A 72,089-nucleotide genomic window follows, 5' to 3' on the forward strand; every position below is an offset into this window, starting at 1 on the left:
GATTTCAAACCTGGCTGCCATTTATTTATATGCAAAAAAAGGCATCCAAGTGTGACCACATATAGGGAAAATTGCTTGTATTCCTCAAACTTAAAAGCAGTTAAAACAAACAATTATTTTTAAATGGTTGTAGGTCACCTTTTTTAAAAAAAAGGGGGGGGGGCAAATCAAGACCCCTTGATTTATCTGTAATATACACAAAATATAGGCCAATTCAGGGGAAAATATTACTTGAAAACAGTGAGATGCATCCTCCCCTGTGAAAAGGGCTATACTTTATATATCACCCTCTATGTAAGTAATATGGGTTTCATACTAATACTTGGCACTTGTATAGCCTGCTTCTGGGAAGTAGGTCTATATTGTGTAAGGCAAGTGTCTTTAGCGTTATGCCCATTTAACAAAGTGGGAAACAGTAGCACACAGGTTAAAGGGCCCGGTCCAACTCCCCTTGCTTACAGTGGGAGCTGGACTGAGCCTTAATTAACTTCTTCAAAATCACACACTGAGTTGTGGACAGATCCACTTATAGAATCAAGAACACCTTAATGGCCTGCTCCTAACTACTAGAAAATACTGCCTATTTATGCTCAGCTGCTAACTAACTAAGCAGCTCAGCTACAATGACTTTTTCTCAGATTGTTTTATCATAATTTCACTACCTGTCATATCTATATTTCAGATGATACCATTCACAGATATGGCGATAAAGCTTGACACCTCCATTCAAAAAAAGTTAATGTGCTTCATTTCCACTGCGACACCCTTGTAATGGAGATGTGATGTTCCAAGTGCTACAGGTGGTAAAGCAGCATTTAAAAAAAAAAAATCTCATCCCCCTTCATTCTTGGCCCTGAAGCCATCATTCTTCACTTTGGATGGGAATGCTTATGGTACCTAGCCATGGTGTCTATTAACCAGCCAAAGGAGTCAAGTGACCCAAACCCCTCCCTTTCTTTTCTTGCCATCAAGGCCTGAGACTTCACAGCACACCCAAAACCTGTCAACCTAGAGACTAAATTCTGATTTCCGTGACCCCTGTTGAAATCCACTGAATTCGCTGGAGGTACAATTCACATGCATATACATGAGAAGAGTATTTGGTCCTGTGAGTGAAAACCCCAAACCTAGCCAGAGCCCTAGCACGTCCACAGCAAAGTCTATTTAAACTTGACTTTCTTCTGAATCTCCGTCTTGTAACCACTTTCTCATTTAGAGGATGAGGTTTCCTCCTTTTCTTGACATTTGTGTATACAATAGTAGATAGTGTAGCCCCTTTCCCTCAGGTTCTGGATACTATAGCTGCCCTTCAAAAGCTATTGGTTTCACGAGTGAACAATCTGAGTGTTTCCTCTTCCTTTTCTTATTTATAGTCCTTGCATCAGTAGACAGTGCTGGTGTTTGAGATTGGCCTCGTCATCCCAAAAGCAATAACTGTCTAATTTCTATAATATGTCTTGTCTTATAGAATGATTAAAAAATCAGCAGGTTGAGCATTCCATTCACCTCCCCAGTTACTGTGATCACCTTCCTAAAAGCTGTTGCTTTATATCGCTGCTTCTGCCCTTTCTCTTATTTTACCATCCTTGCTATTCCATTCTCTCTCCCTCCCCCTTTTCATATTCCTTGCTTTCAGTGTTCTTCAGACAAAAAAAAAATCAAATCTTTCTGGCTCGCTTAGTGTTAAAAAAATGAATACAGAAAGAACATGGCCCTCACATGTATCTGCAGTTAAATTCACAATCAGTATAATGTAATATTACAGAAAGTCATTGTTTAAATAGATATAGGGCCTGGTCCTGAGCAACCACAATGTTTATCTAGGAACTTCACTGTGTAAAGGACAATAATAGTTAAGTGGGCCATCAAGTAAACATTTGCCTGTTCTCTAACATTTGTCCCACTGGTCTGTTTTAACTAGTTTCAGGTTATTTTCTACTCACCTTAGCTCTGTTTCTGGCTCCTTCCCCAGTCAATTTTTGCTCTTTTACCTATGTGTAACAGAGCAGAACTTGGTCTGATATTTTTAATATGCAGTTTGTCCAATAAATACATTATACACAGGCCACTTCAAACGATGTACAGAATTATGATACATAGTGTTAAACCACATTTTAGTATTAAAATGTTTTCTGGTATACACAACACATGCATAGAGTGCATCTTGAGTTGACAACTTAATTAAATCTAGGCAATATTGTTTGAATTTCCCAGTCTGTGGAAAAAGTTATTACACATCCCTTATTCATATACACTGATTTTTGCAGTGTGTGTGTCAAATATTGATAACTAAAATAATTTGCATTTCTATCAAAGGATCTTGGAGCTTTTTACAAACAATGAATGTAGTGTCACACCATCCTTGTGAAGTAGGTATTATCTTCATTTTACAGATGGAAAAACTGAGAGCATCAAAGTAAAGTGACTTGCTGAAGTCTGTGGCAAAGCTACAAATAGAACCCAAAAAAGAAAAGGAGTATTTGAAACACCTTAGAGACTAACAAATTTATTAGAGCATAAGCTTTCGTGAGTTATAACTCACTTCATCTGATGCATAAAGTGGAAAATATAATAGGGAGATTTTATATACACAGAGAACATGAAACAATGGGTGTTACCATACAGACGGTAACAAGAGTGATCAGGAAAGGTGAGCTATTACCAGCAGGAGAGCGGCGGGGGATAGCCCACCTTTCCTGATCACTCTTGTTACAGTCTGTATGGTAACACCCATAGTTTCATGTTCTCTGTGTATATGAAATCTCCCCACTATATTTTCCACTGTATGCATCCAATGAAGTGAGCTGTAGCTCACAAAAGCTTATGTTCTAATAAATTTGTTAGTCTCTAAGGTGCCACAAGTACTTCTTTTCTTTTTACAGATACAGACTGACACGGCTGCTACTCTGAAATAGAACCCAGACATCCTGAATCCCACTCCTGTACGTTTACCACAAGACTATCTTTCCTTCTTGCAGTAGATGTTTGTTACACGCTTTCACTGAAGTGAATGCCATTGAAAACAAATACAATAGCCTTTCCTTTTTACAGTTCAGGCTTCAGCAAGAGTGCTTATGCTTTCAATATGAGCCTCTGTTTTGAAGGATTTATAATTTAGGAGGTAAATAACCCCATGCTCCAGTTTGTCATCAGAAATATTAGGCTAAGAATAAAATTTCACAAAAGTAAAAAATTAAACCACACTGTATTGCTGTTCTTGAGCTAAGAGAACAAGAACCCTAGTCCTGTATAACCCCTCTACCTAATTTAGTTGTAGGGTTGAATCATGCAAATATTCATGCATGTAGTTAGCTTTGTGCATATGAGAAGCCACACTGAAATCCATTGTTCTGTTCACAGGCTTATAGTTAGGAGCTTCTTCAAGCATTCGCAGTACTGGACTTTACTTTGTTTCACAGGAATTGCTGTCACATTAGATGCATTGGCAATTCATGTTTCACCTTTTAAGGCATGTTCCTGCATGTATGATTTGGATTGTCAGTTCCTCTCTCTAAACCAGAGGTGGGCAAACATCTGGCCCGTGGGACCGTTCTGCCCGGCCCCTGGGCTCCCGGACCGGGAGGCTAGTTTCTGGCCCCTTCCCCGCTGTTCCCTCTTCACCTGCAGTTACGCCGCCGCGCGTCAGCGCTCTAGCCTGCTGCTCCTCTCGGGCAGCGCGGGGGAGCACAGCTGGCTCCAGCGAGGGTGCGAGTTCCTATTGCTCTTAACAGCATGGTAAGGGAGTGGCGGGTTCCAGGGGGCAGTCAGGGAGCAGAGGGCAGTTCGATGGGGTGAAGGTTCTGGGGCAGTCAGGGGACGGGGAACAGGGAGGATTGGGAGTGGAGTCCCTGGGGGCCTGTCAGGGGGTGGGGGTGTGGGTAGGGGTCGGGGGGGGCAGTCAGGGGACAGGGAGCAGAGGGGGTTGGATAAGGGGGTGGGGTCCCGGGGGGCAATTACAGGCGGGGGGTCCTGGGAAGAGGCGGTCAGGGGACAAGAAGCAGAGGGCAGTTGGATTGGGGGTGGGAGTCCTGGAGAGGCTGTCAGGGGGCAGGGTAGTCGGGGACAGGAAGTGGGGGGAGTTGCATAGGGGGTGGGGTTCCAGGGGGCAGTCAGAGGCAGGGGTCCCAGGAGAGGGTGATCGGGGGGACAAGGAGCAGGGGGAGTTGGATGGGTTGGGAGTTCTGAGGGGGGCAGTCAAGGGGCAGGAGGTGGGAGGGGGCACATAAGGGGTGGGGACCAGGCTGTTTGGAGAGGCACAGCCTTCCCTAGCCAGCCGAGCCCTCTGTACAGTTTCGAAACCCCAATGTGGCCCTCAGGCCAAAAAGTTTGCCCATCCTTGCTCTAAACACTGAAAAACATACAGTGATTGGAACAAAATATTTGAAACTGCCACATAACTAACCATTGCTGTAATGAAATGTCCCTTATGAAGTTATGCATGATGAATTTTGTGCTACACAATGGTGCAGCCTCAGTTACCAAACAAAAATTCACATTTTACATATCTTTTAAACTCCATCTATTCTCTCTCTCAGAACTAGGCAGCTTTCATTTTGCATGCACAGAGTCCACAGCCAGAACTATATACTTAATGCATATAATTTTTCAGCATGGGTTCCTAATGATTTTTTACATAACTATGCATCAAGTTTACATATTTTATTAAGCAATTATATATACACATATATAGTTATTTACTGAAATCATGACACTGTTGATCATCAGCCCACAAACGTAGGAAAAGGCAGATTCACATAATAAAGTTTGCATGAAAAGAACCTCATCACTGTAAAACAATCTCACAACTACCGGACAATTCCAGAATGTAGGTACAAAGAAGAGCCTGGCTTAAATTTACCCAGTGGAAGCTGGTTTTGTAAAGTAACAGGAATTTCATTTGTAATTGTGAAGTTCCTGTCTTCTGCTGTGTGGGTTTGTTTCACAACATGAACTCCTCTGTTCTTCAGAAGTTTCTACGACTTGTTATGCTATTGCAAATCAGTTTTTCCTTATGATAAATTTTAACAAACAAACAAAAGATCACATCCCAATCCATAACAAACAGTGGTAATAAAACATAATATCAGCTTTTACTTACATGTTAATTTTGTGTGAGATCCAGAGCAAAGCAAGGAGATTGTCAAAATTAAAGCTGAGCGTAAGATCACTCTGTTTGCTTAGGTTTTACAAACACATTTAGTGCCTAATCCATAACCAAGTGAAGTCAACAGGAGTCTTTCCATCAACTCAAAAAGATTTTGGATCAGGCCCAAATATGCTTCATAGACAGCATTCATTTTGCATCTTTTTATCCAGTGATTACCTTGGGCCTTATCCCTTCCCTTTCTGTTGTCAGTTTCTGTGTTTGTCTGATCAAAGATAGCTTATGGCCAGCCACAGCACAGGTGCCAAACCAAGGGGAGGGCATAAGAAGACATTCCCCCTCATCCCAACCTTCTTAATTAGAGACCATTCACAGCTGCCATCTTTGTGCTTCTCCTGAGAGCGAGCACAGAAATGTTCAACACTTAATGTCTATGTGCTGTTTGCTTTAAAAACTGAAACAAAGTTTGCCGCATCTGAGGGCTGAATTTCTCTCCTCAGTCTCAACCACTGATGCACTGGCTGTGCAAGGGCAGAAAGATCCCCACGATACTGGTGCCAAAATTATAGCCAATAAGTGAGTGAGGATCTGCCACCCAACAATAATGCCAGCACATATGGAAAGTATCATGGGAGCCTCACCTGTATATACACAGTCAGGGAGCATCTACACTTGGAAGACATCTGAGCCTTTCTGTAGAGGTGCACTCCTTTAAGAAGGTAGTGTTAGCCATCTATCTTCTTAAAGGACATAGCTCTAAGAAATTCTGCAGTGGTTCTATACGAGAACTTTTACCATTGGCAGAACTATTGGAGCTGAACCACTGAAGAAAGATTTTCCTTATGTAAACAAGGCCTGACTGTAATTCTAACAGAGCATAGTGGAATCTCAGGGACAAATTCACTTCTGGAGAAACTTCATTGACTTGAATGGAATTACCAGTGATATATTTAATCCACAGTACTTACAAGAATATAGATATGTTGACATAAAGCCCTCGACTAAGAGCTTCACATAAAAATAGTAATAGAAAAATTAAGGGAATTAATACGTATTTTTTTTAGAGTTTCTTTTATATAAGCCTATTTCTAACAGAAGGCTGCTAGTACTAGGATCCCTATTACACTGAACCCTTGCGCTTGTTAAAAGACCACCACTGAGATATTTATGGCCAGCCACCAAAATAATAATGTAATAATTTGTTAATTATAGCAGTTGCTGCAGCTCTCATTACAGTAGTGGTTGCAAAACAGTTTCCATAATAATAATAGCTAGGTATTTTTCTTAAGGAAAGTGAGTATGTAGTCTGTGAGAGCAAGGGACTAAAAATCTGGGCTACAGCTGAGTACAGTGCTGGTTGTCTGCCTGTAAGCATCTTCTGAAGCTGTGCAAATGCACTTCAGTCCTGACCTGCATCAGCCTCCTGCTTTTCCAGTCCTCAGGCTCTCCTTAGTGGGAACTGCCAATCATGATGAATTATAACAGATTGCATAGTGATTTTGTGCTGTGCATGAATAGAAGAGACCATCAAACACATTTTCACTTGTGACCTAAGCCAGAATTTGAACTCAACTCTTTGGAGGTGCAAAGTCTGCATGAATTAACTCTAACTCATAGCACAACCCACAGATTCCCTTGACAATAGATTGGCCTCAGAATACCTGTTACAGCACAAAAGTCCAAAGGGAAGTGCTTCTGCTTCATTATACATCCCAATCTCTGAAACACATACATGCACATGTGTAAAACAACAGGTCCACTTTCTAATGGAAATCACACTGGGCAGCCAACTTTCACTGAAACACAAATCATCTCAGCCCTAACTCATTTTAATCCAGTTGGTCGTCCACTTTAAGGAAGTATAAAGAGACAGTAAAGCAAAAAGAGTGGCTGCTAGGTCAGGGATAAGGGACAAAATAAAGCCACTAAAATTAGATGAAATGTGAACTAATTATTTATTTATTACAAATGCTGGTGGGCATTACAGCATTCTTGACAGGGGAAGATTGATGAAGTTAATTTACTAGTCTTTGCCATGAATGATTTGCATAGTTTTGGGAGAGGTCGGGGAGCTGGACTGGATTTCATGGACACAGGACTTTACAGGAGAGATTTGAAATGCTTCACTAATGCTTCACTCTTCACTAATTAATACACACATTTCAATGTCTTTGTAAGCAGACAAGTGCTAAGAGCTGTAGTTTTTTTTTTTTAATAAATGCAGAATAATCTCTGGTACAGCCTGAGAAGAAGGAAATGGAGAACAACATGCTGCAGATTCAGAAGGCTTTCCCAGTCATCGAGGTATTCTTTTAAATATTCTATAAGCAAAGTTTGACCAGAGCAGCAGGCAATGCAGTACAGTTCAGAGTATTATCTCCAAGTATGTTAGAGAGGAATAAAATCATAACAAGTGATGAGGATACTTTTAGTGACACATAGTGTATTCTCATGCCTCTTATTAATACACAATAGAATGTGTATTAATAAGAGGCATGAGCTTTGAACATTTTCTTAATAGACTCTGCATAATTTCACCATTGCTTTGCATCTAATTTACACCTATGTTTGTGCAAAACTCCCACCAATGTGAGTGGAGCATAATCATTTGGTAGCATTTGACACTTATTTTGTACAAAAGCAAATGGCTACACAAGTGGGAAGGAAGGGGTGAATCAGAACCTCTGTATTTAAAATCATTTTTATAGCGTGAACAATGGCTCTTAAAGAACTGTTTATAGTTGATGGGAATTTTCCAACACACCTTTTGTTAAGATACAATATTCTTTTTTCACCTCTTTCCCTGTACTTTATAACTAACAGTATCTGTTCTATCAATTTAATATCTGTTATGTGCTGTATCTGGGGACAATATCCTGCCCACGCAGGTTAATGGTGAAGGAGTTATGATAGATCTTTTCCATCTCTAAATTCCTTTTATTTCATTTACATGAAAACATCTTGGTTTCTGAATAGTTTATTTCCTCCTGCAGTTTGTTCCCTGCCTGAATTCACAGTCCTATCTGTGATGTCACACTTGGCTGCTGCAGAAGTTATGGTCATGTCACAAACACAGGTTATAATTAGAGATGGGCAAATCGCAAAAGGTTTGTTTCAAATCAACATTCCTAGGACCTGATTTACATTACATTTACATCATTTACATTGAGGCCTCTTTATACCACTCTGGAATTACATTTACAGTCACTTTAAGGCCCTTTATGATATTAGATTGGTGTAAAGAGGCATTAAAGTAGAAAAAACCCACTTTGTTTTTTGCCACCAACGTGCTCAAAGGGGAATCAGCCCTCACAAATCCAGGCTTGGTGGTGCTCAAAATATAAGTACCATCTCTGCAGAATTCTTTCCCCACCTATCTAAGGGCAAGTTTACACTACAAAATGAAGTGGATCTTAGTTAGGTCGATGTATAGCCACTGCAGTAATTACTGAGGTTTTTCATGTCCACACTATTCCCCACTTCCTTCCCGCCATTGGTGGCGTGCATCCTCAGCTGGAGCCCTGCTACTGGAGCTCACTGCTGGAGCCACTACCACCACCACCCGGCCTTGGGACTGACAGCTAACAGGCAATGTAAGTAATGCAGTGTCTACATTGACCCTTTGTTGCCATACCTATATCGACTTAAGTGCTATGCCTTTTGCGGAGGTGGAATTATTAAGTCAGTGTAGTGGGAGACTTACATCAGTGGAGCTACATTTTAGTGTTGATGCTCACAGAGTTAGGTCAACATAAATTGCCTTCTGTCACCGTAACTCTGCAGTGTAGACCAGGCCTAAGTCTTCTTAGAATACTGGCTCTATAGATTTCATCCGGATTCTACCCCTTTACCTGATACCCTAGAAAGATCTACAGGGGAAGGCCAGCATAAATTATTACTACAGACAGCTATTTTCCTCCTGTGTGCTGACAGACAGACAGACACACACACACACACACACACACACACTCACATGTGTTGAGTAGCCGGGATAACTACAGTTGAAGGAGACCCTGACTGTAGCTGTCCAGAAGAGATAAGAAGCATGGTTAAATGCTGAGGTAATGGGGATCCCATGTTTTGTGGGTGCCTGGGGTGGTGGTGTCAAACCCTCCTTTCCCCTCATAATAGAAAAATCAGAACCAGAATGCACTGAGCTCTAAGTTAATTTTGAAAGAGTTTCTTAATAGAGTACCTTTCTGAGCCAGCAGCCGCTCTTTACCAATAAGACATTTAATTACAACTTCCTCAGCCTTGAAACGTGCTTGATGCTCATTAGCTTCCAGAATCTTTCTGGAGCAAGTGAGCTGAGCCAGGATTGGACTGGTCACTTAATAACTGACACAGAAGGAAGACAGGAGGAAAGGGGAGCGTGAGCCACACTTGAAAATGATTTCCCTTCCTTGAGATAAGGACAATGATCTGAGACCTCAAACTGCTTTTTAAGTGCATTGCTTTTTAACAAAACCATACAAGAGCTTGAGAAAAAGCATGGAACTAAGAAGGGAGTGGAGCACTGATATTGCACTTAAACATGGTCTACTTAGAGAGCTTTAACAAAAATAAGAAACCTTCTCCACCAGGTACTGTATGTTTTCCAAAATATTCTCAACTCTATAATTTACCTTCTAAAAGTGTTTCTTTCTGGTATAGTAACTGTGGCTGAGATCTGGCAATGAACAAAGACCATTATCTGAATCTTAACCCCACAGAATGAAGTCTTATCATGAAGCCTGCATATACTGTAACTGAAGATGGTGTTCACGCAATAGTTGCTAATTCCTGAACAGAGTGAAATCTGAGTGAAAAGAGTAATTTCATGATCTAGATGGTGGAGAAATAATATACTTGTTCTAACACACGAGCTAGAACAGGAAACCAACCACTGGAGAGAGCTCAGATGCTGCTTCAGTGTCTTCTTTTTACCCTTGGCTTATCTTGTGTTGGGTCACTGTAGTAATGGTGGCTTTCCATGGATCAGAGCAGTTTTGGAGGTCTTCTGTGCTCAGTTGATCTGTGGTTTCTCCTGAGATACGGCTAAGGCAACACCCTGATACAGTCTGTCTGGTTGGCTACCGTAGTCCTTATCCTGACTGTGGCTACTGTTCTTAGGGAACCTGAAGTCAGAGCTGTATTCAGAAGGCTGTTCTATTCCCTGGACATTGCTGTATGTTATTATAATGCTGGGTATCTGGGCTGCAGATGGTCTAGAGTGAGAGTCTCCTTTTCGTAGTCCAGTGCCATTCAGGCCCTCACCTGTCTTAAGCATGTAAGGATTTAAGAGAAATGTAAAACACAGTTGTCTGCAAGATGATCAGATTGCAATAGTCCACTAAAGGGGAAAGTGACAAACATTTGGACAAGCACTCTGACAATCGCCACTGCTAAACCAAAACAAATCTTATAGGAATGGAAAAGAATTTGACCTAGAAACTTTTTTGCTGTATCCCAGGAGTCACTTCTGAGAAATATCTTACTAAACAAACTAATATATCAAAGCACAGCGCTTACATTCCTGAACACTTTAATACTTCAGACACACTCCCCAGTACTCTGATGAAGGTTCGGGTTAATAATAGCACATGCCTCTGTGAACAATAGTGCAAGGAAGCCAGCATAAGGATCTGATAAAGCTAGAAGTACACATGAATTCCAGAAAATAGATTGTTACTTCCCTACAAAAATCTAATCAAATCAGATGGCACTTGATGAGGCATCATCAGGGTTAAAGATGATAAAAAATAGACCAAAGTGAACCACAGCATGGAGGCCTTAAAATGAGACACCAAATAGTGAAGTGAACAGTGAAGTAAGAGAGGAAACAGTGGAAAGGTGAATAGAATTAATTCAGCGATGGAAAATACTGGATGATACTAGTGACAGACCAAGAAAAGGAGTGTGTTGGAATGATATCTTCATAAGGCTGTAGAGAGAATAGTAAAACCTACTACTAACTATGAAAAGACCTACTTCAGGCATGTGTGTTAGCATTCACAGTGCAATCTAAAGATAACACAGATTCACACTCAAATGCTGATTTCTGCCAGTAATTCTTTTCTCTTTTTTTTCCATCTAGCTGGATTTAGGGAAGATGGATTAGAGTTAATCCACTCATGGGATGTGTTAAAAAATTATCACTGTGCCACAGTATCATCATCAGATAAGAATACATTAGTATGGGACTGCTCAAAAGGTTGGTGCTCTCCCAAGTTATAAAAGTATATAAAAAAAGCACACACAACCCCCCCTTCCCCCGCCCCAAAACACTTACTTGGATTTCCTCAAGGCTAAAGATTATAGATGGCAGGGCCTACACAAAGAGTAACAAAAGGTTAACAGCATTCTTTTCTACAGCAATATTCAATGACTGTGGAATATTGACTTTTTGTAGGAAGAAACACCTTATTCCAAAGCAAATCCTCTACAAAACAAGAGCCAGGAAATATTTTTTCTTTCTTAATGGGGATTGGAAAGGAAGTGTCTGTTATTAAAGAAAAAGACACAACAGGACTACTATGCCCTTATCTTAAATGCACGAAAGTAAATAAATCTCTTGCATACCGTTTCCTTTCTCCAGCATGAGCCATCTTGGATAGGAAAAAAAATAAGCACCTGATGTTTCAAAACTGCCCTTGCAAAACCTGTCATAGTATGCTACAATTATGACCCCAAATACAGCATTAACTGTTGTAGGATATGATTTTTTTTTCAGTTTTTGCTTAAATAATCTAAGAGGCAAGTAAGGCTATATTTTCTACAACATTTTCTAGGATTTTTATGAGTTGAGGATCCTCATTCTGTTTTCCTTTGCACTCTTGCTGACACTTTATGGCTTGGACAGCAGTAAGGGCACAGTCAAGTTTTGGAGTCATGATTTCCACTTAAAAGTTCATCAGGAGAACTCTTTTCTTCCTCATTCATCTTACTTGTTTCAAGATATAATAAAGGCTTATACAGTATACTTTATCTTCAATTGGTAGTCCAACAGCAATCTTGTTTAACATTTAATTAACAAACTATTTTACAATTAGCTTAGTTGTTTAGTATTTTAGACTAAGTTATTTGGAGCAGGAACCTCTCATCTTGCTACAATATGTGTTCATACAGAACCTAGCACAAAGGGCTTCTAAGCACTAGTGAGAAGCCCAGTGGGATCCATTACTTCTACTATATACCCCTGACTATATGGGGGGGCACCCTGTGGGTGCTGGGGTGTGGCCCAGAGACACCACAGGTACTGGGGGGGCAGCGGCATTTAGCCTGGCCAGGACCCCCACTGGTGTTGAGGGTGGTGGGCAGCAGCGTTCGGCCCAGGATCCTGCTGGTGCTGGGGTGGGCAGGGCTAGCAGGCTCCCTACCTGGCTCCGCTCCTCCCTGGAAGTGGGGACATTCCCCACGCTCATCTCCTAGGCAGCTCTGCGCGCTGCCTCTGCCCAGAACACCGGCTTCACAGCTCCCATTGGCCAGGAACCACGGCCAATGGGAGCTGCGGAGGCGGTGCTTGCAGGTGGAGGCAGCGTGTGGAGCTGCCTGGCCATGCCTCCGCCTAGGAGCTGAGCAAAGGGGATGTTGCTGCTTCTGGGGAGCCCCCTGAGGTAAGCGCAACACAGATTCTGCCTCACCCTGTCCCAGGCCCTAACCCCCTGCCCCCTCCCACACCCAAACTCCTGCTGTTGCTGAGGGAAGGGAGAGCAGTGGCCTGAGACTGCTCCAGCATTGGTCGGTGCGACTGGTGCAGAGGCTACCAGAGCTGCCCCCAGGCCAGGCGCACCAGCCACTGCAGAAGTCACAGAAAGTCATGGAATCTGTGACTGCCGTGACAAACTCACATCCTTAGTTATGATCATATCTTGCAAAGTCAATAGTGAGGAGCAGAGCTTAGTCTGTGTTCAGAGATTAGAAAATAATCATTGCTTTGTTTTCTCAATTCAATTCCTGACAAATACTAAAATAATACTTACAACAGGAGAGGAACTGCACTCTCTGACATTCAGCTCCACCATGGAAATGTCATTGGTGTCTTCAGAAGTCTAAAAGATAAATGAGAAAAAAAGCCCATACATGACACACAGGCATGTCACAATATTCTACACCAAGTGCCATGTGAAATACAAGAAGGGGGGATGGCGGGGGAGGAAACCAGAGGATTGAAATATAGTGAACTAAAAAGGACAGTGTTATTTTGTATTTCTAGCCACCATCTTAGTTAATTAGTTACGTATACGACTTTAGAGCATAAAAAGTGTGTTCATGATAAGTAATTTAGACACTGCAGAACACATGATGAATAAGCAACAAATTACAGTTTAAAAACAAAAATACAAGACAATCAGAAGCAAAGAACAAAACATCCTGCCTTTTCTGCCCCTTGCAAATGTAACAAAGACAACTGGGAAATGAACCAGTGCTGAAAATAGAAAGCTGAGGACCTTTTACAACCTCAAGGTCATTACTCATCACATTCATATCACTGCAAGCTGTAAAGTGTTTTAACCACAAAGTTAATCCTTAGGGTTATTTTACCCCACTATGTAGGAACCCTCATTACTGAAATCAAGATGATATTCAATAAAGATAAGTGCAAAGTACTATACTTAGAAAGGAAAAAATCAAATGCACAACTACAAACTGAGGAATAACTTTCTAGGTTGCAGTAGTGCTGAAAAGAACTGGGGGTTAAAGTGTATCACAAATTGAATATGAGTCAACAATGTGATGCAGTTACAAAAAAGGCTATCATCATTTTGGGGTGTATTACAGGAGTGTCATAGGCAAGACACAGGAGGTAATTGTCCTGCTCTATTCTGCAATGGTCAGGCCTCAGCTGGAGTATTGTGTCCATTTCTGGGTGCCACATTGCAGGAACGATCTGGCCGAACTGGAGAATTCAGAGAGCAACAAAAATGATAAAGGATTTAGAAAACTTCCCCTATGAAGAAAGGTTACAAAATCTGGGCATATTTAATCTTGAGAAAAGAATGAGGGGAGACCTAATCTAATAATAATCTTCAAATATGTTAAGGTCTGTTATAAAGAGGATGGGGATCAATTGTTTTTCATGTCCACTAAAGGTAGGACAGGAAGTAAGGGACTTAATCTTACACAAGGGAGGTTTAGGTTAAATACTAGGAAAAACTAATAGAAGAATAATTAAGATCTGGAATAGGCTTCCAAGCAGAGGTGCCAACTTTGTGATTTCCCCGGGGGTGCTGGACCCCCACTCGGCCCCAAGTCCCGCCCCCACTGTACACCTTCCCCCAAGCTCCCACCCACACGCTGCCTCTTAGTGCACCCATTCTGCTCTGCCTCTTCCCACTCCATTCTACCCCTTTCCCCCTCTTCCTGCCTCTGCTCCTTCCCCTCTCCCCCAGCGCCTCCTGTACACCCCTGAACAGATGATCGCAGCTGGTGGAAGGCACTGGGAGGGAGGAGGAGGAGCTGATCCATAGGGCTGCTGGTGGGTGCTGAGCACCCACTATTTTTTTCCCGTGGGTGCTCCATCCCTGGAGCATCCCACAGTGTTAGTACCTATGCTTCCAAGGGAAGTTGTGGCATCTCCATCATTGGATGTTTAAGAACAGATTAGACAAATACTTGTGAGGGTTGGTCCAGGTTTACCAGGTCCTGCCTCAGTGCAGGGGGCTGGACTTGATCATTTCTTGAGGTTCCTTCCAGCCCTACCTTTCTATGACTCTATTCTAATTATGAAAAAATGTGCAGATTTGTTAACTCATCGGTTGTTTGAGGGCTTGGATGGTGCACAGCATTTATTACCTTCTCAAAAATCCCGGAATCATGGCTTTTCGGTTTAGATTTGGCTTTTGTGTCACTGGTTTCATCAGCGTATTTGCCTATTTCATAGGAAAGCTGTTTACTGACTGGTCTGGAGATCACACTAACGACATCAACTTCTGTATCGGTCCAGTCCTGCAATGAATACATCGGAAACAAGCACTTGAGCTTGCCTTTGGGTTCAGTTACTCTGGCGAATAACATGAAGTTACATTTTACATGAACATGATTCATAAAGGGGAAAGACTGTAAGAAAGATATTTCAAAGAAGATAGCTGATTATACACAACATCATACACCCAAAAAGTTTTAGATTAGTGCAAACAACACTGTAAAGGTTGGAAAGCCTAAAACTTGGTCTACATATTTTTCTAGGGCTGGTTGAAAAATTGTGATCAAGTTTTCCTGTCAGGTTTTCTGAAACTTCCATGGTGTGGGTGTGGAGAAATGTAGTCCAGCCAGGAAGCAGCACCCTCTGGGAAGAATGGGGACATCAGGGACCCAGAATTACAACTCCCATGAGGCATCACAGCAGCTCAAGTGGAAGCAGAGATTAAGGTCAATCAAAATGTTTTGACATTTCACTACTAGAAAATGTTTTGGAGTTTTTCATTCAGTGAAAAGATTTGATTTTTTTTTAAATGTCAAAATATCAGAATTTCCTACGAGACAGAAATTCATGTTTTCTATCCGCTCTAATTCTTCCTTATATTAGGAGAGCGATAGAGCACAAGAGAGAGTGTAAAACAAAGAAAGAAAAGTGTGTATAGCATTCATAAGCAGTGAGTAGCCCTACAACAACAAACCAAATATTAATAAAGGGTGACACTAGTTAGGACACAGATTTCACTCCCAAGCTCTAGGAAGTTGTTATAAGGAATTGTCAGAAAATATGTTTTAAAATACCTTGACAATGTCCTTTTAAAGTTGTACATGTTAGAATAAAAAAGAGTAGACACATAAGAGACCTTTTCATGGGACCATTGTTCAAAATTGCATAAAAACTTTGATACAAGTTTTTATCAAAAGGATACAGACTCATCTAGAGGAAGGTCAGCCCTGTAATGATTCTGTTGACTTCAACAGAATTTGCATCTGCTTCCGATGGGGCTGAACTTGCTTCAATGCTTTTTTGGATCTGCCCCCAGTTTTGTTCTGTTTTCACCCTAATGGTGAAACATCACACATTCTATAGTTCACATTTTACATATACAATGGATTTAATTATCATCACCTGCACTGGATCAGTTGGCTATAAAATGAGTTACGGTTCTGTTTTGTAAAGCCAGTCTCTACTTGTACTGCTGTACTTGGCCACTTTCTACTGCAAATATCTGTTTGGAAATTATTTTCCTTGAGATTTTTCAAAGTCATGAAAAAAAATTGCACCCTTTTGAGTGCAACTAAGTTATAGATTGAGAATTTAACTGCTTGTGGGGGTGCTAAATTAGAGCCAATTATAACTTGACTGACCAACCTTGGCACAAAATATGTCTTTGCTCTGCCTTTTTGTATTGTACATGTCTGGGGAAAGGAAACTTCTGGTTTCATGGAATTGCATGTGATGATCAAACATATTGATCAAGGAAAAACTTGTCAAAAACAACATTTAGCCAAATTCTGTCTTAAAGTCATATCCTGCTTTCCCCTTGAACTTAATCATAGAATCATAGAATATCAGGGTTGGAAGGGACCCCAGAAGGTCATCTAGTCCAACCCCCTGCTCAAAGCAGGACCAAGTCCCAGTTAAATCATCCCAGCCAGGGCTTTGTCAAGCCTGACCTTAAAAACCTCTAAGGAAGGAGATTCTACCACCTCCCTAGGTAACGCATTCCAGTGTTTCACCACCCTCTTAGTGAAAAAGTTTTTCCTAATATCCAATCTAAACCTCCCCCATTGCAACTTGAGACCATTACTCCTCGTTCTGTCATCTGCTACCATTGAGAACAGTCTAGAGCCATCCTCTTTGAAACCCCCTTTCAGGTAGTTGAAAGCAGCTATCAAATCCCCTCTCATTCTTCTCTTCTGCAGACTAAACAATCCCAGCTCCCTCAGCCTCTCCTCATAAGTCATGTGTTACTACATAACTTCAGTATTTAGAGAAGGGAATGTGTGACAAGCTTCAACTTCCTACTAAATTAGTGATGAGTCAGAATTCCTAATGAAATCAGGGTATGATGTGTTCAATTTAACAATTAAAAGGACACTGCGGGCGGGGGGGGGGGGGAGAGGGAATAACATTTCTGTTTGACAGGTTTAATTTTGTATCTACTGTAGTTCCAAAGCAGACCTAAGGTTACTGATGCCTGATAGAAGTTAGCTAGGAAAAAAATTCAACTTTTTAACATTTATATACTTTGAGAATTTGACAGCAGTTTGTCAGTTTCACTATTTTCCCTGTGTAGCCAGGCTCCAATCTACATGCAAGTGTCTGATTGGACAAATCCGATTGCAGAATGAGGGTTTTAGATTTCTCCCTTGCTGAAAAACCCTTATATCAGCAGGGTAGTAGAGAAGGAGAGAGGGAGAGTGTACTAATAGTTTTGAAGGATTATTTCTTTTTTAAAAATTCAAGATACATCATTTAAAGGGTGTTTTGTCAGAAACTGTTAGTGAATTTCAAAACATTGAAGTTGAACAATGTCTTTTAGCCTGATGGGTTTAATTTTGATTGGCTTGATAAGTCAAAAGTATAACATTAAAAAAAAGTTGGAAAAAATCACAGTTAAAAATAACTGTCAGAATTCAGAGCTTGACTAGATCAACTGAAAGGATATTAGCTTGAAAGCATGAATACTCACATAGAACATAATGGCATTTTTCCATTTTAGGAACTGTATAAAAATGGTTGAAAATAGAACACTAATGTGCCCATTAATAACCTAGAAAGAGATGTGGACTCCAGAAATCTGACCTGCTTCTGGCTACTGTGCAGAAATAACATTTCGCAATACTTAGTTTGGCAGTAACAAGCTTTTGAGATCTTCTGGAAAAATAGTTCTGTGATGGATTTTGTTGATTTGTCTAAATCTGCCAAATAATCTGTTTCTAAATGCAGCCCATTTCACATTCAGAAAGTGCATTGGCTCTTTCTTTACAACCTTGCCTCCCTCCAAGTACTACTTGGGGACTGCAATTTCACTTTTAAGTATCCAAGTTCCAGATCTGTGGTCATTGAAGCACCACACACTAAGTCCCATTCCCTTTTTGTCTCCAATTAGTGCATCTGTCCATTCTGACACAAACCTGTAAGAATATCAATGTTATTTGCATCCTCTTTTAAACTTTATCTTCCTTTTTTAAATTCTGCTTTATCCCCAGTTACCCCCCCCTTAGAGAGCCTCTGTACCTAGCACCACAGTGCATCTTTCCATGTAATCTACCTACCACTTCGAAGGATGCTGTATGAAAATTATTTACTTGCTTTTTCAAAATAAACATATCTGAAGGGTTTTCCTTACGGATTCACTGTCTGAGAGAGAGGATATCCGTCTCTTTCCTTTCTGCAGTTCACTTATCTCAGACTGGCTGGTAATAGTGGATTGAGAGATACCTGCAGCAAGACCTGGAGTCTTTACGAGAAACTCTTAGCAGGGGTCGAAGGCACGGCACATACTTTGCAATGGCCATTCTAGTGGATAAAAAATAGAACCAACCAGTCAATTCCCTCTGCCTAAATAAAGCTGCCAGCACAAAAAGCCACTCACCATAAACATTAAATTCATTCAGACAGACACTGCTGCAGAGACTGAAAAGTTACTGGGTACAGTAGTTAAAGTTTCCCAGATTTCAGATACTGCTTTGTGTGCAACTTCTCTTCAAGACAATTTTAAGGAATCGAGACATGAGTGATTTACAAGCATTCTGTTTCAGAGTAGCAGCCGTGTTAGTCTGTATTCGCAAAAAGAAAAGGAGTACTTGTGGCACCTTAGAGACTAACAAATTTATTAGAGCATAAGCTTTCGTGAGCTACAGCTCACTTCATCGGATGCATTTGGTGGAAAAAGCAGAGGAGAGATTTATATACACACACACACACAGAGAACATGAAACAATGGGTTTATCATACACACTGAAAGGAGAGTGGTCACTTAAGATAAGCCATCACCAGCAGCAGGGGGGGAAAGGAGGAAAACCTTTCATGGTGACAAGCAAGGTAGGCTAATTCCAGCAGTTAACAAGAATATCAGAGGAACAGTGGGGGGTGGGGTGGGAGGGAGAAATACCATGGGGAAATAAAAAGAAAAGGAGTACCCGTGGCACCTTAGAGACTAACAAATTTATTAGAGCATAAGCTTTCGTGAGCTACAGCTCACTTCATCGGATGCATTTGGTGGAAAAAGCATGGGGAAATAGTTTTACTTTGTGTAATGACTCATCCATTCCCAGTCTCTATTCAAGCCTAAGTTAATTGTATCCAGTTTGCAAATTAATTCCAATTCAGCAGTCTCTCGTTGGAGTCTGTTTTTGAAGCTTTTTTGTTGAAGTATAGCCACTCTTAGGTCTGTAATCGAGTGACCAGAGAGATTGAAGTGTTCTCCAACTGGTTTTTGAATGTTATAATTCTTGACGTCTGATTTGTGTCCATTCATTCTTTTACGTAGAGACTGTCCAGTTTGGCCAATGTACATGGCAGAGGGGCATTGCTGGCACATGATGGCATATATCACATTGGTAGATGCGCAGGTGAAGGAGCCTCTGATAGTGTGGCTGATGTGATTAGGCCCTATGATGGTATCCCCTGAATAGAAATGTGGACACAGTTGGCAACGGGCTTTGTTGCAAGGATAGGCACCTGGGTTAGTGGTTCTGTTGTGTGGTGTGTGGTTGCTGGTGAGTATTTGCTTCAGATTGGGGGGCTGTCTGTAAGCAAGGACTGGTCTGTCTCCCAAGATCTGTGAGAGTGATGGGTTGTCCTTCAGGATAGGTTGTAGATCCTTGATGATGCGTTGGAGAGGTTTTAGTTGGGGGCTGAAGGTGATGGCTAGTGGCGTTCTGTTGTTTTCTTTGTTGGGCCTGTCCTGTAGTAGGTGACTTCTGGGTACTCTTCTGGCTCTGTCAATCTGTTTCTTCACTTCAGCAGGTGGGTATTGTAGTTGTAGGAATGCATGATAGAGATCTTGTAGGTGTTTGTCTCTGTCTGGGGGGTTGGAGCAAATGCGGTTATATCGTAGCGCTTGGCTGTAGACAATGGATCGAGTGGTATGATCTGGATGAAAGCTAGAGGCACGTAGGTAGGAATAGCGGTCAGTAGGTTTCCGATATAGGGTGGTGTTTATGTGACCATTGCTTATTAGCACCGTAGTGTCCAGGAAGTGGATCTCTTGTGTGGACTGGTCCAGGCTGAGGTTGATGGTGGGATGGAAATTGTTGAAATCATGGTGGAATTCCTCAAGAGCTTCTTTTCCATGGGTCCAGATGATGAAGATGTCATCAATGTAGCGCAAATAGAGTAGGGGCATTAGGGGACGAGAGCTGAGGAAGCGTTGTTCTAAGTCAGCCATAAAAATGTTGGCATACTGTGGGGCCATTCGGGTACCCATCGCAGTGCCGCTGATTTGAAGGTATACATTGTCACCAAATGTGAAATAGTTATGGGTCAGGACAATCCCCACCCCAGAATCCCCAGAGTCCTCAGAATGCTTTTGAAAGGGGAGAAGCAATATTGCATGGCTTAGCTGTGCTTGTTCACATCACATGTCCCTCATCTGAACTTGGCCTGGGGTTGACCTGGATGTTACAACAATCTCTCTGGTCACTCGATCACAGACCTAAGAGTGGCTATACTTCAACAAAAAAGCTTCAAAAACAGACTCCAACGAGAGACTGCTGAATTGGAATTAATTTGCAAACTGGATACAATTAACTTAGGCTTCAATAGAGACTGGGAATGGATGAGTCATTACACAAAGTAAAACTATTTCCCCATGGTATTTCTCCCTCCCACCCCACCCCCCACTGTTCCTCTGATATTCTTGTTAACTGCTGGAATTAGCCTACCTTGCTTGTCACCATGAAAGGTTTTCCTCCTTTCCCCCCCCTGCTGCTGGTGATGGCTTATCTTAAGTGATCACTCTCCTTACAGTGTGTATGATAAACCCATTGTTTCATGTTCTCTGTGTGTGTGTGTATATAAATCTCTCCTCTGCTTTTTCCACCAAATGCATCCGATGAAGTGAGCTGTAGCTCACGAAAGCTTATGCTCTAATAAATTTGTTAGTCTCTAAGGTGCCACAAGCATTCTGTTGAGTCAGAATTTACTACTGACATTGCTGGGCGGGGAAAAGAATATTAAAATGTAATTTTTTCACTGAAACCAGCTATTAAAATGTTTTATCTGCTTAAAGACTAACTGAGATAAAAATAAAGCTTCTGGCCCTTTAAACTGAACTGTGCAGAGTTACCACATAGAGAATTATTTTAATCTCTCCTTAAGCAGCTATTCTAACTTCCTCCTGGGCATCTGCTCACTTAGTATCGGTGTGGTGGTATAAACCCTAAAGCAAACTGTTCTTTCTAGATGGGGGGTAAGGGATCATTTTTACTACACTGCTCTTTTCCCCACCCCAGAATCCCCAGAGTCCCCAGAATGCTTTTGAAAGGGGAGAAGCAATATTGCATGGCTTAGCTGTGCTTGTTCACATCACATGTCCCTCATCTGAACTTGGCCTGGGGTTGACCTGGATGTTACAACTAAAAAACAATTATTAGATGCCTGAACAATGGAAACACGAAGGAGGAATGGGAAGCCCACAACACATGAAAGAAATGGAGCCATTTACCAAACTCCAACTCTCATTGGTCTGGGTAACTTGACAAACTGCTATTTGCAACATTGACAATTGGGTACATCTCCCAAGGAAATATTTCAAAGCAAAAGACCATAAAACTAGTTTTTAGCCAGGAAAGGTCTCTACCCTTTATCAGATGATCAATGAGTACAGCTATCACCCTTCCATAAATGTCTCTAGCTCCCATCTGCATGGTAATTTGTTCTGAGTACAAACTCCACTGACATTTATAGGGCATTTAGAACTGCTTTTCCTGTTTTCTTTTTTGGCTTCATGCACACTTGCAGAGGTTAAAAAAACAGCATAAAGGTAAACTAAGCAGATGAAGTAGAGCTCAGGCACTAGCATACAACGGGATTTCAATGAATCAGTTAAAGCTGTATCAGAGATAGATTTGGTTTTCTTTGCTATGTTATTTGTGTTTGAAGAGAGCAACGCTACCTGTATTTGGGATGAGTTATGGCATAAATGATGGGGTTGTGGATGGCAGAAGCTTTGGCAATCACAGCTGGTACGATGTTCATAAAGAGTGTCAGGAGATGGGAATACCTAAAGAAATGCAAAGTGATTATTTTACTGCATAGTCAGCACACAGGAAAAACAAAAATTAGTTACAGAGTGCAGGGACTGCTTTTTACTGCTTCCACTCTCCCTCCCTTCCTCTTCCCCCAGGAGGGTAGGATGAAATAAGAGGGGCAAGGAGCAGGACCAACATACCGTCAAGGAACATTCTTTTTCAACCTAGCGCATGGGACAGATTTCATACCCATTTTATTCAAGAATCATGCCAGACTGTGCTTCAGAGAGGCACAATCTATTTGGTGCTCCTCTTTACAAGTGCTGCTGTGTACCATATTCTACTCATAGTTGTGGCTTAAGCAGGCCACAAGCTAATCCCAAATTGTTTACACTAGGGTAAAGACCATGGGACAAGTTCAGCCTAGAATAAGCAAGTGCGTTCCTTTGGAGTTTATGAGCTAAATTCATTAGTGACCCAAATGGTGGTGTAAGTTGGTCAGAAAAGAGCTGTAAGGGCTAAAGTAGCATAACCTGCACTGATAGGGCATTTAACAGGTGTGCTGAATAAGGGACGAGGGTGTTGCATGAAAAGCAGCTAACACAAGAGTGCCTGATAAATCAGCTTCCCACCTACACTTCGACTTTACCTACCCAAAGCTGGGAACCAAAATCAAAGAATCGTCATGCAGTGGAGGTTGGTTTTATATTTTACTGAGTTTGCAGGGTCTTCATCACCTGACATGTATGTTTAGAGGAGATGGTGGAAGTTCTGACTGTGGTGCTGCTAGCTGGTACCACCCCTTTAACAGACCATGTCAGGCCCTGTTCAGTTTGTCTTGATAAAAATAAAGTCAGTAGTGGAACCTACACTTAAATATCAATAATATTGCAGGGTCAACTTGCATCAACCAGACCCTGAGTGGGTCTTTCCTTCAGCAGTGGGAATAGCAGCACACTTTGTAGAATCATTTCCCTCTCTCCCAGGGAAAGTTGCCTGTGGCTTTATGTTGTGCCCCAATGCTTTGCTGCACCAAGAAGGAACAGGGCCGCAGACTAAGGAGGCAGCTCATCATCCTTGGAATGGAGTTTTCCATCACATTCAGCCAACGGAGAAGTGGGTGTTATGTGACCAAATGGAAATGGGTCCCCAGCAGATAATATTGGAGTGTCTTCATGGGGCAGCTGACTGCAGGCATTCCTACCAGCACTAACTTAAGACTCACTTCTGGTGATAGTTTCCAGAGTACAGTGTTCTTTTTCCTGCAGTTCTTGAGGCAGGGTGGCCCCTATCCCTGCCCCTAGGACATTGATCTGGAGGATGAATTCCTTGGAGAACATAGTACTTGCTGGTGACACAGGATGTCCTGGAATGCTGTCTCCCATTTTAAGGTCGTAGTAACCTCCCCAGGGGACGGATGCTTTAGTAAGATTAGTCAATAGTGCAACCAGTGAGGTAAATGGTGACACAAACTTTCTGTCATTGCTGGCCAGACACAGGAAAAACACCTGTGTCATGGTGGCTGGAGTGCAACAGTCCTACTGAGCCTGTATCATGTCAGTTAAATCTTCCCCTCCCACAGCATGTACTGTAGTTATTAGGTTTCATTCTTTGCTATTGCACATTTTGTTAATCTATCAGACCAGCCACCCTCAGTGACTGCAAGACTGTAGCCACAGGTTCTGTCTGTCTCCTAATCTATGGTGTATGTGCAATGCTGTCAAGGTAAAGTCAACATAAGGCATTGGGACTTGGTCTATTAATCCCTGAGAAGCCACAGTGGCTCCCAAGGGGAACAAAAAGGCATAGCCCCAAACTGAACAAGTTGAAGGAGAGGACAAAGGCTGTTTTCTGCTTCCTAGTGTCTGCAATAACTCCTGCCTCAGTTCTCATAAACTCTATCGCAGTCAATTTTATCCTGTATTGGGTGTTAAGTTTCAGATGCGCATTTCTCATCAGATGACTGGAAAATTATAAGTAAGAGGCAGTGGTGGGTTAGTGCAAGTGTCATAAATATAAAGGGAAGGATAATGACCCTTATGTATGCAGTAACATAAATCCCTCCTGGCCAGAGGTACAGAATCCCTTACTTTTAAGGGGTTAATCAGTTCAATTAACCTGATTGGCACCTGACCAGAAGGACCAATGGGGAAAGAAAAAACTTTCAAATCTGAGGAGGGGAGAAGGTTTTGGTTTGTGCTCTTTTGTTGTGTGCGACCAAGCAGGAAAAAACATCTCCTAAAAAGATGGCTATCCAACAAAAAAGCTTCAAAAACAGACTCCAACAAGAGACTGCTGAATTGGAATTAATTTGCAAACTGGATACAATTAACTTAGGCTTCAATAGAGACTGGGAATGGATGAGTCATTACACAAAGTAAAACTATTTCCCCATGGTATTTCTCCCCCCCAGCCCACCCCCCACTGTTCCTCTGATATTCTTGTTAACTGCTGGAATTAGCCTACCTTGCTTGTCACCATGAAAGGTTTTCCTCCTTCCCCCCCCCCGCTGCTGGTGATGGCTTATCTTAAGTGATCACTCTCCTTACAGTGTGTATGATAAACCCATTGTTTCATGTTCTCTGTGTGTGTATATAAATCTCTCCTCTGTTTTTTCCACCAAATGCATCCGATGAAGTGAGCTGTAGCTCACGAAAGCTTATGCTCTAATAAATTTGTTAGTCTCTAAGGTGCCACAAGTACTCCTTTTCTTTTTGCGAATACAGACTAACGCGGCTGCTACTCTGAAACCAGAAATAATTCTGTAAGTAATAGCAAGGAAATGCATTAGATTATCTTTTGTTTTAGCTTGTGAATTTTCCCTATGCTAAGAGGTAATTTTATTCCTGTTTTGTAACCGGGAAACAAAGTCAGAGGGGATCCTCTGGGTTTTAAATCTTTTTATTTACCCTGTAAAGTTATCTTCCATCCTGATTTTGCAGATGTGATTCTTTTACTTTTTTTTTTTAATAAAATTCTTCTTTTAAGAACCTGATTGATTTCCAGTGTCCTAAACACCAGGGATTTGGTCTGTGCTCACTTTATTAACCTATTGGTTGGTATATTATTCTCAAGCCTCCCCAGGAAAGGGGGTGAAGGGACTTGGGGAGATATTTTGCAGGGGATAGGGCTCCAAGTGGTCCCTCTCTGAATGTTTGTTTAAATCACTTGGTGGTGGCAGCAATATCGTCCAAGGACGAGGAATGGAATTTGTGCCTTGGGGAAGTTTTTAACCTAAACTGGTGGAATATCAGCTTAGGGGGTTTTTCATGCGGGTCCCCACATCTGTACTCCAGAGTTCAGAGTGGGGAGGGAACCCTGACAGCAAGTATTAATCTATTAATTTTTAATTAATAATCATTCATTTTAATTTATTTTATTTTGCACTTGTATAGGGTCTTTGACCTGAGGACATTAAAGTGCTTTAAGATATTAAATCTATTTAGAAGTAGGTAGGTGGAGGACAGGTGGTTAAGTGACTTGTTCAGTGTCACACATTAAATCGGGGCAGAGCCTGAGTAGAACCCAGGAAGGAGTCTGACTGTTAATCCCTTGCTCTTAACCAGTCCATATTAATGGATACTTTTTTTAATGGACATTATGTCTTTATTGAAAATGATAGTATAAAATGCTGACAGTTAAATAGGAGGAAAAAATGCAACATACTCCAGGATTTTTTGAAATATATTTAAGATTAGGTCATCCATTATTACTTTTCAGTGCAGCACCAAAAGAACTAAAGCCAATAATGCCAGATATAGGGCCTGATTTTGAGCTCACTTACACTGTTGTAATTGAGGGGTAATTCCACTGCAGCCAATGGATTTATTGCATCAGACTAGTGTAAGTGAGTGGATAATCAGGCCCAGAGAAAATAAATCAAAACAAGTTATGAAACTGTTTTGCAACCTGGAATAGCCATATGGTCATGTTCAAATATTTTAGCATTGTGAAACTTTATTTTAGAATTAATTAGCATGATTTCATGTATTGCCAATAATTAGCTTTTCTGTGCTGAAAAATCAAACTGAGAAAAATTACAACCAGCATGTGCTCCATTTACCAAATGTGTAACAAAGGATTACTCCTGAATATGTGAAGGTTTCCCATTCCCATTGTTGAGCATTAGAGTTGACAACTACTTGGCCTTTCAAAATTAGCTTCTTTTACAATTTCACACCTTCTGGGCTCACTGATTTTTTTTCTTGCTAATATATTCATAATTACCCAGCAAAAGCCAACAGAGCTACAATAGAATATGGTGACCAGGAAATGATGTAAAGTAAGATGACAATCAAGGCAATTTTGGCCATTTTCCATTTATTCTTCATCTTCTGATACTGTCTCTGGGATACTTTATTAGCATCACAACCAATGTTCTGAACAGCCCTAAGGGAAATAAACCATAATTACAATGCAAAATATATGGGAGAAATTGAGCAAACAACTTAACAAAATAGAACAAAGGACTGGTCTTTAATCAGATCATGCCAACCCTCTCCAGCCCTTCTCCCCCAAGGTAATATACTATATTGTATGTAGATTATGTGTAATTGCTTTTCCACAGTAGAGGTCCTCTCCCACTCACAATAATCAGGGGCAAAACACCCATTGACTTCAGCAGGAGCAGGATGGAGGCCTATGTGAGGAATATGTTTCCGAAATAAGGCTTCAGATTATTCAGGTACCCAGATTAATCAGCATGATACCTCTAATTGTGGAAGGAAAAAATTATTTATTTACTTCTTAGGGCCAGATTTTGGCACCCTTACTCACACTGTTACGTGAGTAGATACATTGATAGTAAGGTACTGCTCACTATGAGTTAATATGGGAGAATTGGGCCCTGGTTTGATACTCCAGTAGTTCTTTTTTCACATATTCCTGATGCAAATTGTTGCACTTCGTTTAACACAAGGGTTCTCAACCTTTTTCTTTGGGAGGCCCTCCCAACATAACTCCACAGCTTGTGGGATGGCCCTCTGGCTTCAGATGTTGGGTGGGGGGTTCAAGGCTGCTGGGGAGGGGGCTTGGGACACCACAGGATGGAGGGCTCAAGGGTTTTGGCTCAAAGGGCAGGGGGCTTGAGGCTTCTGCCCCTTGGGTTAAGTGGTGGCTTGGGGCTTCAGCACCCTGGGGTGGCTTCTGCCAGGGCTTCAGCCTCTCGGGGTGCCAGGTCTCAGGGCTTCAGCCCCACTGCTTCAGACCCGGGGGGCACCAGGGTTTGGCACTCAGTCCTCCAAGTGGCTTCTGCCGGGGTTTGAGGCACCCGGGCTTGGGGCTTCAGCCGAAAGGAGCAACTTCTGCTGGTGCTCAGGGCTTTGTCAGCTTCTGCCGGGGCTAAGGGTGCTGGAGCTCAGGGCTTCAGCCATGTGGGATGTCTGGGCTCAGGGCTTCTGTCCCCCAGAGTGCTGTGGCTCGGGACTCCAAGCATTGGGTACCGGGGCTCAGGGGTCTGAGCAGCCCTGCTTGGCAGATCCCCTGAAATGCCCCACGGACCCCCGGTTGAGAATCGCTGGTTTAACACATTGCATCTTGCATCATTGCACCTTTTTTAACAAAGAGTTAATAGCCAACTTCCACCTGTTCACTTGTAGACTGATGACATTTTGCAGGGGAGTCTTTCACAGTCCTTCTGTTGACCCATATGCAAGGGAAATTCCCTACTGGATATCCCTGTCTGTTTCAAGGCCACTTTGTGCCATGTACACATGGCATAAGTGGCTGAAGCAAACCAAAGAAACTGGCACTGAATTTGCCTGTGTGCTGAACAATCACTTAGCTTTATTAGGCCTCCCTGAAGTTCCTCACACTTTATCTAGACTTGACTAACCTAAATAGTTTTGTATCATCTGCTAGATTTTCCACCTTTCTATTCACACCTTTTCCCAAATAATTAGTAAATGTATTAAACAATGCAGGCTAAGTACCAAACCTTGGAGACCACCCCGCTCCACACACATTTAACATTTTTGCCATGTTGAAAATTCACTGTCTGTTCCTATTCTGTTTTGTCTCTTACCCATTTCCATTAAAGGAAAAAACTTGTTAAAATAGAGTTGCTATATATATATATAAGCCTTTTATATAGAGAGAGCCTTTGTTTTTATGGGATTTATAAAACAATATATATAAACCTCATAAAAACAAAGGCTCTCCCCTAAGCAAGGAATGAAAATCTAGATTATTGACAACTCACTCATTGGCATTCTTGATAGCCTCGAAGATAAAGACATAACTGTATATGATGGCAATCAGAAGAATGAAGAAGACAAAGCAGAAGAGGAGCATTGTATAGGCATGGACTGATGGGGTAAAGATCACATAGTCCCAGGAACAGGAAGTCAACAAACCCTCAGGAACATAAGCACCTAGGAAGAGAGAAAGAAAAAAACACATGAGCCATGAAAAGATTTGTATTGGGCATTCTGTGAAGGAACAAGTGGAGAAAGAATTCAGCATATCCCTGGGATTTGAAAAAGATCAAACCTAGCTCTGTTGGTAGAGAGAAGATGGTTAATAAGGGCACCTGTTTCTTGTTTTAAAGCACTTCTTACCATTACTGATTCCACAGCTCTATAGGTTCTTAGAATTTAATAGATCTAATGAATCAATCTTTAAACTAATAAAATAATGATTATTTTTCATTCCAGCCTTCAGACCTGATGCAAAGCCCACTTTAGTCAATGGGACTCTTTCCATTAACTTCACTGGGCTTTGGATCAGACCCATGTTTCTAAAATCATTAAAATGTCTCAATTTTTCTCTTAAATTATTACCTCTCTTGCTTGGGAGTGAAACGAAACTGACTATGCTAACCACTGCTCTTTTAAATTCTGCAGACAACAGAAGTTTACTGTGCAATTCCAATTAATTTTGCTGTGAAATAAACGTAAAAAACGCACATTCCTACCTGAAATAATAAATATTCTCCTTAGAGAAACTGTGTCAGACAGTTAAAGAATAAAGCAAATTCAACACCAAACTATTTTTAATCATTAATTTAATTTCCAGCATTTTTAATGCTAACTTCTGTGGAATCAGGTCTAGAAAACATTGCACCAAGTGCTATGCTCAGATATGTCTCATTATTGTATGAGACTCAGTATGATGAATACTATTAGAATCTAATTATAAGACAGCAATTATAGTACCCTTCAAGTAATTATTCTGCCTCATCACATTAAGGTTCTCTCATCTAAGAGTATTTGTCATATTACTCTCTTGAAATTCTCTCATTAAGCTAAAAGAAAAGGAGTACTTGTGGCACCTTAGAGACTAACAAATTTATTTGAGCATAAGCTTTCGTGAGCTACAGCTCACTTCATCGGATGCATTCACCCGATGAAGTGAGCTGTAGCTCACGAAAGCTTATGCTCAAATAAATTTGTTAGTCTCTAAGGTGCCAGAAGTACTCCTTTTCTTTTTGTGAATACAGACTAACATGGCTGCTACTCTGAAACCTCTCATTAAGCTAAAAGCCATAATGTTAAACAGCTGGAATTTACCAGCTATGCATGCTACACATTTGGGGGGAGAAAAAAATGAATAACAAAAATAACTCAATAATATCTGACCCTGTTGCAACAGCCTGGTAGGCAAGTGAGAAAGTGCTACTTTCTCACTTCAATTTAACCCTACCTTGCCCCACCAATGGGGACCAGGCCTGCTCCAGGGGTGGGTAATGTTGGAGCTTAGGCAATTAACTGGTAGGTTCAAGTTCGTCCTACTGTAGGTTAATGCTGACTGTAAGTTGGTGGTCTGAGTGAAACAAGTTAATGGTATTAGTCTAGTTTCTAACAGAGAAACAGAAATACTCCTATCTCAGCCAATGGTAAGGGCCAAATTTTCAATTTGTCAAGATGTGAAATACGAACACATACCAATTTACACACACAAAATTAACATGTGCAAAAAAATCAGCTACCTAATTACTACTACCTGTCATCCTTTGTTAAGATGTCAAGGGCTAAATGGGCATAGAGAGTACACAACATTCTTACCTCTAGAATTGGTCCCTCCCAATCGGGTTGAGGCACATTGTAGGGGTGTGGAAAATTACACTCTTGCTGCCCATACTGTACCGCTTTAAGGTATAAATAGAGGAATTCAGGTTCCACAGGCTGTCATTCTGAGCACTGAAAATCATTTTGAAAACTTAAAAACTGTGCTTATCTGTCCCCTTTAGTTTTTATTTTTCAACTCTGCTTGATTGTAGAAGCTTATGCACTAATAGGGAAGCCTGTTTTGCATTATTTTTTGCCCTTTATTTTATGTTTTTTATTCAGCATGCTAATGAGATTCCCTGCAAAAGTGTCAAAGTAAGATAATTAAATGTGATATGTGCACTACAATCTTTTCTGCTGATTAAACTGCTTAAGACTCTTTAGCTATAAGCAATCTCCTTCACAGTGATTTCTTCAAATTTCATCCTAATATGTAAATTCTGTTTATTCATCCTTGTGTCTAATAGACCATTCTTTAATCCCCCCATTTTCTCCTGGTATCAGAAAATAGACTTGAATTCTATCTCACTTACTCCATCCGAAGAAGGGTGGGAGGCTCCAAGCCAAAGAGTACAGCCAGACTCCTAGAAGGATTATCAAAACCTTCTTCTTGGACATCACCACAATGGAGGCCAGTGGTCGTGTGATCACAAAATATCTGTCCAGTGCGATTGCCATCAATGTGATCATGGATGTAATGCCAAAAAGGGATCCACAGAAGGCATACAGTTCACAACCTTTCAATGGAGAGTACAATAGGGTTAACCAACAGTTTTAACCATCCATGCTGGTTATAGAGTATTCCTGGGAGACCACTTATCCTGTGGCCTTAAGCTAGTAACACATTACCTAATTACTTTCAGAACTCTTAAGGCAACAGGAAGTTCACTTTTCCAGCAGCAATATACTTTCCAACTGTGGGCTGTCCTTGCTAATTATATTATTCATGGATGTAAACTTCAAAGATTTACCTTCCTTTATTACTCAAGACAGTGACTTAATATATATTCACTTAACATCCACTTTTCAACTTCTGAAGTTTCTAGTGGGAGCATTTTAGAGATCGCATGGCAGCTCATTTAGCTTTCATTGTACTCTAACTCCCATGGAAAGACCTATTTTAGTTAAAAGTATTTTTATAGTTACTCAGATACCATGGAGAACTCATATCCCAAGATGAGGTCAGCATAGTTTCAATAAATAATTCAGACAATGGATTGGTTGTCAGCTGTTTACTTTAATTATTTGCTATTTGTGGAACATGATTGGTCACAGTTTGTCTTCTGCTATTGGACAGAAAGATAGAAATCTTTAAAATAAGAGAATAATTAATGATGAATGGGAATTAAAATGTAAATTCGTGAACTGTTTGAGATGCACCAACTTTTTCATTAATATCTGCAATTATACAAATAGTACAACACCCATAGAGCACATACTCATTAATATATTCAAAAGTCTGCTTTTAATTGTTCAGCCAGCTCTAGAGATTAGACAGTTTATACATCTGTGTATAGTCTTTTCAGTTTTGTAACATGAAGAACTGCAGAAACAAGCATTTGTTATTATCTACTTAATTTAATGAGCAAGTCAACAATAACCAACATTTCAATACTATTCCTCTTGTTCACCTGCCCCACCACATACATGCAAGATATAATTGCAGCAAGAGAAAGAGTAGCCCCTGCATGGAAAGAGTCAAATAGTGGGATTCACAAAGGTATTTAGGTACCTAACTCTCATTGATTTCAATGGGAGTTAGGCACTTACATACCTTTGTGAATCCCACCTGAAGAGTCTTTATTCCACAGATTTGCTTAGGCCGTATAACAGATGGGCCCCATCAGACTGGCTGTATGATCTGTATATTTGTCTCATACACAGAGAGTGAAATCCTGGCTCCACTGAACTCATTGGGAGATTAGCCATTGATTTATAAGGAGCTAGGATTTCACCTTAAATCTGAATCTCTGGTGTGGATAGGCAGGGGGAAGGGAGAGCTCAGTGAAGCAGCACATAGCTTTGAGCCTGTGGAGAATCAGGGATGGGTCATTGGAAAGGATAGTTGGACAAGGTTTAAGAGGCAAGGATTAGACACTGAAAGTAGACAGTTTAAAATAAAAAGGTAATTGACACACATTAAAAAACAAGTGGGGGAGGGGGAGAAAGGACCAGGGGTGGATAGTTCATATGTATATTTAAATAAACCAAATCATGTTCCATTTCCTATCCAGATCACTTTCCTTGATGTTGTATCCCCTTCACCCACCTTTTGTCTGGCTTTCTCTTTATAGATTATAAGCTCTTTGAGGCAGGGTCTGTGTTTTCCTGTATGCCTCTCTTTCACTTAGCATATTTTGGGCACTGCTGTCACATAAACAACAGTAACTCATGTTTGATGAGAGATGTTTGGTAATTTAGACCCAATGTGTGAAATACAAAGCATATTCACTGACCACACTGAGAATATTTCGTTTATATTTACATTGTAAAAACTTACATTTATTGTCAGGCTTTCTAGCAGCAGAAATATCAAGATAAAAATTCCATATTCAAGTTAATTAGTGCCAGTGGCAGATGGTATGCTGGGAGTAGGTGCTCCTGGGCCTTATTCCTCTCTTTTTTAAATTCAGGTGCGAGATGATTGTGAGTGAATGCGAGCAGTGAGAGAGTATGTTTGTTTATCAAACATTATAGAAGACCTTTTTCTATCTCACTATTCTCACAAATGGAAAAGGAGGACTTGTGGCATCTTAGAGACTAACAAATTTATTTGAGCATTTCACAAAAGCTAATGCTCAAATAAATTTGTTAGTCTCTAAGGTGCCACAAGTCTTCCTTTTTCTTTTGCGAATACAGACTAACATGGCTGCTACTCTGAAAACTATTCTCGCAGTAATGGTATAGATTTAGTGATGTAAATATATTTATAACAAACAGAAACTACATTAGAAGAAAGTAATTTAGGTTGCAAAGTCAAGCACTCAAAAGTTAGGAAATACCAGATTTATGGTTTCCCATGCAAACTTGATTTCCCCTCTTGTACATCCAATATTTGCACTGAAGAAGACAAACGTTCTAGAGAAAAAAAAGTACGTGATCATGTAATTAAAATTATATTATAATGCACATGCACAAAGGGGCTCACTTTTAAGGTCACACAGATAATCATAAATCTGGCATTTCTTAACTTTTTAATGCTTGACTTTACAAACTAAATATCCTTCTTTTAATGTAGTTTTTAGTGTAATTTCCTCTGGGTTTTTTAAAGGACAAAGATAAAAACAGATTCTGATTTTTGCATCTGTATCAACTCCTTATCATACACCTGACCAAAATTCAAAATCAAACTCATTGAAAACTGTCAAGTTTCAGCTGTTATCATATCTATTCCACTAAAATATAAATAAGTCCAAGTACAGACCCACGCTTGTTCTAAACCTTTTGACAAACTTGAACTAAGTCATGAATGCTCAACAAAACTTGAAACCAGGCAGGTTTTATGTGCTTTCAGCTTTAGTAACTATAGTTTTGCATAGCTTTGATACTTATATTTGTCAATTATTAACTTGAAGTCATTACCATGGACAACAAACTAAATTATCTGCCAGGAGATATATGTACAAACCTTTCTTGCCAAAAATCCAATGCTTGTGGAGACTGGTAGTGAAGAAAATTGGAGCCTGTATGATGGACATTAGGAAGTCGCTAATAGCTAGATTAATGATGAACATGTTGGCTGGAGTTCGAAGACTCTTACTCCTACAGAGAAGAGATCAGAAGGAACATTGCTAAGTGCTGATCTGTGGGTAATTATGCTATTACTCTTTGCTGTATTAGTGTTATTGTAGCCATGATGGCCCCAGGATATTAGAGACACGGGGTGGGTGAGGCAATACCTTTTATTGGACCAACTTTTACTGGTTAGAGAGACAACCTGTTGAGCTTACACAGATTTCTTCTTCATGAACCAAAGAAGAGCTGTGTGTAGCTCGAAAGCTTGTCTCTCTCACCAACAGAAGTTGGTCCAATAAAATATATTATCTCACCCACCTTGGCTCTCTATTGCTCTTTGCTGTGAACATTGGCAGCTTCACAAATATCAAAGTGTAGAATATGTCAAGCTACATCAAACTGGCTTCTGATTTTCCTGAAGAGAGAAGCTAAATGAGACACCATCATTTTAATAGCAAACTCCTTACACTTCTTTGTCCCTTAGTAGAGGATATGAATTGGTTTTGATAACCAGCTCAGAAACAGGAATAGAATTGTTCTCTGAATACTTTGACCCACTGCACCTTGTGTCCATGATTAACAGGAAATTAAAGTTGATGTACTCTATGGATTTTCTGGATCTGGGTCACGCAGAGCTGAGGGGATATTTTCCACTGCTGATGAGATTAACAGCAACTTCCAAATATGGGGATTAAGGAGGCTGACTTTATACCACATGCAGCATTTTATTTTATCTCAACTCCTCTCCATGACAGGCAGTTCACTGCACCAGGCACTGAGTTTGAAGGGACCTATTGCCATACTTATTACATCCCCCCCTCCATAAATTATTCACGCAAACATAAAATAGAGTGTCCTGTAGTGTTTTTGTACAAACTTATTTGCTATTGAGAGTTCTTAATATCAGTACTTAATGATTCTGATTCTTTATTCTGTTTGAAATTGTGACACTTTATCTAATGTCTCTACAGCTGCTTTCCTGAGTTTTCAGTCTCAGACACAATTGGCCAGATAATATGTTGCACCTCCTAAGAGCTGTAGCATAGAAGATGCATTCTAGGAGGATCAGTGTGTAGGGCAAATATTCTGTTTTGCCCCCAGTGTAACTTAGAGCTGTCCCAGGGGCACACATCATTTCAGTCACTCCCCTCCAGCCCCTGACAATCTTTATGCATTACAAGGCTGTCTCAAGAGATTCTGTTCTCCTAGAGAAACTGGCAGATGTTCCCTGTACCAGCCCACAATCACCAATTTTAAAGCACTGTTGCAATTGCAGTGTTAGGGGCAGCAAAATACTCAGTAACTGTTTACAAACTAACTCCTTTAGGCAGTTGGTGGTTTGTTATTGCTATGCAACTACTGATACCGCATCAATGGTGGGTATGTGTAGTGTCAGTGCACCCCCAGCTCTGCAGTTCTACTCTAGTCTCCCCACCCATCTCAACATTTTTAGATAACTCCCGGGAGAGACACAGCCAGCCCCACACCTGTCCTCTACCATAGATACAGCTGTTGCTGCCAGATTTCCTGCTGAGCTGCCTCTTCCAGAGTGAGACACACCAGGGTACTGCTCTAGGCTTCTCCCAACTGCCGCTGTATTCTTCCCCCACCCTGTTGAGGCTGTATGGTAGCATCTTCCTGAGTGGGCAGGCCAAGTCTCAAACACCACAGAAGGGTCAATATCTGATATAAATGCTCTTGTTCAGCCTAGCTCAGTCAGCAGCGTATCAGTCTCATAATCTGAAGTTCCTGAGTTTTGTCCTCCAGAGGACACATACGAGAGGATTACAAAATGGCCCCTTCTGAGCTTATAGTTTATGAAACTGAAAATATTAGATGGGGGGGGTCGTAGTTCAGGGCAACTGCACCTGTATTCTCTTTCTATGGTCCATCGAGAGCATCCCTAGGCTTATGGCTCCCCAGGCATCTCCTCACTTGGGTGGAGATCTGTGTCTCTGTCCTATCTGACCAGGGTGTTTCCAGGCTGAAGTGTTATTCCCATCAGAAGACAGGCTGTCTAAGCAGACCTGCTTGCTTTCTCTTCATAGACTAATCACGGTGAATTGCCCACTGTTATAAGTTATCACATAGCTCTTTTTGAGCAAGCACAGTTTGTTCGTCAGAGAAGAGCATTATAGAGAAAACATTAAAAACAATAAAAGAACCTACATGCATGCTAAAAGTTCACCAGAGATCACCCCTTCAACATGGCCTCTGGCAGGAGCAGTCCTTGAAAGCCCTACCCAAAGGTTTTCATGTGGTTTCTACTTCATCACTCACAGTCTTATGGGGCCTTAATAGGCCAAAGTCCTTCCAAGCCTTCCCTAAGGATTGGGGACGTCTATGGATCAGAAGTCCTGTCCATTTGCTGGATCTAAACAAAAACCCCTGAGTCAGTTTATCACCAGGTTATTATCCCAACGTCCTTTCTTTATCCATTGGTCTCTAGAATCCAGCCTGAACCTTTGAAGAGACTGTGAATAGGTAACAGGCCTTCAAAGGGCTGATATCCAGAGGAATTACATTAGCATAAACCCTCCACCTAGAGAAGTTACATACAATCTCACAATAACACATAAACAATTGCATTTTAAATACAATGGTTCCCAAATGTATTCAGCTTAATTAAATAAGGTTTAACTTAATTCAATAAGGTTTATCCAGGATATTGCATAACTATCACAGGGAGTTGTAACAAAAATCTGAGAGATTGGTTTGGGATACTTGCACTATCAAAACCACTAGCAGCCAATTATACCTCACCTTTCATTAAGGCCTATTTCATATGCAAGATAAGAAATACAAGGTCATGGATCTGGGTTACTTTGATGCACAGCTCATTAGTTTGCATTAGTATAATCATAATGATAATGTTCCTGTACCACATTTCCGTAACACAATCCCACCAGTATTAAAGTCTATCCACAGGAATATTTAAGACACACAGAATAAATGAGATGTATATATACCTGCAGAAAGCATAGATGACCAGGAAGTTACCCAGCGTTCCGGTGATCCCCACCACCAGAATGACAGTTCCAATTGTGTAGTGGGCATGGTTTGGAACATCCAAGTGTAGGGAAGGCACGAGGAACATCTTGCACTGTCATTTCCTGCAGAACAAGCAGGAATTCATAAATGCACAGTGGTACTTAACTGAATGTGCTAGCATCTGCTATTCTTCTGGGAGATGAGATGGATAAAGGAGGTTAAAAGCTGGATAAAAATGAACACTTTGGAGTAAACTAATCCCTTTCAAATTACATTTATTTTTATTCCTCTTTTGCAAATAAACATGGCAGGCATGATTGTATGCAACGTTTGAGTCAAGGGCCATTTTTTGTTTTTACTATCAGTTTACTGTTTCAGAGATTGGAAAATCTAAAGGAGCAAACAAATACAAAACAAAATACATAATAGTTGACAGAAATATACTGGGACTCTATTGCATTTGACCTCAAGGAATGCTGTAAATAACATGTTCTGATCCGATGAGAATTTCAATGCCTGTGGTAAAGTTTGATTTCTATTATTTCTATTATTTCTTTAAATCATTGGCTAGTTTTCTAATAAATAAATATTACATATCTTTAGTAAAAATGGTAAGTCCAGTCAATAAACACTTGTTTATTCAAGCCTTTAATACAGTAGAAATCTGGTTTCTCCCATTGACTGAATTACTAATACCCTCATGACCTAATTACCTTGTAGTGTTGAACAACACTGTTCCTTACAGATTAAATTGAGGATTGAAAAAAACAAACAAACATTTTTTTAAACATTTGTGTTAGATACAAGTTCCATTTTTATTGTGGCCCCAACTTTGTGATTTAGACAATAAGATAACAGCTAAGAGGCATGGTGACCTGATATCAATGGAAGATGGAAGGGGAATGATGCCCAAACTGTCACCACCCTGCCCACTTTTGACATGCATATCCTGAGCATGCAACTTTCTATGGTCCTAATGGATCAGCACAATTCAGAGGCATAGGCAAGATACAGTCCTCCCATGCTAGCTAATTTGCAGGAAAATCCCAAATTCTACTACATGGGGACCTAACCTCTTTCAGACATAAACAAGTGAATGTCTAAATAATAGGAAAGGGTATTTTGCATCTCAGCATAGGTGAGGTCAAGAAATCTATTCCCCTGCAATAATTCTAATTCTCTCCAAAAGGAATTTAACTCTTGATGCCAGGACAAGCCACCACAGATGCCTATAGCCTTGCCACCAATTCTCGGTCCATGATGGTATATCCAGATTGAAAATATTGGCTTCACAGTCCAAGAGGTGCACATCACCTGGTCAAAAGAGCCCATAGCCATCATAGGTAATGCTCTTGTGATTCAGAATCAGAACCCTGGCCCCCAGATGAAGGAGCTAAAACTCATCAGTCCGTTAATATCTTTCTGCATCTATTCGACTGCCACTGATCTGCATGTGCAAATTAGTAGTAGCTCAGACCAAACTAATATGATCTCTGGAAAAAGCAAAGAGAAATCCTGTTTCATATGGATTAACGGCTCAGTTCTCTTGTCTACAACCAAGCTTTTTCCACTCTGAGATGCTGAACAATAACTTTGGGATGGTGAGGGTGCTATCATCACAGCTCATAATTCAAGGGAGTTAGCTGATGCCATCACATACCATGATTACTGAACTGCAAGAATCAGACTGGTCCCAAATAAAGCCCAGTTGAGATCCTTGCTGACATGCAGCTACCCACTTCTGAGCCCAGCACAGGATACCGACTATCCAGATCACAGCTTCCCCTGTGACCAGTCAGTAGCTGCCTCATGACTTTACTTGTTGATCTTGATCAGCTGGGGATCAGATGGTTGGATCAATTATCAGATCCAAGTGGGAAGAGTCATAAAAGGCTAGGAGAACCCCACTGGGGAAGAGTGTTGCAGGAGGGGGATTCTCTCCTATGACTAGTCCTGTAGGGATAGGACAGCATGAGAGAGACATGTGGCCATATTAAACCCCAGGCAGGTGGCCAGGAATTAGTCTGGAAATAAGGATCTACCTTGTGAAGAGCCAGACTGGTGGGGCTGGGGAACCCTGAGAATCAGTGATCTGTAAGAAAGCATAAAAGAACTAAGCCCAGAAAGGGTGGAAGACCCTTCTATTTTATGGACCATTGTTTACATCAATGCTCCGTCTGGGTACAGACAAGGGGCCAGAAGGTGCTGTGAGACAGAAGGGAGTGCTGTGTAGGCTGACCCTGCTGTTAATACAGATGATCCAAGCAAATCCCTGAGGGGAAAGGAAGGAAGGTATGAGCTCCCCACCCCCAGCAGTCATCTGCAGGATTGCCAACAAATTGAGAGGGAAGGGGTGTTCATTTCCTGTGCAGTACAAGAGCAGCCCAGACTAGTAGAAGCAGCTGGAAAACATGTCTCTAAATTGCCATGTTTAATGTTGCTAAAAGGGATATGGAAGAGGGTTTCAGCTCAGCTGGAGCATCTCCTACCAAGAATGCAGGAGAACGGATGGAAAGTAGGGTTCTCTAGAGTGTTGTGTGGTGTGGTGAGCGCAGAGATAGCAGTCTTCCCAGAAATGCAGAACAGACAACATGCATCTCGTGGCAAATGGGGGTGAGGTAGGGAGTGGTAGGAAGAGGCCTACTTCCAGCCAGCACTAGTGCCAGCTAATCCTAACATCCCTTATCTGTGCTAGAACTAACTGATAGCAGCCATCCTAATAAAGGAGGCCTGCCAGTGGATGAGGCAACTAGGACATGGGGTTGCCACATCTGAGGCAGAAAACTGCAACTCCCCCGTATTCCTCCCAGGCACCCAACTGATCCTCTCTTCTTCCCCTCTGTGGGACCCACTCCACACTTGCCAGGGCCCCCCCCCCCCGGGCTACACTGCATTATGCGGACCCTTGTCCAACCACGCATATCCCAGACTTCCTAGTGCCGACCCACAACCTGACAACTCTAAGTTTGTGCCTGGTAAAGGGGGAGGAAACTTGACTGTCCACCAGACATGACTGTCCAGAGGACAAAAACATAGGCCCATGGGATTGTGGGATACCTTTGGAGTATTCAGAGCATGAATCCCATTGGGCTGTGTCTACATTGCAGAGCAATAGGGCTAGAATCCTGGGTCCCAGCTTGATGCAGACTCAACTTTCCACCCTAGCGGGGTCCTGGGACCCTGGGTCTGAACCCTGGGTTAGAGCAATTTGGGATAGATAGAAGAGGGAGTTAGACTTGAGCCTCATTCCAAACCCTGGGCATACACTGCAGTGTCATACCCTATACTGCAATGTAAGCCCAGCCTCAGACTTGACCTAAAACTCCTTCTGTCTACATGCAAATCTCTTGCACTTGGATCTAGGGTCACAGGATCCCTGTGGGGGCTGAGGATCCGAGCCTGCATCAAACTGGGACCCAGAGTTTCAGCCCTATTGCTCTTTCAGTGTAGATGCCGCCCCACTAAACTCATGCTCTGGGAGTCCCCCAAAAGTATCCCACAGTCCCATGGGCCAATTTCCTTTGGCAATTCTTGGGATAGAGAGGACAATTGACTGTAGGGAAATGGAAACAGCCCCCCTTGGTGTAGTGCAGCAGTTTGGTGAGTCGGCATTTAACCCTTCTGACTGCCAAGGTGCAAATACCTCAGAGCCATCTGTGTTTGCAATGGAGACGGAAGAGAAGTCTTTTGGAAAGCGCACTGCTTCCTGTTTGTGGAAGTACAGGCAGATTTTGGTAAATCTCTGGTACGAGGCCTGCAAAACAGTGGACTTTAGTAAGAGCACCAAGAATGATCATGCATACCAGCAAATAGTGAAGAAGCTGGCAGCACTGAAAATTTACTGGAATGATGTGACCATAGCAAGGAGCAGATTAAGCAGCTGAAGACTGCATACAGGAAAACAAGACCCACACCTCAGGCAACTTGCTGACAGCATGTCCATTTTAGGAGTTTGAGGTACTCAATACTGGGTACTGCATAGAGCCAATGCTGGTGCTTGCTAACCTGCCCAGATGGGATGGTACTTTGCTGGCCCCCGAATCCAGCATGGGGACCGATGAGAGCCAGCAGCGGGTGCAGAGTGAGGCCAGCAAAATGACTCTGTTGTTGAAACTAGATCCAGAGGAGGCTTTGATATAGATGCAGCAGCAGCACATGGTGGGGCTGTACTCAGAGGAGCTGTTTGATGCCCCCCAAAGGACCCAAAGCTAAAGTTATTAGAAGCCCAAGCTAGCAGGGTATCTCTGCTAGTGGCAGATTGTATATCAGTGCCTTGGCTTCCCCCCCGTTACTTCGTGGAGTTCAAAATGGTGACCAGGAAATGCAAACAGTAAACACACCTTGAAAGTGAATTTTTACTGGGAAGGCACAGACTTTTGCTAGGGCATTCCTGTTTCTTAAAAACAGTAACCTTACATTGCCATGCCTGTACCTACGCCACTCTGTAACCACTCAGCAGCTGACGAACCACATGGAAACAGTGAACTGGGAGAGGGGGCAGTGTGTTCCATTTACAAATCGAGTCCATTTTAGTTAAATGGAGTCCATAGGTGACAAAATCGTTTGATATCCCTGTGTGGATATCTGCAAACTTGTCCTGAAGCAGGAACTCCAGATAGTTCGTCACATTTCAGGGAAGGACTTATTTTCCAGGCCCTCCTTAGTAGCTGACCGACCCACTCTGCCCATAGATGTGCCGTCACTTTACGTTTGAATACTTCGGTTTCACACACTGCAGGTTTCCCACCAACAGCTTGGAATAACATCGCCCTTTGCCAACTGGGCCCCACAAGAACTGTTAAGTCCTCCAAAATGTGGAAGGCCTAAAATGATAGAAAAAGCTTTTATGACATGGCCACTGACTCCGCCCCTCCCCCCTGCTCAACCCCAAGTAATTCTGCAATTTTTAGGGGAAAAGAAAACAGCTTTGAATTTTAAAACTTACCATTGTCTCTGCACTTATTTTGCTGTGACTAATCAGTCCATGTCCAGGGAGCTTCTGTGGTCTGAAGCATCCCACTCAGAAACTATTAAAGTTCAGTCTTGAAAAGTAACATTTTATGCCCTTGAAGTTTCACAAGGACTTGTTCTGTGCTCCTTCTCTGGGGTATTTAAGGCTATAACCCTCTGTGTCTTGTCCTGTTCCAGGCCCCTCAATCTCTCCTGGCTGCAGCATCTCCACAGCTCACCCGCAGTTCAGTGCACGCTTGTCCCCAGGTACCTTCACAGACCATTCCAAGAGAAAGCATTTCCATGATGAATTTATGGTTGAAGTTCTGGACAGGGCCAATGTATAGGTCCAGCACCAAAGACAAAGGGAATTACAGCCAGAGGAAAGGCAGGTTGGCTGCACAGTTTGAGGACAGGGTTTCAGCATAGGAGCAGGCACTTGCTTCACAGTTCCTGGAACAGGAACAGCGGCTAAGGGAGGGGGACAGAGCTCAGCAGAAAGGATTGCTTGAGTGGCTCATATCACTACTGGCCACAAGAGCACCAGCTCCTGCTGCATTACACATATCATGGCTTGAGCCCCTCAGTGGTACTGTGATGCAGACCAGAAACAGCTTGGAAAACAGCTTGAGTGGCCCATGCAGTTGAGTCCACCCCTCTCATGCCCAGTGCCAAGTTCACGGGGAAAGGAGAATGCAGGGGACAGTCAACAGTAGGGGGGGTTCTGTATTGTACATGGCTTCATTGTTTGCACTTGTCCATGCACTTTTTTCTTTAAGGTTCTCTTGTTTCTGGTATTTTGGTGTGGTAATGGCAGCTGGCCTGCCTGGCAATGGTTTAATGTTGTTTCCTGTCACAGGATGAAAGCACAAGCAACTGAAGTTCTTCAAAAGATGCATCCTCCATATTGTTGGGCATATTAACTGGAAGCATGCCGACCAAAATGACACCTTGGCAGGGTGTGCTGGTGGTCTATTCAAACCTCCTGTAACGTGCAGGGAGGACAGTAAAGTTTTCCTACGGTGCACCACAATCAAAGGGCTAGAGTGGCCACATTTTGGGAGAACACTAGGGCATCTGGGATATGGTTGATTTGACTCAGGTATATGTGCTGTAGTGTGGCTACCAGAGCCCTGGGTTCAAGCCCGGGCTAGACAATTCTTAACCTAGGGTTTACAATCAGTGTAGATGGTCCAGCCCTGGGTCCCCTTAACCCTGGTCTTACATTGCAGTGTAGACATATGCTATGGGACCTGTGGGCTGTAGTGGAAGCAGCTGCTGGCATCCCTCTATGTGCATGCAGCTATGATCGCCAGTTGCAATGTGCTGGGAGGAGGGGTTCACTTGAAACTTACAAGTAATTTGAAAAAACCCGAGTCCGGCAACTCAGAAGAAAAACTGTCCAGGCTGGTTAAAAAGAGGTCAGGTGGCAACCTTAATTGGAGTTGGGCCGAGGCCAGCCCCTCCTGACTTTACCTCACAGTCTTCCCCCCTTGTTTCCTTCTACAACCTGGCACTCATTGCTATGGTGGTACCCTTTAGTGTCAGTGGCATCCCAATTATTTTGAAAGTCATGCAAATTCTCAGAAATAGTGGCTACCTTCTATTCTCAATTAACCCTGTGAGGTTGGCTGTGTCAGCTAGCGTTAATGGGGATACTTTGAATTTAAACTGGTGTAAGTGATAGCCAAACCTGGCCACAGGAGTGGCTGTGGAATTTTAAATGTGATTATCATTGCTTGCTTACAGAGGACCTACCTGCAGCTAGACTAGTCAGTAAGCCACATTCCTTGGTGTTTCTACATTAATGGGATTTAAACATATGGCAAGCTGTCTGAGACATGGTTGTGGCAGATTATCTGTAGGGGAAAATATTAATATTACATTAAGGTTGACAGTTTAATTTCGTAAGAGTTGAGAAATTCACAGTTTAGGTTTCTACAGCAAGTATGACTCAGCCACATAGCATAGAAATATAAATGGGGATTTTGCCTGAGTAGGGATTGCATAATTTGGCCCTCAGACAGTACAGTACAGTAACACAAAATACTGTATCAATAATAAGGGTCTGTGTTCAAATTACTTTACAGGAGACAATAAATCTGCTTTTCTAACACAGTAAAACTGAGATTGGAACATTTTTAATTGTTGTAATAAACAGACCTGATTAAGGTTTTCTGTATGAAAAACCAGTTCTCTATTTTTCTGTGGTGTTTGCCTGTATTTGTCTTTTTACACAGACCTTGGTCACGATAATAGAAGTATAACAACTGAAGGAACTTATCTTGGTGTTCTGGGCCACGGTGCTCAAAGCACCACAGGTCCGGCAGGAGTACTCTGAGAAAAACGAGGCTTACACACAGCTGTGAGTTACAGGCTTTACTGAAGGTTAGTGACCCACCCGCAACGGGGACTCCAAGCGTTGCAGTCACGGAGGCAGGGAACCCAGCACACCGGAGTTTTGCCTGGGACGGAGTCCAACGGAGGGGCAGACAGTCAGCGTTAATAAGCATTACACAAAAACAGCTCATGAATATAAAATTAGGTGCTTCTTAAAGGGGGGCTTTCTACTACCTGGCGAAGGGCCATGCAAAGCAGCTGTGTCCTTCAAGAACTATCTCCTACAATAACTCACAACTATGTGTAAGCCTCGTTTTTCTCAGAGTACTCCTGCCGGACCTTTGGTGCTTCGAGCAGTGTGACCCAGAACACTTGGTTAAAAAGAACAAATTGCAAAAATGCCTTTGATTTGAATTAAAATAATAAATAACTACAAGCCAGGATTAAGTACAAAAACAATCATATACAATGAATAAGTAAAGTCCAATTAGAGAGGAAGGATATTTAAAGGAAAATACAAGTTTTGAAACAAATCATCTAGGAAGGAAATCACTCAGGACCAAAAGTAAATGTCAAGGCTTAATAATAAGTATAATAAATGTCAAAAGAAAATTTTTTGGTAGAGACGTATTAAAGATGGGCCAAAGTCCAAAATGTGGATCTACATTGCAATCTGAATTTTCCCAATGTTTGGGACTCAGATCCCATAATCTAATTTTTGCCATTCTTTAGGAGGATAATGCCTACTTTTAAAACATTTTTCATTTCATATTTTTTCCTGAAAAGTAAGGGCCTTATCAAAAGAAAGTGGAAAGACTTTAATGGACTTAAAATGCATTGGATCAGGTCCTAAGCGCTCAAAACTGGGTTAGCATACATAGCTCTCATTGACATCAGTAGGGGAATGAAATGTTTGCATTACTGAGTAGAGTCTGGCTCTAGATTTTCTAAATAGAATTATAGGTCAAAAGAAGCCGCAGGGGGAGGGAGGAGGAGGAGGAGGAGGGAGAGAAACTGCTTAAGGAAATCAGGTCAACTGGACAATCAAGAAGTAGGACAATTTATATTGCTTTTCTCTATTGTTTCCACAGCACATGGGCCTTGTTTAGTCTCTGTTCCCCATTGTCATCAGAAGGTATTAGTACTTAAAAAAGAATGCAGTAACCATTGTTGTGGTCCTTATCAAGGCAAGATTTCACGTACCTTACCCGTTGACTGCATAACTCTGTGGGAGCATTTAGATTGAGTTTCTATATAGCACTGTTCCCTTATGTATTCTTCTCCGGAGCACTCCTTCACTATCCAGATTATAGTGGAGGAAAGAAAAACATAAAAGCATACCACATATTATACCTTTAAAACAGACAATGCTGTTTTTGTTTCATATAACATGGCTCAGAATATCAAGTGTTTTATGGAGAAACTAAAACTGTGAGCTGAAAGATTAAGGGCTTCCTCCGGGTGAAGAATGTCCCTCAGCTTTCCTTGAGCCAACGAAGAGCGAAGGGAATAAAGACACTTGCATCTGAGGCTTTTTACCACTGGGTGCCAGTATACACACAGGCTCATTGTGCTGAGGATGGGTTAGCATGGTACTAAATCTGCAGAAACAATTCACTGGGAAAAAGCAGGCTTCTTTCTCATTGTATTAGACAATTAAATGTTACACGTCTCTCAGTAACACAAATATTGACATTGTGAAAATCATTGAGGAAATAGATTGCAGGGAGCTCACTCCATTACAGGGGCTATACCAAGGCAAGGGCTATGGAATCAAATCATCTAGTGTGGACTGCAAACGTGAAGGTTAGTTTTACAGTAATACCCAAGTGTATATGATAACCTGGATAATAACACAGCAATTTATTCAAGGTTTTCAGTTTTCAGGTTTCTGGCAGTCATACCACATTTGGTTTGGAGGCTTTGTTAGGTACCGTTTGCTTGCTATGGAATATAGAAAATGCCATACCAGATAAGGCCAAAGACTACTGTTCTACCTCTGGCAGTGGCCAGTACCAGAAGTTTTAGAGAAAGGTGTAAGTTATGAAAGAAGTTTTCTTCTCACCCTAGGCAGTTTAACATTTGGTTTATACCTTGAAGCTGGAAGGCTGTTTTATCTCTTGAACCTGATAATCTTAAGGGAAGATATTTTTATTATCCATATAAATGTGTAATCCTTTTCTAAATCCCATTATGCTCTGTGCCTCAATAGAGTCTTGTGGCAGGGACTTCCACAGTTTCATCATGTTAGCATATCTTTCTTTCCAGCAGTTTTAAGTGTGTCATTGTGGAAGCACTAGAAGAAAGGGACAAGTCTGGGTTTCCTGATGTGAATGCATATCACACATTTCTTGGACACTTAACTCCTAGTGACATCCATGGAAGTTTGGAGTGTGAAAAGAGTGCAGGATCAAGCCCATACTACCTAAAACATAGAGTGAATATATTTGTAATTGCAGTGAAGGCTGGTGTTTGGATGGTACTCTGCAGAAGACAAGGAATAGAAACAGGGAGAACAGCATTTTTTTTCTGAGGGGTGAACTTACTACCTGCCAGTGTCCTCTAACACAACGTCTAAAACAGAAGTGAATATATTTTTAGTTAATATGCATTAAGCTTTTCTGAGGCTTGGGTTACTTTTGGGGGTTGGGAGAAAAGGAAATGTTTGATAGCCAGACAAGTTTGTCCAAATCTCACTCCTCTAGACCTGACACTGGAGGTCAAAAAGGTATAGACCCTTATTGTTCTGTATTAAATATCAGTGGCCCTAAATGGTTATAATTAAGGCAGAATTCTTCTTGGAAGACTTGAGGAATGAATGCAATAGCTGGTTGACTACCTCGAAAAGGGGTCAATGTGCACACCCCTCCATGCCTGGTCAGCTCTGCTGGCTAGTGCAGGGGAAGAAGAGGGGCAAACTTTAGCCAGCCAGGATAGCTACCACTCATGGAGGATGCTAGGAAGAGAGAGGACCTGCACTCTTCAATGGGATCCTGTCCAGTCTCTGTACATGGGCACAAGGTGTGAGAGAAGAGGATGGAAGGAGCCTTACTTGCAGAAGACCAGGCACAACTGTGCCCTAAGTGAGTTCCCCCATGTCACAGTGAGTGTCTTTGGCAGAACCAGTATTAGTCCCAGATACCTGTTCCCTGCTCTAACCACTAGTTTGCACTGCATTTACATGTATTTTTCTAACAAGATGGACTCTTAAGCAGTTATTTTAAAGTGAGCTTTTAAAAGTGCAGTTCACCTTTGAATAAATTAATTTAATTGCATGAATGAAAGGACACATACCCTTTTAAAGTCTGACTCTTCCTGCTGGCATTTCCTTTTCTGTGACACAGAGGGAAAAGTGTAGTGAATAAATTGCAAACTATTTTCAGAAGAGAGAGTTCTATTTTTCCAGCTCAGTAAACAAAACAAAAAAAAATCATACATTTAATAAGTCTTATCCTGGAGACTTTAGTTATTAAAAAGTCCCACTGAAGTTGGGAATGAAGTCTGCAGCAACAGACATATATATGCAACTGTTCATAAATTTATTTTTTATGTGTAAAGAAATGATTTTCTACTTTTCACACTTTCCTAATAGTAGTGATATGATGCAAGATCTAATTTTCACTTACAGGGAAACTGAATCTTCAGGACACTGTCCTGGGACTTGAATGTATTTCAGTATCCCTCTCTGCATACACCTGTTAAGCCTTGTTATGTGCACATGGCTTTATTTGAGAAGTATATCTTTTTTTTAAAAAAAATGACAGCATGATTTTCTATGCAAGTGACCTGGTTTGGTCCACAGTGTTTAGAATTATACAGAGCATTTGAAAAGGCTTTGTGAAGTAAACAGAGCAGGATCAGGGCATTTTGCAAGTACTGCTCTCAGAGGTACTAGAAGAATTTGGCATTCAATTTAGTATGTATAACAAGATAAAACAAGAAAAGAAAAAAGGAAACAGGAACTAAGATCTCACTGCCCTCCTGATATAAATTAGCTTAATACTGAATTCACTAGTTCAGAGAAGAGCCCATTTTTAACAGAGTATATAGCCTGGCTCCAAGAACATCTCAGATTTTGGTAATAAGTTTCAATCACATAGCTGGCACTTCTTCTTGCTCCAAATTTGGGTGCTGATACTAACAGAGACAGGGGAATTCTCTATGCGGTTTAGGGTGGTTTAATCATCCAGATTTATGGATGATTTTATGAGTTATGATTTTATACTGGAGCAAATTATACATCCCAGAAAAATAAACAAAGCAGAAATTCTGAAAGTTGGCTATGGGTTCTGCCATCGCAATAGGCCCCATTTGTCTGATAAAACATGTTACTCCTCACATCTCCTTGATCTGTTTTCAGAGCTTGCTTTCATAGGCATTTTCTTTGTGGTTAGGAGCAGAAGCAAAAAAGTAATCCTACTGCAATTATGGTTTCAGCAGGGTGACGCCAACTTCTAAACCCCAATATCTAGTGGGCAGTGAGGCTCTCTGCTGTATGATTTTTGTCCTGTTGTGCAACTAGTGTTGCATCTCAGATTCCCATCTAAATCCTGAAAAAGATATGCAGTCCCTCTAGCATTCTGTTAAGCAGAACTGTGTGTAAGTTAAAAACTATTAGAAAGTTTAACGATAAAGGAACTTAATCTAAGCAAAGTGGTTTAATTTCTAAAGGTCTTTCAGCAGAGGAAGTCTGAAGTTTTTTGGGAAATCATGATTTCACTTGAGCACTTTTTCCTTTTCCACTTGTTTTCTCTCATTTCTCTTCACCCTCTGTGCTGTGGTCTGCTATCCTCTTTCACATTATCCATTTAATTTAGCTTGTAAACTCCTTGGCACAGGGAAGTTACCTATTTACTGGCCTCTAAAACATTGTGCACATCAGTTTTGTTACAGAAAAAAGTAATAATCAAACTTTGTTCTTCCTATACAATTACATCAATATGAAAATATTTTCTGCTCTATTAAATATCGGACTAAACCTAATTCAGTATCCCCCTTTTCCTCAGGTGTTTGTAACCTGAATACAAATTATGCAAACAGCTCCTGTTTTATACTGGGCCAAACCAAGTACAAGCACTCACAAAATCTATAACTGAATGTTGCAGCTTGAACCTATTTCTATTAATGTTTTTTAAATAGTCCAGATACTTGTTGCTACTGAAGAAAATTGTTGTACTCTGCTGCTTTAAACAGCAAACAAACAGAACTTCCATTCCTACTAGTGTTTGCAGACACATTTTCAAAATATGAGCTACCAGAATGATGCACTGATGAAGGGCTTTTTACTTTTTTTTTTAATTTCGTTTTTGGTTGCTGTAGGGCTTTTAGAAAACCTGAGGAAATTCTCATTTTATTAATTTCTTCAAATGAATAAACCTCAGTGAAATCTCAGTGCAACAGATTCTCCTCACCCTCAAACTTTTTAAAAAAGCAGTTTCCTTCTATTTAGAATTTAAAAATTGTTAAAAAAAAAAGGCTCTGATAGAACTTATCATGGAAGTACATGGAAAAACTCCAACCAGACTTCATTACAGGTGACTGAAAATAGCAGCTCTTGTAATTCAGGTACACCCTCTCTTTGTACCAACAGCCTACTATAGAACTGTCCTGGGTTTCCCTCCCACAGTTATTACAGAAGAGGTGGCTGTGTTTAAACTGCTGAGCCAATCATTTCACATTTAGGAGCAGACTATGTTTGATAGTTTTACAATATACTTTACATACTTTAACATTAAACACTCCACTTCATCTTCTGCTCATGTAACCCTGCTGACAATAACGTTAAAATCATTACAAGAATCTCAAAAAATGACATTTCCCAAGTTTCCTTTTATGTTGTTTGTTAGAGCATTGTTACCTTTAAATGTGAGCAGGCAACACACACCTTAGATGTCCATGTCTCTTAATGGCAACTTTTATCAGCAGAACTATTTGCTACAAATTTTAGCCACAGAAAAACTATTTAGTGCCACACTTACTGTTGGGGCTACAGGAGGCAGGTCCACCAGTTTGTAAGCATTAGCTTCTGTGTCATTCCAGACACCCTTGAGGGACTCCACAGTACTGGTGCAGTTGGGGTTCTGACGGGGACAAAAGATGCCCCTTCGAATGGATTGAATATTCATCGGATGAAATAAAAGCAATTTCCAAAAGCAACAGATGTCACAAAAAAGCTCTGCTCTGAATTTTAAACATTAACCCCAGTTTCCCTTAGTACTGAGCAGGGTGTCAGCTTTTCTACTGTGGAACTATGTGAAATGCAGGGTTTCTCAGTAGAGCCTCAGATTGCTTCTTTTCTCTCTCCAGCTTAGCAAAGAGTGGCACCAGCAGCTTCCATTTAAATATAAAAGCCTGCAGGGTCTGCACATGCCCAGTTAGGCCCTTGCCCCATTCAAATTAAGGCTTCTGTTTCATTACATTATAAAATTGGTGTCCACTTAAAAACAATGTTATCTTCTTGCTTCTGACAGATTTAAATCTGCATTATAATAGCAACACATTATCCTAATATGACTAGAAAAAGAGAAGGTGGGGGAAGGTTGATTTTACTAGCTCACTTGAATAATAGTCGTCTTAAATTTCTTCACTGTGCTGGTGAATTAATTTTCATCCTCTGCAATTAAGGAACATGCAAACATACAATTATGCCAGAAATGTAAGGAATCAAATTAACTCAGATGCAAAACTGTTTGTGTATAGCTATAGGTTATGATTAGCGGTCAGTCTGCGTTTAAAAACAAACAGGAAAAATACATGCTAAAACTAATTAAAGTCACACTAAGCTCAACTTCCTTTTCTACCTCTCAGTTTTAAAATCGTTTATGGAGAAAGTGAGAAATAACCACACATTTCAGAAATTGTGTGTTATCCTGTGAAGTTTTTGGCAGGAAGAACTTGCAGAGCCTAATTCTCATTTATACTAAATCCCCCTTACAGCACTGTGGCAGTGTCAAAAGTGTGTAATTGGACTGTATTCCCACTTTAAGGCCCCTTTTACACTACCAGAATGATGGAAAGGGGCCTTAGTGTAAATGAGAATCAGGCCCATGTAGTGGAGGTTTGTCTTAGTACATACTGGCTAGCCGAATATCAGTATCATAGTTCTTAGGCCTTTCAGCCACTCAGTGCTGCTGAGTGACCCTAATGGGGGCTGTTAGCTTCAGTGCAATTAGTAATGAAAGTCGATGGCATGGGATGTTTCTGAAAGCCTTCATCAAAAGATATTTTAAGGTAATATTGAATATTGCATTCCCAGGGGCCCACTCTGAGATTCCAGTTCTCACACAGCTTTTCTTGAGTTACTACCAACCGTACCTAATCTGAATCAGGGCACAAAAGTGCATGTTTCAGCAACTGCTCTCTCTGCACTGTTACTCCATGCAACCCACCTTTCTATCCCCAATGCACGCACTCACATCACCAGTCCTGCACATTCACCTTTTTCCGATGGCCATATAAGGAAGATGCTATTCTACATCTGTGACACTCTGTACCTCAGGGGAACACCCTACACCCCCATGTTCATCTTTATAAAATGATTGTGTGGTAGTCATGCAAAATTTGTCATGTTGGGTGTCTCCAGAAGGCTCATGATGCACTTAGCATGGTTGTTTTAGTGATATTATAGTAACTGTTACAGTAATGTTATAGGTTATAATTTCATGTATGTAGTTATGAGGCTGAAAATATGTCCTTATGGTTTAAAATAAGCACAGGCAAAAACTCTCCAAGAGCAGAGAGGCCGTTCACACCTCATCAGGGCAGGTATGGGACAAACCCAGCCCAGCCTCACAGAAACAAAAGACGCTGGCCTAGGCAGCAACAAAACAGTCTGTTAGGCTCTCAAGGGAGTCACTTGGTCAGTTGGGAACTGTGATGAGGTAATGCTCACCTGACTCTGAAGGGGGGCGAGCAAAGCCAAGAAGGAAGATAGGACATGATAAAAGGGAGAGACATTTGCCATGCCCTCTCTTTCCCACCTATACCTACAGCCACTACACCAAGCGACTGAAGTGCTGATCAAAGGGGAGAGCCTGGCTGAAGAGCAACCAGCCAGCCTGTGGTGAGAAGTAACTAAGTTTGCAAGGGCATTGAAAGTGTTAAGATCACCTTAGAATGCATTTTGCTTGTATTTCATTTGATCAAATCTGACTTGTTATGTTTTGACTTATAATCACTTAAAATCTATCTTTATCGTTAATAAATCTGTTTGTTTATTCTACCTGAAGCAGCGCGTTTGGTTTGAAGCATGACAGAGTCTTCCCTTGGGATAACAAGCCTGGTACATATCAATTTCTTTGTTAAACTGACAAACTGGTATAAGCTTGCAGCGTCCAGCAGGCATAACTGGACACTGCAAGATGGAGTTTCCTAGGGTTCTGTCCAGGCCCGGAGATATTGTCCAGTGTCATTCGGTTGCAAGCAGCTTACATGCCAGAGGCTGTGCATGAACAGCCCAGGAGTGGGGGTTCTCACAGCAGCGCAGGATAAGGCTGGCTCCCAGAGTCAAGGATTGGAGTGACCAAGCAGATCACTGGTCCAGATAACACCAGAGGGGAACGTCACAGCATCCCAACCTGAAGGAGAGCTCTCCTAGGCTGAGAGTCACCAAGTCCCCCAAGGGAATTACAACATGTATTTCTAGCACATTTTGTCCTTTGTTGAGTGAAAAGAGACTCTCATAGGGAGAAACAAATGTTGGTGCAGGTGGTGGGGTGACATGACAGGAAAACAGAAGGTTAGAGGAAAATGAGCTCATGATTTTCGTCATACAGGACCTAGACATCCAGTGAGTGCTGACTCCAACGGCAGTCCATCTAGCTTTTTGTTTGGGGTGGAAAATGCTAAAAGCAAGAGGAAAGACCCACAGGCACCTGCTTTCCACTCTGTGCTGCTCTCCCAGTTGTCTCCCTGAAAACCATCACATTTTCTTGTGAATAACTCAATAATTCAGCTTCTTCCATCCTGCAGAAAGCCTGTGAATCTTGGATCCTGAATGGTGCCTGATTTTTACACCATGTGGTTTTATGTACTACTGTTCTGTATATTACAGTGTAGAAATCAGTACATCTAAGTGATTGGGACTAGGAATTGTGTGACATTCATCTTTCTGTACAGGATCAAATTGATAAGACCTATAAACCAAATCTTCAAACACATTCACAAATCCTAAATCACCAGAGCTGTTTTTGACTCCATTTTCTAATGTTCTTTGCCCAAATCCTGTCAGTTCCCTCATTTGTTTTAGGTTTGAGTGATGCCAGATCTCATGTTAATCTGCTTACAGACAACTTGTCTGTTATTCTTTCCTTCCCCCACTACACAAATTCCATTTTTTATTTAATTTCATCATAACTCCACCCCCTGCAACCAAAGCACTAAATGTTTTATTTCAGCTTTGCTCCAATTGGCCTTTTATGCCAAGGAAGCATCCACGTCTGAGGTCTCTATAAGAGACCCCACAAGCTGTCTGAGGATTACATTAACTCTAGCATTTGATCTTGCTGCTGCCAAAAGGTAAATCAGAAGTGTTAGAAATTATGCATCTGCTTGCTTCATTAGAAGTAGTGGTGTTGTACAGTGGAGTCGCATCTTACGCGGGGATTAGGTTCTAAAGTCAGCGCATAAGGTGAAAATCGCATATAGTCAAAATTACCCTTGAAAATCCCTTAAATCGCCATAAAGTACAGTATACTATACATGATTTTGTGTATACAACCCTGTACAGTAATATGTATAAATGTATAATGTATACAGTAATGTACAGAATATAATAAAGAGTACATATGCAAAATATAATTTTATAGTACTGTATTTTTAATTACAGGTGGTAACTACAGGGGGGTAATTACAGAGGGTCATCAGGGCTTGATGTTGATCCAGGAGACAGAGGTGATGGAGAGCGAGTTGTAGACAAAGTGTAAACCAAAGTGGTTGGCTCTGGTTCAGCTTGAGAAGTTGATTGCATAGGCTCATCTGCTGCTGGTTGTTTTTCCTTGAAAAACATGGTGATCGGCAACTGTCGCTGTTGTTTCTTGAGCTGCTCAAACATTTCTTGATATGGTCTCAAATCATCCATAATACTATGTATGATTTTGAGGCTTCATTCCATAGAGGGATCGTATTCAAATGTTTCGCTGCTTGGAACACTTCATCAAATTTATGAAGATTCCGACTTGCTGGCTCTTCCTGTTCGTCATCATCATCTTCGTCTTCTGTAGATGATTTTATCAGTTCCTCTAACTCTTCCTTAGTCAATATCTCTCTATGGCTCTCAATTAATTCTTCAATTTCTCTCTCAAGGATGTCGACGAAGCCATCACCACCCACTTGCCTGGCCACCTGAGCACTGTGTTTCACTTCTTTGTCAATGGTCGGGAAACCCTTAAAATCATTCACACATTCTTTCCATAGGTTTCGCCAACATGTATTGACTGTTTCAGGCTTGATTGCATCCATTGCCTGTTTAATATAAGCGATGCAATCTGCAGTATTGAAGGACTTCCAACACTCCATCACATTAAGATTGGGATCAGCATCCATAGCGCTACGTATCCGTGAGAACATAAGCCTCGTGTATGTGGCCTTGAAACAGCAAATCACACCTTGGTCGAGAGGTTGGAGGATGGAGGTGGTACTGCGGGGGAGAAAGACGACTTCAGTGTCGTTATGCACAAACCGGAGTGCTGCAGGGTGGCCAGGAGCATTGTCTACAATCAGCAACATTTTAAAGTCAAGTCCTTTCTCTTCGAGGTACCGCTTGAATTCCGGAATGAAACACTTGTGGAACCAATCCAGAAATAATGCTGCCGTCACCCAAGCCTTTTTATTTGATTTCCAAAACACAGGCAGATTTTTGTTCTTGCCTTTTAGAACAGAGGGATTTGCAGCCCTATAGAGCAAGCCCGGCTTTATTAAATGCCCAGCTGCATTGCCACAAAACAACACAGTCACATGGTCTTTAGCTGCTTTGAAGCCAGGAGATTTGTCTTTCTGATCTCAAAGTGTAAGTGTGGTTGGACATTTTTTTCCAGAAGAGCCCAGTTTCATCAGCATTAAAAACTTGTTCCGGAAGATAGCCCTTTTCTTCGATGATTTTCTTTAATTGTTCGGGGTAGGCTTTTGCTGCCTCTTCATTGGCAGATGCAGCTTCACCAGTAGTCTGCACGTTTTTGAAGTTGAAGCGGTTCCTAAAACTGTTAAGCCAACCTTGGCTGGCTTTGAATTCCTTCTTATCAGAAGGCTGTCCCTCTTCGGAGGGAGGTTTGAACAGCACATAGAGGCTAAGAGCCTTTTCTCGCAACCTGTTGCCATCAATAGGCACACGTTTACGGTTCATGACTTCCAGCCAGAAGTTTAATGCCTTTTCAGTCTTCACTGAAGTCTTATCATGCACCTGGCTCACCTTAGCAGTTATTGGAGCACTTGATGCCACAGCTTGACGAATTTCTCTCTCTCGAATCTTGATGACATGGATGCTAGATTCGTTGCAGCCATATTTACGCGCCACATTGGAGACTGACATAACTTCTCTCACTAAGTCCAATGCAGCCAGTTTTTCCTCCAGCATTGGAACAGATCGCTGTTTCTTCGGTTGAGCACCAGATGAAGTAGTTGGCTTGCGTTTAGGGGCCATGTTGTATGAAAAATACATACAATGTCTTTAAACACTAGAATCACACTCAGCATGGCGAGATGCTCACACAATGAGAGGCATTCGGGAACTGAGACCAACTGAGGGAACAGCAGATTCACGTTTCCCATCTCACGCTCACTCCGGGGCATATGCATATTGAGTGGAATGATGGATGGAATCGCCCGCACTATTTACAGGTATCTTGTTATTTTTTTTTTTTTTTTTTTTTTTGCTGAGCACGTATAGTTGAATTTGCGTAAGTTAAATGCGCATATGATGCAACTCACCTGTACTGTGCTTTTCCAGACTGGAGAATTTGTCTAATTCAGAAGCTTGATGAATTATTACAATATATACAATTTAAAAGAGAAAAAAAAAGTCACACACACAGATATTACTTAAGAGTGGCCTATAATTTTTGGTCCCCAACTTTAGACTTCTAGCACCTGGTTTTCAGAGGTGCTGTGCACCCACATCTTCAGTTGAAGTCAATGGGTGCCTCAATATCTCTGTGTAAAGTTGGGTACCCAAAAACTGAGGCACCTAGTTATGAGCCACTTAAAAAACTGTCCCTAAGAACTCATTCTGGTTTACAGCCAGTGGTGCAAATGCGGCACTCCTACAATGTACAGTTGTAAATGAATTAACAAACATTCTCAGACCCAGAAGCCAGCTATTATAGCAACTTTTCTGTGACTAATGAGAATTCCCCAAAAGACTGCAAACTCTTATTTTGTTTGATCTTCACAGATTTGTATTATTCTATTTTACAATGCACAGAAGATTTCACATTTAGCACTTAAACTATACGTGCAGTTTGAAATTTCACACAATCTTTCCCTGAAAGGTTCAGAGACGAAAGGTGGGAAAAGCCTCTTGGGTCTATAATACAGAGCACATGATATGTCCACAAGCACGCTCAAAGCTCGATCTTAAACACCAGCACTGCTAGGAAATAATTGTGAGCAGGGAGAACATTCTGCATTAAAGACATGCAAATCCAAACATAATCCCATGACATCCTAAACTGGAGGTTGAGTAAATTCTTGCAATCTAACACATTACCATAGGGAGTCAACTAAAAAGATCCTCTAATGTCAGTCAGAATGGGATGCTTTTCTTACTATATTGGCCTCTAAAACAGATTATTCATTGAATTCTTGTAGTTGTTTAGGATAAGAGAACATGAAAGTATGGATATATTCAAACATAAGGGCATGGCTACACTTGCAGATGTAGAGCGCTTTGAGTTAAACCCTCCTTCGGAGAGCGCAGTAGGGAAAGCACTGCCAGGCTGGCCTAGAAAGGCGCATGACGCACGCATCTTTCGGAACACTGTTCAGGAAGCTGCAAGCTGGGACTTTTTTCCCAGACCAGAAGATCACCATAAGGGAAGTGGAAATGCCCTTTGTGATCCTTGGAGACCCCGCTTACCCTTAAATGCCGTGGCTCATGAAACCCCACACAGAGGTTGACAGCAGCAAGGAGCGGTTTAACAACAGGCTGAGCCGGCGCAGAATGACTGTGGAGTGTGCTTTTGGCTATTTAAAGGGCCACTGGTGCGCTCTGTATGGGAAGCTGGACCTGGCCACTGACAGCATCCCCGCGGTTATATCCGCATGCTGTACCCTCCATAACATTTGTGAAGGGAAGGGTGAAAGATTCACTCAGGCATGGAACTCAGAGGTTCAACACCTAGAGGCTGAATTTGAACAACCAGAGAGCAGGGCTATTAGAGGGGCCCAGCGCGGGGCTGCAAGGATTAGGGATGCCCTGAGGAGCAATCTGAGGCTGAAAGTCACCAGTAATGTCTGGTGCCCTGCACGGGAGTGAAGTGCAGTGGTTCCCATGTTAGTAAGAATCTGTGTTTGCTACATTGACTTGCAGTTCCTGTTTCTTCCCTGGGCTAAGGTATCTTTTACTTTATGCAATAATAAAGAATGTTTTCAAAGCCAAAAAATCCATTTATTGAAAAGAAAATGCATTTATTGAAAAGAAACACAAGTGCTTGGGCAAGAGGGTGGGGTGGGGTGGGGAACAGAACGGAACAATCACAGGTTTGCATATGTCCTGTTATCATATTCAGCCTTCCTGTTTGGAGTACTGTGCAATGAGTGCTGCACTTCAGGATGGCTATACTGCATGGTGATGGGGGTTGAGTGCAGTGGGTAAGGGTTGTAGTTTTCAGGGGTGGGTGGTGAAGCTACAGGTGTTGGAGGCAGATGGTGGTGATAAGAACCCGGATGTTGGGGAAAGCGGGTTGGAGGTGACATGGGGGCACAAGGGAAAGAGTTTTGGGACAAGGACTGCAGGGCGGGGGGCAGACGCGGTAGTGCTATACCTGCATGGCTATGAGCCCCTGGATAGAGTCCGCTTGGCACTCCATTATGCTTATCAGCCGATCCGTGCTTTGCTGCCCAGCACCGTGCTTTTGTGCCAGCGCTCCTCATTCTGCTGGCGGATCCTCCTTTCAGTGTCCTGCCACTCCTGCACTTTTTGATTTTCATTACTTGAACTCTGCATTACTTCATGCAACATGTCTTCCTTGCTTCTACGTGGCCTCTTTCTGATTCTTTGGAGTCTTTTGTCTGGTGATAATACGTACGGCTGAGATCACAAGGTTGCATCTGTAAATGCAAAATGCAACACTTAACAGAGGCAGCATTGTTCACATCAGACAGAGCAATAATTCCCCAGTACTTAAGGGCAAGCAGAGTCTACACAATAGCATAATTTGCCCATCCCAAAGCGAGTGCACATAACACCCGGGAGCCCCAAAATGATGAGTAAGAACAGGGTCAAGGGGGACTGATTGTTTCATGGCTGTACTGTCGTCTGGGTTTCTGTGCCTTGGGGAGAGGCAACAGCTGCAGGGGGCCCCTATACTAAACACTGTCCCCACATTTTTCACAGGAGTTCGTCCTGAAAGATATCTCGCTGCTGAGGGTGACCTGGGAAGCAAGGGAGGGTCTTCTACTGCAATATGGCTTCCACCCTGGCCCATATGCAGCTTGCCTGTGTGCAGCAATGGTCCCCTTGCCCCTCACGGCACAGTGGCGTGGACAAGTTAGCCTTCCTGGGACAAGGACCATAGTGGCTCTCCCAAGAAACCTGCGCAAGCGCATTGCCCAAGTTCTAGATGAGACCTTTAAAGAGATCATTGAGTCTGATTACTGCGATGTGAGAGAGCACATCAACGCCCTATTCCACATCTAGGCATGGATGCAGCCCTAACCCTCTTCCCCCCAAGAGCCCGCACCGAATAACTTCCTTCCCAAAATAAAAGCCGCTCATCAGGAACCTCCTCTGGTGTTTGTCCTTCCCCAAGCACCGGCCGCTGTGACTGGCTACCTTCCTCCTGGCTAGAGAACAGCTCCTGGCTGCATGCATCTAGGGATTCCGGGGTGTCTTCGTCCACCTCAGCACCCTCGCTCCCGCTTTGCTCCTCCTCCTCCTGCCTTGTTGCACTGGGCTCTGAAGGGTCCATGGTGGTACTTGGAGTGGAGGTGGGGTTGCCCCCAAGTATCGCGTCCAGCTCTTTGTAGAAATGGCAGGTTGCAGGGGCAGCACCAAAGCGACTGTTTGCCTCGCGGGCTTTGCAGTAGGCATTCTGCAGCTCCTTCAGTTTAATCCTGCACTGCAGTGCGTCCCGGTCATGGCCCCTTTCCATCATGTCCCTTGATATCTGCCCGAAGGTATCGTAATTCCTACGGCTGGAGCGCAGCTGGGACTGGACAGCTTCCTCCCCCCAAACACTGATGGGGAGGTCCAGCACCTCACCATTGCTCCATACTGGGGATCGCCCGGCGCTTGGAGGCATGGTCACCTGGAAAGATTCCCTGAGAGCACGCCACGCTTGGCTGAGCAAACGGGAAGGGGATTTTCAAAATTCCCAAAGAATTTAAAGGGCTGGTCTGACGGTTGGTCACCTGTGGGCAGGGCAGTAGAGTTCAAAGTGATGACCAGAGTGGCTAGAACAGGCATTGTGGACACTTCTGGAGGCTGATCAGAGCACACTAACAGACCAGGGTGTCCAAACTGGCACTGTGGCGCTCCAGTAGGGGTGCACCTCCACTCACCGAGGTGGAGTACCAGGAGTGCTCTAGCCATGGAGTCAGAGTGCTCCACATGCCTGGCCAGTGTGGACGCGTCATGAGTTAGAGTGCCTGGGGCTCCTTTAATGTGCTCTAACTTGCAAGTGTAGCCAAGCCCTTGGTCTGCTCTTGTCTCCTTGTTTGGGAGCTGACTGGTAGTAGATTCATAGATTCCAAGGCCAGAAAGGATCACTGTAAAAATCTAGTCTGATCTATTGTATAGACATAAGTCATAGAACTTCCCTGAATTAATTCCTGGTTTGAACTAGAGCAACTCTTCTAGAAAGACAACCAAACTGGATTTAAAAATGGCCAGTAAAGGAGAATCCACTACAAACTTTGGAAAGTTGGTCCAGTAGTTATCGTTACTGTTAAAAATTTGCACCTTATTTTCAGCGTGGCTTAAACTTTCAGCCATTGGATCTTGTTTTACCATTTCCTACTAAATTAGTCCCTTTTCAAATTTTTGATCCCTATGCAGTACCTATGCAGGTACTTTTTAACTGTGATCAAGTCATTCTGTAACCATCTCTTTGTTAAACCAAATAGATTGAGCTTCTTAAATTTATCACTATCTTTTCCCCCAAATCCCAGGTAAATATCTTCAAAGAGAGTTAGAATTTCAGGGCTGGCTCTTGCAGGACCTAACAATAATAATCAAGGCAATTGGCGATCTCTTCTAGAGGCTAACACTGAATTTGTTGACATTGCTACCATTTTATCTCTATTAAATGCTCAAGCTTGTCTCCTCAATCCCTGTATATAATTGTGTAACAGTAACTTATAGGCAGGGCTTGGTAAGACAAACTTGAGCATTTCGTAGAGATACAATGGGTGTAAATAGGGCATGCTGAGTCAGGAGTTAACTCAGTACACTGTCACTTTAATACTCACCCATGTATATTCATTGGGACCTACCTGAAAGACAGGTGATAAAAGGGTGTCAATTATCTGAGTAGAGTTACAGTGGAGGGGCTAATGGAGGTGGAGGCAACCTCCAGCAGTTGGGATTATATAAACAGACAAGGAGGCAGTTCTGGGAGAGAGCAGGGAGACTACAGGAAGGTTGAGTTAGGCAGGACTGGTTGCTACTAGTACAGTCCCATTCTCCAGCAGTAAATGGGGAAGTGGAATATAGAATTTAAATAATACTGCAAGCTGTGGCCTGCTGACAGAATATAATAAAAGGACAGCAGTGGTGAAAGAAGCTGAGAGGGGAGAGAGCGCGTGTGCGTGCGCATGTCTGTGTGCATGTGAGAGAGAGAGAGAGAGAGAGAGAGAGAGAAATTAAGTCCTGAAAGGACTCTCAAGAGGACCACCTTGTGATGAGGGGGTTGATGGCAGAGTTGTTTGAGGGTATCTAATCCCTCTCCCATTAATAATTCCTTATAAATAGAAATTACAGCCATGGAAAATTGACAAGTTTTTCTATTTTCCAGCACCTATAAAGTATGGGCTAAAAAAAAAAAAGAAAATATTTTACAGGAGAAAAAAATGCTAGACACAGGACAAAACAACTAGTAATAATTTATTGAACAAAGATGGTTTGGGTTTTTATCTAAGCCTATTCCTCTAGAAAGGATCATCACATTCAGTTTTATGTATACTGAGGGACATCTTCCCTCTGGGTTTGTTCTTTAATCATTATGTTTACTTCTTTCTTGTCCCAGGAAGCTTTAGGGAGGAAATTTATCAGTTTATTACTCCAAATTTTGTAGCCCAGGCTTGAACTTACTTACACTGCACCTCTCACTGATAATGACCTTGTGCTACTGGCCTTTTAGCAACATGGGGCTGAGAGACTCAGAAGACAATGCACTCTTGAGAGACATCCATTCTCATGTGAAACTGAAAAATGTCATGAACTAGCATGCTGCAAGAAGAGAAAGAACCAAGTCAGAAGGCAGAGATATAGTTCCCAAGGGCAAAACAGAAAATTTACTTTTACTGGGGGTGGCATCAGGATAAGCTAAAAAAACAAAACAAAAACATTAGTACAGCTGAATACTGAGCTTTCGGGTGTAAAGCCTACATCCCTGTGTTCTGAGGACAGTGGTTGGAAAATACACTTTTTTGGTGGTGGGGGGGAGATATTTAAACCAAAAAACCTCAGGTTTTCCATGCATGCCCTGTAGTTGTAACCATATCAGTCCCAGGATATTAGAGATACAAGGTGAGGTAATAAGAAAAGGAGTCTTGTGGCACCTTAGAGACTAACAAATTTATTAGAGCATAAGCTTTCGTGAGCTACAGCTCACTTCATCGGATGCATTTGGTGGAAAAAACAGAGGAGAGATTTATATACACACACACAGAGAACATGAAACAATGGGTTTATCATACACACTGTAAGGAGAAAGAAAAGGAGTACTTGTGGCACCTTAGAGACTAACAAATTTATTAGAGCATAAGCTTTCGTGAGCTATAGCTCACTTCATCGGATGCATTTACACCTACAAGATCTCTATCATGCATTCCTACAACTACAATACCCACCTGCTGAAGTGAAGAAACAGATTGACAGAGCCAGAAGAGTACCCAGAAGTCACCTACTACAGGACAGGCCCAACAAAGAAAATAACAGAACGCCACTAGCCATCACCTTCAGCCCCCAACTAAAACCTCTCCAACGCATCATCAAGGATCTACAACCTATCCTGAAGGACGACCCATCACTCTCACAGATCTTGGGAGACAGACCAGTCCTTGCTTACAGACAGCCCCCCAATCTGAAGCAAATACCTTCCAGCAACCACACACCACACAACAGAACCACTAACCCAGGAACCTATCCTTGCAACAAAGCCCGTTGCCAACTCTGTCCACATATCTATTCAGGGGATACCATCATAGGGCCTAATCACATCAGCCACACTATCAGAGGCTCGTTCACCTGCGCATCTACCAATGTGATATATGCCATCATGTGCCAGCAATGCCCCTCTGCCATGTACATTGGCCAAACTGGACAGTCTCTACGTAAAAGAATGAATGGACACAAATCAGACGTCAAGAATTATAACATTCAAAAACCAGTTGGAGAACACTTCAATCTCTCTGGTCACTCGATCACAGACCTAAGAGTGGCTATCCTTCAACAAAAAAGCTTCAAAAACAGACTCCAACGAGAGACTGCTGAATTGGAATTAATTTGCAAACTGGATACAATTAACTTAGGCTTGAATAGAGACTGGGAATGGATGAGTCATTACACAAAGTAAAACTATTTCCCCATGGTATTTCTCTCTCCCTCCCACCCCACCCCCCACTGTTCCTCTGATATTCTTGTTAACTGCTGGAATTAGCCTACCTTGCTTGTCACCATGAAAGGTTTTCCTCCTTTCCCCCCCCTGCTGCTGGTGATGGCTTATTTAAGTGATCACTCTCCTTACAGTGTGTATGATGAAACAATGGGTTTATCATACACACTGTAAGGAGAAAAGGAGTACTTGTGGCACCTTAGAGACTAACAAATTTATTAGAGCATAAGCTTTCGTGAGCTACAGCTCACTTCATCGGATGCATTTGGTGGAAAAAACAGAGGAGAGATTATATACACACACACACACACACACACACACACACACACACACACACACACACAGAACATGAAACAATGGGTTTGTCATACACACTGTAAGGAGAGTGATCACTTAAGATAAGCCATCACCAACAGCAGGGGGGGGAAGGAGGAAAACCTTTCATGGTGACAAGCAGGTAGGCTAATTCCAGCAGTTAACAAGAATATCAGAGGAACAGTGAGGGGTGGGGTGGGAGGGAGAAATACCATGGGGAAATAGTTTTACTTTGTGTAATGACTCATCCATTCCCAGTCTCTATTCAAGCCTAAGTTAATTGTATCCAGTTTGCAAATTAATTCCAATTCAGCAGTCTCTCGTTGGAGTCTGTTTTTGAAGCTTTTTTGTTGAAGTATAGCCACTCTTAGGTCTGTGATCGAGTGACCAGAGAGATTGAAGTGTTCTCCAACTGGTTTTTGAATGTTATAATTCTTGACGTCTGATTTGTGTCCATTCATTCTTTTACGTAGAGACTGTCCAGTTTGGCCAATGTACATGGCAGAGGGGCATTGCTGGCACATGATGGCATATATCACATTGGTAGATGCACAGGTGAACGAGCCTCTGATGGTGTGGCTGATGTGATTAGGCCCTATGATGGTATCCCCTGAATAGATATGTGGACAGAGTTGGCAACGGGCTTTGTTGCAAGGATAGGTTCCTGGGTTAGTGGTTCTGTTGTGTGGTGTGTGGTTGCTGGTGAGTATTTGCTTCAGATTGGGGGGCTGTCTGTAAGCAAGGACTGGTCTGTCTCCCAAGATCTGAGAGAGCGATGGCTCGTCCTTCAGGATAGGTTGTAGATCCTTGATGATGCGTTGGAGGGGTTTTAGTTGGGGGCTGAAGGTGATGGCTAGTGGCGTTCTGTTGTTTTCTTTGTTGGGCCTGTCCTGTAGTAGGTGACTTCTGGGTACTCTTCTGGCTCTGTCAATCTGTTTCTTCACTTCAGCAGGTGGGTACTGTAGTTGTAGGAATGCATGATAGAGATCTTGTAGGTGTTTGTCTCTGTCTGAGGGGTTGGAGCAAATGCGGTTATATCGTAGCGCTTGGCTGTAGACAATGGATCGAGTGGTATGATCTGGATGAAAGCTAGAGGCATGTAGGTAGGAATAGCGGTCAGTAGGTTTCCGATATAGGGTGGTGTTTATGTGACCATCGCTTATTAGCACCGTAGTGTCCAGGAAGTGGATCTCTTGTGTGGACTGGTCCAGGCTGAGGTTGATGGTGGGATGGAAATTGTTGAAATCATGGTGGAATTCCTCAAGAGCTTCTTTTCCATGGGTCCAGATGATGAAGATGTCATCAATGTAGCGCAAGTAGAGTAGGGGCATTAGGGAACGAGAGCTGAGGAAGCGTTGTTCTAAGTCAGCCATAAAAATGTTGGCATACTGTGGGGCCATGCGGGTACCCATCGCAGTGCCGCTGATTTGAAGGTATACATTGTCACCAAATGTGAAATAGTTATGGGTCAGGACAAAGTCACAAAGTTCTGCCACCAGGTTAGCCGTGACAGTATCGGGGATACTGTTCCTGACGGCTTGTAGTCCATCTTTGTGTGGAATGTTGGTGTAGAGGGCTTCTACATCCATAGTGGCTAGGATGGTGTTTTTAGGAAGATCACCAATGGACTGTAGTTTCCTCAGGAAATCGGTGGTGTCTCGAAGATAGCTGGGAGTGCTGGTAACGAAGGGCCTGAGGAGGGAGTCTACATAGCCAGACAATCCTGCTGTCAGGGTGCCAATGCCTGATCACTCTCCTTACAGTGTGTATGATAAACCCATTGTTTCATGTTCTCTGTGTGTGTGTGTGTATATAAATCTCTCCTCTGTTTTTTCCACCAAATGCATCCGATGAAGTGAGCTGTAGCTCACGAAAGCTTATGCTCTAATAAATTTGTTAGTCTCTAAGGTGCCACAAGTACTCCTTTTCTTTTTGCGAATACAGACTAACACGGCTGCTACTCTGAAAACTGTAAGGAGAGTGATCACTTAAGATAAGCCATCACCAGCAGCAGGGGGGGCGGGAGGAGGAAAACCTTTCATGGTGACAAGCAAGGTAGGCTAATTCCAGCAGTTAACAAGAATATCAGAGGAACAGTGGGGGGTGGGGTGGGGGGGGAGAAATAACACGGGGAAATAGTTTTACTTTGTGTAATGACTCATCCATTCCCAGTCTCTATTCAAGCCTAAGTTAATTGTATCCAGTTTGCAAATTAATTCCAATTCAGCAGTCTCTCGCTGGAGTCTGTTTTTGAAGCTTTTTTGTTGAAGGATAGCCACAAAGGAGGTGCTGTCGTCATCATGAATAGGTCGGAGTATGAACAAGAGGCTACTAGGCAGCTCTCCAACACCACTTTCTACAAGCCATTACCCTCTAATCCCACTGAGAGTTACCAAAAGAAACTACAGCATTTGCTCAAGAAACTCCCTGAAAAAGCACAAGAACAAATCCGCACAGACACACCCCTAGAACTCTGATCTGGGGTATTCTATCTGCTACCCAAGATCCATAAACCTGAAAATCCTGGACTCCCCATCATCTCAGGCATTGGCACCCTGACAGCAGGATTGTCTGGCTATGTAGACTCCCTCCTCAGGCCCTTCGTTACCAGCACTCCCAGCTATCTTCGAGACACCACTGACTTCCTGAGGAAACTACAGTCCATTGGTGATCTTCCTAAAAACACCATCCTAGCCACTATGGATGTAGAAGCCCTCTACACCAACATTCCACACAAAGATGGACTACAAGCCGTCAGGAACAGTATCCCTGATACTGTCACGGCTAACCTGGTGGCTGAACTTTGTGACTTTGTCCTCACCCATAATTATTTCACATTTGTTGACAATGTATACCTTCAAATCAGCGGCACTGCGATGGGTACCCGCATGGCCCCACAGTATGCCAACATTTTTATGGCTGACTTAGAACAACGCTTCCTCAGCTCTCGTCCCCTAATGCCCCTACTCTATTTGCGCTACATTGATGACATCTTCATCATCTGGACCATGGAAAAGAAGCTCTTGAGGAATTCCACCATGATTTCAACAATTTCCATCCCACCATCAACCTCAGCCTGGACCAGTCCACACAAGAGATCCATTTCCTGGACACTACGGTGCTAATAAGCGATGGTCACATAAACACCACCCTATATCGGAAACCTACTGACCGCTATTCCTACCTACATGCCTCTAGCTTTCATCCAGATCATACCACTCGATCCATTGTCTACAGCCAAGCGCTACGATAAACCGCATTTGCTCCAACCCCTCAGACAGAGACAAACACCTACAAGATCTCTATCATGCATTCCTACAACTACAATACCCACCTGCTGAAGTGAAGAAACAGATTGACAGAGCCAGAAGAGTACCCAGAAGTCACCTACTACAGGACAGGCCCAACAAAGAAAATAACAGAACGCCACTAGCCATCACCTTCAGCCCCCAACTAAAACCTCTCCAACGCATCATCAAGGATCTACAACCTATCCTGAAGGACGACCCATCACTCTCACAGATCTTGGGAGACAGACCAGTCCTTGCTTACAGACAGCCCCCCAATCTGAAGCAAATACCTTCCAGCAGCCACACACCACACAACAGAACCACTAACCCAGGAACCTATCCTTGCAACAAAGCCCATTGCCAACTCTGTCCACATATCTATTCAGGGGATACCATCATAGGGCCTAATCACATCAGCCACACTATCAGAGGCTCGTTCACCTGCGCATCTACCAATGTGAAATATGCCATCATGTGCCAGCAATGCCCCTCTGCCATGTACATTGGCCAAACTGGACAGTCTCTACGTAAAAGAATGAATGGACACAAATCAGACGTCAAGAATTATAACATTCAAAAACCAGTTGGAGAACACTTCAATCTCTCTGGTCACTCGATCACAGACCTAAGAGTGGCTATCCAACAAAAAAGCTTCAAAAACAGACTCCAACGAGAGACTGCTGAATTGGAATTAATTTGCAAACTGGATACAATTAACTTAGGCTTGAATAGAGACTGGGAATGGATGAGTCATTACACAAAGTAAAACTATTTCCCCATGGTATTTCTCCCTCCCACCCCACCCCCCACTGTTCCTCTGATATTCTTGTTAACTGCTGGAATTAGCCTACCTTGCTTGTCACCATGAAAGGTTTTCCTCCTTTCCCCCTCCTGCTGCTGGTGATGGCTTATCTTAAGTGATCACTCTCCTTACAGTGTGTATGATAAACCCATTGTTTCCTGTTCTCTGTGTGTGAAAATAGACAGAGTAATTGGTCTGAACCCTTTTTCTGTAGAGGGCTTAACCGTGCTTAGGGTCTGATTGAAAATAAGTGTGGTCCTCTAATCTGTGTAGCCCTGAATGCCTTTTCTGTGTACTGAAATGTCTGTGTAGCTTCCTTTGGACAGCTTACTTCCTATTCCAGTATGTGTTTGAAAGCAAAAATGGGAGCTAAAATAATCAGGGCAATGTCTGCTATGCAAGGTGCATAGTTTTTGTAACCCCACAGTGCCACCATCTTGAGCAGTCCACCAGGATGGATGGAGAGCATCAAGCAGCATAGGAAGGGATAGGGCAAAGCAGGAGGGGTGTGTGAGAGAGGCATGGTCCTTTAGGAGGGAGCATCAAGCAGCATGGGAATGGCTAGGAAGGAATATTTGGTCCTGATTATAATGGGATTTGATATTTCAAGGGAATTAACTGTTTTGAGTTTGACATTTGTATGGATGCTGTCTTGAGCATGCTGAAGTGTATGTGTTTGGGGGCAGGGAAGGAGGCAATAAAAGCTAAGAAGGTGGAGAGAGGCTCACTGCACATATCCACCCAACATGGCACCCAAACAGTATCCAGGACAAAGTTGTTGATAGTTGTATTTTAATACTTACTAGTAGAGGTCCCCTCAGCAGCACTGTCAGATTGGCTGTCTGCCTGGGTTTCAGAGGCCCATCTTGGCTGCTCTCTTTGCTTGGGTTTCTGGCTCAGGACTGTGCTTGGTGAAGAGATCTCGGTTGAAGAGATCTCCTCCTGGCTGGGGTCTGTGGTCACTTGGGTGCCGGCCAGTGCTGTGGTCAAACTATGCCCTCTATACTGGGGTTTGGTGGTGGCGTCTTTGGCAAAACTCCAGTCCAGCTCCTCATAGTAAGGGCAGATAATAGGAACATTACTGGAGGTCTTGTTTCTGGCCTGAGTTTTCTTGTAATGCTGCCAAAGCCCCTTTGCTTTGGTGTGGTACTGGGTGCTGAGAGTATCCCTTTACCTGTATTTGCACTGCTAGCTGATCATAGAGTTTCACAATAGAACTGGTTAGGTTCCTCTCCCCAGAGGATAAGGAAATCCAGGACATCTGGATGCAACGACATGGAATCAGGGGGCCTGGCTGCTACAATGGACTCTGTGTGGGTGAGCTTTCCACGTTTGGAAACATAAAGTGGTGCACCTGACTGGGTTCCAGCATTTAACAAGGAGATGACATCTGCTCACAGTGACCCTGGAGCAGTAGAGGGCACACAGGTAAGCAAACAGGCTGGTCCAGGTGCAGCAATGCAAAATTGGATAGTATTGGACAGACTGCTTGAAGCTGAATGGCGAATCTGAAATAGGGATATGTACATATAAACCTCATATGAATATCACTCATTCTGTAATAGAATTGTTGCTTCCAAAGGGGATTAATTAGAGCAGGATAAGATGCCAGATAAAATAAAATCAAAACTTGTCTGTGGACACAAGACAATTTGTGCTGGAAAAAAACAAACAAAACAAAACACCCTATTCCTAAGTCAACAGTATGATATATCTCCTTAAACTAAGATTAACTAACAGGAATCTTATAGAAATAATGTTTATGATGATTCTTAGCACTTACAAAATGTTATCATTGTTGCGTTTAGACGAGTTCCTTTATTTGCATTTTAATGTTGTGCATTAAATGTCTGCATTTTAATGTCTCTCTCCCTCCCTGGTTATTTGGGAGATTGATACATATATGGTATGTCCCCTATTACCATAGTATCTAATCTTTTGAGAATTCTTTACAGGGATTTCCCCTGCTTTGGGAAATGTTTTGTCTTTCCTTTTGCTATCATCCTTTCCCCTAGCTATACACAAGTGTATGCCATTTGTTGCTTCTAGTTACTATATTGTTGGAAGAAAAGAGGTTTTTTTTAAAAACTGAATGTGGGAAAAAGTTGAAAAGGTGGCAAAATCACCTGCCTTCATGAAGCCGAGTATTAAGGCAATTCAAGAGATATTTCTCTATCCAACACAGTGTGAAAGACTTGAGTGTGGCATAGATCATCTGACACCCCTAATATCACAAACGGGGGTAAATGGTGGTCAGACTGGAGTTGTGTCTTATAATTCAGCCAATACTTACCAATGTGAAAGCCCAATCACACAGTAAGACACACCAGCGAGAGCTGCTTGTTCGTGACTGGAATCAGATTCTGTTCCAGAATAATTCTTAAGCAAACACAAAAGCATGTTTTTTAAAAAGTTTGGAAATACAGCAGAGTTAGTGTGAAAATTTAGGACACTTTGTTCTTATGTTCACTTCTCACCGTTAACAGATGGTGCTGAGAGGAGATTTGCTTGTGGTTAGTGAAAATGTAACCTTCAATAATGGTTTAAGTGTTGGGGATGAGAGATGCTGTGGTGTTCAAGGCCAGGAAGATTCTGGACATTGGGAACAGAGATTGCAAAAGGAAACTCATTAGAAGATGGGAACTGGAACATTGTATGCTGGTTTGTCATTAGGAAGTTAAAAGATTATTCTCGTCAGAGACTAGGTGCTGATTTATGTACAAACTTCCACCAAAATAATGATATCAGTTTTAATTCATACCTTTTTTCGTTATGGTAGAAAGTATGGAAACACTTATTTGAGATTACAAGTATCCTGTTTTGATTTAAATTAGGAAAAAAACATTTAAAATAAATCAGTTTAAGGTACAGTATTAAAAACAACAAATAAGAGTGCCCAAATATTGCACCAGCATAACTGAAAGTGTGAATTAAAACTAATGTTGTTATTCTGGTGACAGTTTGTACTCAAGACTTTAGAATCTGTCTAGAATCTCACACTTAAATTGTTAGTGTATTCAGTGGGGGAGTTTGATATCTGCCTGTCCAAGGGTAGTCTCTTAGCAGTCCCTCAGTGTTAATGGGAGAGAGAAACTCCAGTTCCCATCTCAGACCCTGAAGCAGTCCAACTTCACTTCCCAAACTCTCCTGCCTTTTCTAGACTACCTCTATCCCTGACCACCCACGGCCTTTGTCCTGTGAGACCTGAGTGGAGCAAGTCTCTTCTTCCTGCTCTCTCTCTTCGGCCGAGAACATTGACAGCTGCTCAGTTGTACAGCACTCCCCGTTTGGGTCAGAACCCTTTCCCATATGGGTTTAAGGCAGAGAATTCTTTCTTTAGCCTAGATTTATAACATTTAGATGGCACCCAAATATTTTTTGTTTACTGTAGATGCCTGTCATGTTTTACCAAAGACTTGAGTGGTTTCTCCGCTTTTCCATAGCATTCAGCAATTGCTAGTACAAAAAGCAGGTACAGAAAAGCTGACATTTCCTCTAAGTGTCGTCTTCTTCAACAAATGGGTGGGAGGGGGGAAGAATGTTATTCACCAGTGTGACAGGGTTGGGCCAGATGGCTATAGGAAAGTAATCCTACCGGGATCCGGGAAGTGCTGCTAAAGGATCCCCTCCCAGCCTAAGAGGAGGATCCACAGGACCTGGATACCAAATAAATATGGGGGACAACTAATGAAATAACAGGAACAGGAGTGTGGTCAAAGGGTCAAATAAAGGGAACCAGACAGGGACACAGAGCAGAGAACCCTGGACAGTGCCCACTGCTCCTCAAAGGCGTCAAGGGAGTCAGAGGACGCCGCCCAGAGGAACTCTGCCCGGATACGTGAACGGACAGAGGATCGGAAATAGGCCCCACAGTCGAAGGAGACTCCATTGGCCAACCTCCTCACTCTGGTTTTATAGATGGCCATTTTAGCTAGGGCCAGGAAGAGGTTGACCAGGAGATCCCGTGACTTTGTGGGGCTGCGGATAGGGAGTGTATAAATAAGAAGATGAGAAGAAAAGTGCAACCAAAAGAGTAATAAAGTATTGGTGAGGAGACGGAATAGGGGCTGCAGTTTGGCACACTCCAAATGTGTGTGTGCCAGGGTTTCCTTCACACCGCAAAAGGGGCAGGTGTCTGGGATAAAGGTGAACCGCGCCAAGTACACGCCCGTGCTCACGGCTCCGTGAAGGAGCCGCCAACTGACATCCCCAGCGGACCTTGGGACTAAAGTGGAATATAGGCTGGCCCACCGGGGCTCCTCACCCTCCAAAGGTGGCAGGAGGTCCCCCATTTTGTATCGGGGCAGGACACAAGGGTGAGGGCATGAAGGGTGTGGAGCACAAGTGTGTATAGATGTTTCCTTGGTGCGGTCTGGAAGCAGCTGGCTCACGGTGAAGAGGTGGGGGGTCGGTTGGCTCCATGGGGCAGGGGCCCAATGAAAAGGTCCAGTGGGCCTGGGGTAGCGG

The 72,089-nt window shown here is 42.3% G+C and overlaps 1 protein-coding gene across 1 annotated transcript; it reads right to left on the minus strand.

The window, feature by feature from the left end:
• Positions 1–9,817: 9,817 nt before the first annotated feature.
• Positions 9,818–50,517, minus strand: OPN4 (opsin 4). The gene is given in 15 exon segments (XM_038410610.2): positions 9,818–10,139; positions 10,142–10,364; positions 11,376–11,414; positions 13,066–13,134; positions 14,879–15,031; positions 18,358–18,439; positions 18,441–18,527; positions 22,129–22,236; positions 26,432–26,593; positions 28,404–28,575; positions 30,744–30,947; positions 33,839–33,972; positions 36,915–37,018; positions 37,020–37,058; positions 50,205–50,517. Coding segments are annotated over 15 exon segments (1,836 nt in total). The 5' UTR covers positions 50,352–50,517; the 3' UTR covers positions 9,818–10,026.
• Positions 50,518–72,089: the final 21,572 nt, after the last annotated feature.

The sequence above is a fragment of the Dermochelys coriacea genome, chromosome 7 (assembly GCF_009764565.3).
Source record: "Dermochelys coriacea isolate rDerCor1 chromosome 7, rDerCor1.pri.v4, whole genome shotgun sequence".
Lineage (NCBI taxonomy): Eukaryota > Metazoa > Chordata > Testudines > Dermochelyidae > Dermochelys > Dermochelys coriacea.